Source organism: Ranitomeya imitator, chromosome 10, assembly GCF_032444005.1.
Source record: "Ranitomeya imitator isolate aRanImi1 chromosome 10, aRanImi1.pri, whole genome shotgun sequence".
Classification (NCBI taxonomy): domain Eukaryota; kingdom Metazoa; phylum Chordata; class Amphibia; order Anura; family Dendrobatidae; genus Ranitomeya; species Ranitomeya imitator.
The window spans coordinates 116,688,823-116,753,301 of NC_091291.1; the positions used below are offsets into that span (position 1 = coordinate 116,688,823).

General features: G+C 47.0%; 2 protein-coding genes across 2 annotated transcripts; one reads left to right on the top strand and one right to left on the bottom strand.

The window, feature by feature from the left end:
• Positions 1-5,184: 5,184 nt before the first annotated feature.
• UBE2J2 (ubiquitin conjugating enzyme E2 J2) lies at positions 5,185-23,996 on the bottom strand. Its single transcript, XM_069742360.1, has 7 exons — positions 23,882-23,996; positions 19,000-19,130; positions 16,130-16,170; positions 14,813-14,915; positions 14,550-14,688; positions 13,558-13,638; positions 5,185-7,002 (listed from the first exon to the last, which is right to left on the bottom strand). Exons 2-7 carry the CDS (start codon positions 19,128-19,130, stop codon positions 6,718-6,720), a joined length of 780 nt encoding a protein of 259 aa, XP_069598461.1. The 5' UTR covers positions 23,882-23,996; the 3' UTR covers positions 5,185-6,717.
• On the top strand, positions 21,155-22,237 carry LOC138652242 (uncharacterized). The gene has a single exon (XM_069743010.1). The coding sequence runs from the start codon at positions 21,155-21,157 to the stop codon at positions 22,235-22,237; it is 1,083 nt and encodes a 360-aa protein (XP_069599111.1).
• Positions 23,997-64,479: the final 40,483 nt, after the last annotated feature.

The following is a 64,479-nucleotide window of genomic DNA, read 5'->3' on the forward strand; positions in this document are numbered from 1 at the left end:
TGAACATCATCCGTTGTTTCTGTACCAGGGCGGAATAGTCGGGGTAAATAGCGATTCTTTGACCTCCAATTGTCAGATCCGTCATGTCCCTAGCCTTCCTCAGGATAATGTCTCTGTCTCTGTAGTTTAGGATTTTGGCAAGCATGGTACGGGGACTTGCTCCAGGGACAGGTGGTTTCGGTGGGACCCTGTGGGCTCTTTCTACCGCAAATACTTTTGTCAGTGCTGCATCACCAAAAGTCTCAAGGAGCCAGCTTTCAATATACTCCGTGGGATTCCTCCCCTCAGTTTTTTCAGGGACACCCACTATGCGAATGTTATTTCTTCTGGACCTATTCTCCAGATCCTCATTTTTCGCAGCTAGCTCCGATATTGTTTGAGCAAACTTCCTCTCCGCTTTCTGCAGCTGCACTATATGGTCTTCTGCCATGCTCACCCTTTCCTCCACAGCCCCCACACGTTTGTCAATCTTCTGCAGGGCTGCATTTATCTGGGCTGTATCCCCTTTAACCTCCTGTAGCTGCTGGGTCAGGGATTGTTTGCAGGATGATACCAGTGCAAAGACATCTCTAAGGGTGGGCTCTGCTCCTGACTCCTTATCTTCAGATCCCCCTACTACCACCGCCATGTCACCATCCCTGCTCCCCTGTTGTACCTCCTGCTCCTCTGCTGGGCTTTCCTCCTCTCCTTCTGTGTCTGTGTCCACTCCGGCGTCCTCCTCTGCTTTTCCTGTGTTCCCTGCGGCTTCCACTCTAGCAAACTGCTGGAGCTTTGCCGCCGCCGACATTCTCTTCTGGCATGCCGCGTTGTCCTTCTCCGCCTTCTCCCTGGCGTCGGCGCCATCTTGGCCGGTCCCTGCCTCGCCGGCTCCGGCGTCTCTTTGTCTCCTCCTGGTCATACTCATTGACCTCGGGGCCGCCGCTATACACCGCCGCACTCCCGGGACTCTCCTGCAGCCGGTAAGCGCTGTGAATCGCCGCTCAGCTGCGGCTTATAAGGATAATATTAACTTTGGCAGCGGGAGCGCTCTGTCACGCGTCCGCTCACATGAACGTTCAGGCCACGCCCCCATGCCCCTTTTCTTTAGTCGTCACACTGCTGTGTACTGTCTGCCTCTCCGCATCATATATGTTTTTATTTGTTTTTAATTCGAATTCTTCTTGTTATTTAGGATCCTTACATTGGTGTATTGAATGGTGTGTTTCTCACTGATATTCAGCAAGATTTTGAAGTATGAAGTCGGAAGTGGATGAAGCGTCGTCAGAAATATCAATATACTATACATAATGTACTCTGCTATATATATTATATCTGAGGTGGCCTCTGGTATTATTCTGTAGACGATTTAATGTGTCTGTTCAGATTTATGCGCCAATATATTATTGCCCACTATGCTTTGTCTATCCGCCCATACAGTGTGTACCACTAGGTGATTTGTTATTATATTGGCACTTTTTCTCTGTATGTGTAGATTGGCCTCTTACCATTGCGGGTTGCGTTTAACTCTTATACAGGTCCTTCTCAAAAAATTAGCATATAGTGTTAAATTTCATTATTTACCATAATGTAATGATTACAATTAAACTTTCATATATTATAGATTCATTATCCACCAACTGAAATTTGTCAGGTCTTTTATTGTTTTAATACTGATGATTTTGGCATACAACTCCTGATAACCCAAAAAACCTGTCTCAATAAATTAGCATATTTCACCCATCCAATCAAATAAAAGTGTTTTTTAATAACAAACAAAAAAACCAACAAATAATAATGTTCAGTTATGCACTCAATACTTGGTCGGGAATCCTTTGGCAGAAATGACTGCTTCAATGCGGCGTGGCATGGAGGCAATCAGCCTGTGACACTGCTGAGATGTTATGGAGGCCCAGGATGCTTCAATAGCGGCCTTAAGCTCATCCAGAGTGTTGGGTCTTGCGTCTCTCAACTTTCTCTTCACAATATCCCACAGATTCTCTATGGGGTTCAGGTCAGGAGAGTTGGCAGGCCAATTGAGCACAGTAATACCATGGTCAGTAAACCATTTACCAGTGGTTTTGGCACTGTGAGCAGGTGCCAGGTCGTGCTGAAAAATGAAATCTTCATCTCCATAAAGCATTTCAGCCGATGGAAGCATGAAGTGCTCCAAAATCTCCTGATAGCTAGCTGCATTGACCCTGCCCTTGATGAAACACAGTGGACCAACACCAGCAGCTGACATGGCACCCCACACCATCACTGACTGTGGGTACTTGACACTGGACTTCAGGCATTTTGGCATTTCCTTCTCCCCAGTCTTCCTCCAGACTCTGGCACCTTGATTTCCGAATGACATGCAAAATTTGCTTTCATCAGAAAAAAGTACTTGGGACCACTTAGCAACAGTCCAGTGCTGCTTCTCTGTAGCCCAGGTCAGGCGCCTCTGCCGCTGTTTATGGTTCAAAAGTGGCTTTACCTGGGGAATGCGGCACCTGTAGCCCATTTCCTGCACACGCCTGTGCACGGTGGCTATGGATGTTTCCACACCAGACTCAGTCCACTGCTTCCTCAGGTTCCCCAAGGTCTGGAATCGGTCCTTCTCCACAATCTTCCTCAGGGTCCGGTCTCCTCTTCTCGTTGTACAGCGTTTTCTGCCACATTGTTTCCTTCCAACAGACTTAGCATTGAGGTGCCTTGATACAGCACTCTGGGAACAGCCTATTTGTTGAGAAATTTCTTTCTGGGTCTTACCCTCTTGCTTGAGGGTGTCAGTGATGGCCTTCTTGACATCTGTCAGGTCGCTAGTCTTACCCAGGATGGGGGTTTTGAGTAATGAACCAGGCAGGGAGTTTATAAAAGCCTCAGGTATCTTTTGCATGTGTTTAGAGTTAATTAGTTGATTCAGAAGATTAGGGTAATAGGTCGTTTAGAGAACCTTTTCTTGATATGCTAATTTATTGAGACAGGTTTTTTGGGTTATCAGGAGTTGTATGCCAAAATCATCAGTATTAAAACAATAAAAGACCTGACAAATTTCAGTTGGTGGATAATGAATCTATAATATATGAAAGTTTAATTGTAATCATTACATTATGGTAAATAATGAAATTTAACACTATATGCTAATTTTTTGAGAAGGACCTGTAATTCTGGACAGTACATTTGGGAGGTTATTACTATGTACATCCTCATCGTTATGTTATTTTGCAACTCTGTGCCTTTATGTAGCGTTTACATCCACCTGCTCTTTTGCGTCACATCTCCTATGCGTCTTTGCCCTTCGTTCTGCCCTTATTAAAGATGGTCGTTTTTTCATTGAGACGCGTCTGCGCATGCGCCGCCCTGCTCCACCCTGTCCCAGTGACTGTGCGCGTACCTCCTGATCACGTGGGGCCCCACGTGTTTCCGGTCGTCGATTGCTCAGGTGTACTGGGCGGGCGGAAGTCACATAGTGCGGGGCAGCGCTGATTCAATGTGGATCCTCTATATATAGTTTCGCTATGCCCGTGTACGACTATGCGCCCCCTGAGGAAGGTATACTTACCGAAACGCGCGTCGGGGTGGTTCGGTGTCCCTGCGCTGGCCCAGATCTCCGTCATCAGGTGATGTGCACACTCATACCTTGCATATGTGTTTACAGCCACAGTACTGTTCGCTGCCTATGGGATGTAGATATAGATGTTGGCGGTACTAGTTACTAATTGTTAGGTGTTGCACTTTACGATCACCTATGAGCTGTATGGGGACTGGTAGCAGGGATTGCCATACCTTGGGCTGTTTTTATATGCTGCTTTTGGCATTCTGTGTCATCTTTTAGCCCTACTGTACACTGTCTGTCTGTTTTTTTACGCTTATTATGAATAAATTATCATTTGTATTGGATTCTATGACTGCATGTTGTAAGTGGAAACTTGATGACAAATTGAAGAGACCAATAATATGAATGGTAACCAAAGAGCCCAGAACAACTTCCAGAGGTTAGAGGTGAACTCCAAGGTCAAAGTCCACCAAGAACTTCCAGAGGTTAGAGGTGAACTCCAAGGTCAAGGTCCATCAGTTTCAGACCTCGCCATCCGTCGCCGTCTTAACCAAATTGAACTTCATGGAAGACGATGGAGGATGAAACAAGTGTTGAAAGCAAATAATAATAAAAAAAAATTAAGAAAAGCCAGGAATATGCCAAAATGCATATTGACAAGCCATAAAGCTTGTGGGATATTAGACAAAACTTGAGCTTTTTGGCAAGTCACATCAGCTCTATATTCACAGGTGCTAAAATGAAGCCTACAAAAGAACAATGTACCTACTGTGAAACATGGAGGAGGTTCGGTTATGTTTTTGAGCGCAGTGTGTCTTGAATTTGTACAAGGTATAATGACTTCTCAAAACTATCAAGGCATTCTGGAGTGAAATGTGCGGCCCAGTGTCACAAAGCTTGGTGTGTGTCGCAGGTCATTGGTCCTCCAACAGGATAATGAGCTAAAACATCAAGAATGCCTGAGAGCAAACATCGGACTCTTGTGAAGCGGCTTCTATATGAGCCCTGATCTAAATCCTATGGAATATCTGTGGAAGGAGCTAAAACCTGCACTCTGGAGAAGGCGCCTTGTCACCTGAGACACATGGAGCAGCCAAAATAACTGTGGATGGGGGCAGAAGTCTCATTGAGCGTTACAGAAATTTGCAGGGATTGCTTCAAAAGGCTGTGCAACAAAATATTAGAGTCAAACATAGAAACATAATTAGCAAGGCCGAAAAGACATTTGTTCATCCAATGCAGCCTGTATTCCGTCAGAACAAATCCCCAGATCTACGTTCTCCTAAAGATCCCAATTACTGTAAGATACAATATTATTGCACTCAAGGAAGACATCCAGGCCTCTCTTGAACCCCTCGACTGAGTTCAAATAACTGAAACCAAATAACTGGTGCCCAAGGTATCCCCACAACGGAGTGTGAAAAAAAAAAAAGTGGGTTATTTACATAGAATCCTGCTATTATGTGCAATAATGCACGGTTGATAAGGCCAATATTGGCAAACAGCGATCTTTACGGCTGACATCCCACCAGTCTTAAAGGCTCGCCAAAGAAAGAAGCGCAAAATGTATCACATCTTGGCTTGTCTGTGCGCCGGCATAAATATTAGAATAATCAATGCTCCTTTGCACGACCCGAATGCGAGACACACTGTACCACAAGGAGAGATTGGAGTGAATTAAGTTTATAAAACTCAGTACATTTGCCAGCACAGCGAATATACAAAAATGTAAAGACGTCATAACCAAATCGTGGCGATCGCTTGAACATTTTAAGTATATACTGTAATCCATTAAGATCCGATTAGAAATCAATTACTTTAAGGTTCCTGACTGCCTCGTCCGTCTGTAGTGCCGTTTTATAAAATAAGTCGGGTCGCCTATACATCTTGTACCATTTACGTCACTTGTGCCTCCCCACTGCTATAAAAATAAGCAAGTATTTTAGTAAATACCGTTTATCCCCCTTGAAAACAATTCTGGAGGAACTTTTCTTAGAACTGTGCGCAGTGATGTTCCTCCGTTACGGCTCCTGGAAACGTATGAAGAAAAGGACGGCAAACAGAGTGTCCGCTCCTTATCTTAGAACTGCGTGGTGTCCCTCTGCTTCTCCTCTTGGAAATGTAAGAAGAACAGGACAGCAATTTTGGTGTAAATAGGGAAGGTAGCTAAACAGTGACAATGTCAGAGATTAGAGGTAATAGTAATGCATTTCCTGGAGGAATATCTGAGGAATGCCACAATGCCAAGTTCTAAGAGAAGTCACCTTGGATTTTGTCAGAACTTGCTTGTCAACGGCAAAAATGGTTTCCACTTTCTATGGGCGGCAAACGTGATAAAAACTATCGTCAACCGACTTACCATCCTCAAACCGGACTGTGCCTCCTCCTATCCACGCTTACTATTCTAGGGGGAGAATATTGAGACGTTTCAGGTTTCCAAGGATCATTATATATCAGCTTCTACATACTAAGCCTATTGGAGCACTCGGGAAAGGGCAGAGTTGACGGAAGTAGCAGCCATAGTTCTGGGTATGGTCACCGTGATCTAATAAAAAAAGGTTGTTACCCATTTTTATTAGGATATAAATTAACTGATATAATCATTTCAGTGTTCATCATAAAATACACCTCACTGTCATTCCTAAAATATACAGCAACATAAAAAAGAGGAAAAATAAAAAAAAGAAGAAAAGTGTGACGATAAAGACGTGAACATTAGACGCTAGAACAGAACCATTGCTGTCCAGAAAAAGAGGACAATCCTTCAGAATCTGTATAATGGAAGAGGTGCAAGCAAGTGGACCCCATCGTCAAGAGGATAAGGTCTTCCTTCCTGGCCCATAAAAACCAAAGAAAAAAAAAAAAAAAAAAAAAATGATGTTACCTTCTAGGTCACCAATTTTCTATGCACTATTATTGGATGGTAGAAAATGAAAATGCCTGGTAGGGGCCTGCAGTGGACAGGTTCTCTACCGGGGTTTGCTGCCATGGAAAACACGCAACCACTCATCTCATGTTCTAAAAAATTATAATCTTAAACCCATGAGCCAACAATATATCACTTTGCACAACTGTAGCACGAAAAGTAGTAACCCGAGCGTAGTGCCGAGCAAGTCCAACTCCTCCCAGCAGTCCAGTTCGCTCTCTCCGACTAGCGCTAGTTTGGTCTCCGATTCTTATTGGCGCACTCGGCAAGCCCGTCATTCCTGAGCTATGCTTCTCAGTACATACTTCACTGTGTAGGCAAAGGCAGCAAAACCCACTATGACAAAGACATTGGCCAACGCGCCCCCCAAAAGTCCATGATTGCGGTTTGGCTGTTGTAGACCCGGGTGATTTGCTGCTGCCAGAGGGACATGACCATTCAAAAGTGCGGCACCGTTCTGACCAATGTGAGCTTCTGTATCCGGCACTACGTCGGGGAGAGGAAGTGTTTGTGGCCGGTTGTTTAACTCTTCTTGCTCTCGCTGCTTCTCCTTTATTTCCTATTAAAAAAAAAAAAATACAAAATAAGATTAAGAGAAAAAAATGGGGGGGTGGTGGTGGGGGGGGGGTATGACCCCACTCCTGATGAAGCACAGTTTTTCTTTTTTTTTTTTTTTGAATCGAACAAGGTGTAACATTTTTGTGTCTTTTTTCATGATACATGGGGCTAAATTTTTATATCACCGTTTTTTGTTTTGACATATTTTTGCCTTTTTGGTTTGGGACGAGGAGACAGCGCACGCCAGGACAGGGGACGAGGAGACAGCGCACGCCAGGACAGGGGACGAGGAGACAGCGCACGCCAGGACAGGGGACGAGGAGACAGCGCACGCCAGGACAGGGGACGAGGAGACAGCGCACGCCAGGACAGGGGACGAGGAGACAGCGCACGCCAGGACAGGGGATGAGGAGACAGCGCACGCCAGGACAGGGGACGAGGAGACAATGCATATCCGGCTTATACGAGTCAATAAGTTTTCCCAGTTTTTCATAGCAAAATGAGGTGCCTCGGCTTATACTCGAGTATATACGGTATTTTTGATATGTGCACATGACGTCTTATAAACTTTCATAATTTTTGAGGAGGAAGAAGCTTCAGGAAACCATAAGCTATTTTTTCCTGAATCATCTTCTTTGCCATTTATGCTGCATCTTTGCCACAAGCTCTTTTTTAAAGAAAATAAATAAAATATAATTTTTACCCTGAAGTGGTTAACCAAAGATAAAAAAAAAAAAAAACAGAACACGTGCACTGCAAATTGTTTTTTCACTGTTGTAAATTAAGTTAAAAAGAAAAATTAAGTTTACAGAGCGCATTTTAACCCCTTCAAGACCCAGCCTATTTTGACCTTAAAGACCTTGCCGTTTTTTGCAATTCTGACCAGTGTCCCTTTATGAGGTAATAACTCAGGAACGCTTCAACGGATCCTAGCGGTTCTGAGATTGTTTTTTCGTGACATATTGGGCTTCATTTTAGTGGTAAATTTAGGTCAATAAATTCTGCATTTATTTGTGATAAACACGGAAATTTGGCGAAAATTTTGAAAATTTCGCAATTTTCACATTTTGAATTTTTATTCTGTTAAACCAGAGAGATATGTGACACAAAATAGTTAATAAATAACATTTCCCACATGTTTACTTTACATCAGCACAATTTTGGAAACAAAATTTTTTTTTGTTAGGAAGTTATAAGGGTTAAAATTTGACCAGCGATTTGTCATTTTTACAACGAAATTTACAAAACCATTTTTTTTAGGGACCACCTCACATTTGAAGTCAGTTTGAGGGGTCTATATGGCTGAAAATACCCAAAAGTGACACCATTCTAAAAACTGCACCCCTCAAGGTACTCAAAACCACATTCAAGAAGTTTATTAACCCTTCAGGTGCTTCACAGCAGCAGAAGCAACATGGAAGGAAAAAATGAACATTTAACTTTTTAGTCACAAAGATTATCTTTTAGCAACAATTTTTTTATTTTCCCAATGGTAAAAGGAGAAACTGAACCACGAAAGTTGTTGTCCAATTTGTCCTGAGTACGCTGATACCTCATATGTGGGGGTAAACCACTGTTTGGGCGCACGGCAGGGCTTGGAAGGGAAGGAGCGCCATTTGACTTTTTGAATCAAAAATTGGCTCCACTCTTTAGCGGACACCATGTCACGTTTGGAGAGCCCCTGTGTGCCTAAAAATTGGAGCTCCCCCACAAGTGACCCCATTTTGGAAACTAGACGCCCCAAGGAACTTATCTAGATGCATAGTGAGCACTTTGAACCCCCAGGTGCTTCACAAATTGATCCGTAAAAATGAAAAAGTACTTTTTTTTCACAAAAAAATTCTTTTAGCCTCAATTTTTTCATTTTCACATGGGCAACAGGATAAAATGGATCCTAAAATGTGTTGGGCAATTTCTCCTGAGTACACCAATACCTCACATGTTGGGGTAAACCACTGTTTGGGCACATGGTAAGGCTCGGAAGGGAAGGAGCGCCATTTGACTTTTTGAATGAAAAATTATTTCCATCGTTAGCGGACACCATGTCGCGTTTGGATAGCTCCTGGGTGCCTAAACATTGGCGCTCCCCCACAAGTGACCCCATTTTGGAAACTAGACCCCCCAAGGAACTTATTTAGATGCCTAGTGAGCACTTTAAACCCTCAGGTGCTTCACAAATTGATCTGTAAAAATGAAAAAGTACTTTTTTTTCACAAAAAAAATTATTTTCGCCTCAATTTTTTCATTTTCACATGGGCAGTAGGATAAAATGGATCATAAAATTTGTTGGGCAATTTCTCCCGAGTACGCCGATACCTCATATGTGGGGGTAAACCACTGTTTGGGCACACGGCAGGGCTCGGAAGGGAAGGCGCGCCATTTGACTTTTTGAATGGAAAATTAGCTCCAATTGTTAGCGGACACCATGTCGCGTTTGGAGAGCCCCCTGTGTGCCTAAACATTGGAGCTCCCCCACAAGTGACCCCATTTTGGAAACTAGACCCCCCAAGGAACTTATCTAGATGCATATTGAGCACTTTAAACCCCCAGGTGCTTCACAGAAGTTTATAACGCAGAGCCATGAAAATAAAAAATAATTTTTCTTTCCTCAAAAATGATTTTTTAGCCTGGAATTTCCTATTTTGCCAAGGATAATGGGAGAAATTGGACCCCAAATATTGTTGTCCAGTTTGTCCTGAGTACGCTGATACCCCATATGTGGGGGTAAACCACTGTTTGGGCGCACGGCAGGGCTCGGAAGGGATGGCACGCCATTTGGCTTTTTAAATGGAAAATTAGCTCCAATCATTAGCGGACACCATGTCACGTTTGGAGAGCCCCTGTGTGCTTAAACATTGGAGATTCCCCAGAAATGACACCATTTTGGAAACTAGACCCCCAAAGGAACTAATCTAGATGTGTGGTGAGGACTTTGAACCCCCAAGTGCTTCACAGAAGTTTATAACGCAGAGCCATGAAAATAAAAAAAAAAATTATTTTCTCAAAAATGATCTTTTAGCCTGCAATTTTTTATTTTCCCAAGGGTAATAGGAGAAATTTGACCCCAAAAGTTGTTGTCCAGTTTCTCCTGAGTACGCTGATACCCCATATGTGGGGGTAAATCACTGTTTGGGCACATGCCGGGGCTCGGAAGTGAAGTAGTGACGTTTTGAAATGCAGACTTTGATGGAATGCTCTGTGGGCGTCACGTTGCGTTTGCAGAGCCCCTGATGTGGCTTAACAGTAGAAACCCCCCACAAGTGACCCCATTTTGGAAACTAGACCCCCAAAGGAACTTATCTAGATGTGTGGTGAGCACTTTGAACCCCCAAGTGCTTCATAGAAGTTTATAATGCAGAGCCGTGAAAATAATAAATACGTTTTCTTTCCTCAAAAATAATTATTTAGCCCAGAATTTTTTAATTTTCCCAAGGGTAACAGGAGAAATTTGACCCCAAAAGTTGTTGTCCAGTTTCTCCTGAGTACGGTGATACCCCATATGTGGGGGTAAACTACTGTTTGGGCACATGCCGGGGCTTGGAATTGAAGTAGTGACGTTTTGAAATGCAGACTTTGATGGAATGCTCTGCGGGCGTCACGTTGCGTTTGCAGAGCCCCTGATGTGCCTAAACAGTAGAAACCCCCCACAAGTGACCCCATTTTGGAAACTAGACCCTGAAAGGAACTTATCTAGATGTGTGGTGAGCACTTTGAACCCCCAAGTGCTTCATAGAAGTTTATAATGCAGAGCCGTGAAAATAATAAATACGTTTTCTTTCCTCAAAAATAATTATTTAGCCCAGAATTTTTTATTTTCCCAAGGGTTACAGGAGAAATTGGACCCCAAAAGTTGTTGTCCAGTTTCTCCTGAGTACGCTGATACCCCATATGTGGGGGTAAACCACTGTTTGGGCACACGTCGGGGCTCAGAAGGGAAGTAGTGACTTTTGAAATGCAGACTTTGATGGAATGGTCTGCGGGTGTCACGTTGCGTTTGCAGAGCCCCTGGTGTGCCTAAACAGTAGAGACCCCCCACAAGTGACCCCATTTTAGAAACTAGACCCCCCAAGGAACTTATCTAGATATGTGGTGAGCACTTTGAACCCCCAAGTGCTTCACAGACGTTTACAACGCAGAGCCGTGAAAATAAAAAATCATTTTTCTTTCCTCAAAAATTATGTTTTAGCAAGCATTTTTTTAGATTCACAAGGGTAACAGGAGAAATTGGACCCCAGTAATTGTTGCGCAGTTTGTCCTGAGTATGCTGGTACCCCATATGTGGGGGTAAACCACTGTTTGGGCACACGTCAGGGCTCGGAAGTGAGGGAGCACCATTTGACTTTTTGAATACGAGATTGGCTGGAATCAATGGTGGCGCCATGTTGCGTTTGGAGACCCCTGATGTGCCTAAACAGTGGTAACCCCTCAATTCTACCTCCAACACTAACCCCAACACACCCCTAACCCTAATCCCAACTGTAGCCATAACCCTAAACACAACCCTAACCCCAACACACCCCTAACCACAACCCTAACCCCAACACACCCCTAACCATAACCACAACCCTAATTCCAACCCTAACCCTAAGGCTATGTGCCCACGTTGCGGATTCGTGTGAGATATTTTCGCACCATTTTTGAAAAATCCGCGGGTAAAAGGCACTGCGTTTTACCTGCGGATTTTCCGCGGATTTCCAGTGTTTTTTGTGCGGATTTCACCTGCGGATTCCTATTGAGGAACAGGTGTAAAACGCTGCGGAATCCGCACAAAGAATTGACATGCTGCGGAAAATACAACGCAGCGTTCCCGCGTGGTATTTTCCGCACCATGGGCACAGCGGATTTGGTTTCCATATGTTTACATGGTACTGTAAACCTGATGGAACACTGCTGCGAATCCGCAGCCAAATCCGCACCGTGTGCACATAGCCTAATTCTAAAGGTATGTGCACACGCTGCGGAAAACGCTGCGGATCCGCAGCAGTTTCCCATGAGTGTACAGTTCAATGTAAACCTATGGGAAACAAAAATCGCTGTACACATGCTGCGGAAAAACTGCACGGAAACGCAGCGGTTTACATTCCGCAGCATGTCACTTCTTTGTGCGGATTCCGCAGCGGTTTTACAACTGCTCCAATAGAAAATCGCAATTGTAAAACCGCAGTGAAATGCGCAGAAAAAAACGCGGTAAATCCGCCATAAATCCGCAGCGGTTTAGCACTGCGGATTTATCAAATCCGCAGCGGAAAAATCCGCAGAGGACCAGAATACGTGTGCACATTCCTAACCCTAACCCTAGCCCTAACCCTAACCCTACCCCTAACCCTACCCCTAACCCTAACCCTAACCCTAACCCTACCCCTAGCCCTAACCTTAACCCTAACCCTAACCCTACCCCTAACCCTATTCTAACATTAGTGGAAAAAAAAAAAATTCTTTATTTTTTTATTGTCCCTACCTATGTGGGTGACAAAGGGGGGGGGGGTCATTTATTATTTTTTTTATTTTGATCACTGAGATAGATTATATCTCAGTGATCAAAATGCACTTTGGAACGAATCTGCCGGCCGGCAGATTCGGCGGGCGCACTGCGCATGCGCCCGCCATTTTGGAAGATGGCGGCGCCCGGGAGAAGACGGACGGGACCACGGCTGGATCGGTAAGTATGATAGGGTGGGGGGGGACCACGGGGGGGGGGGATCGGAGCACGGGGGGGGGGGGAAATCGGAGCGCGGGAGGGGTGGAACGGAGCGCGGGGGGCGTGGAACGGAGCACGGGGGGGCTGGAATGGAGCACGGGGGGGTGGAACGGAGCACGGGGGGGTGGATCGGAGTGCAGGGGGGGTGATTGGAGCACGGGGGGGTGATTGGAGCACGGGGGGAGCGGACACGAGCACGGGGGGGAGCGGAGCACTGGACGGAGGGGAGCCGGAGCAGTGTACCGGCCAGATCGGGGGGGTGGGGGGGCGATCGGAGGGGTGGGGTGGGGGCACACTAGTATTTCCAGCCATGGCCGATGATATTTCAGCATCGGCCATGGCTGGATTGTAATATTTCACCCGTTATAATGGGTGAAATATTACAAATCGCTCTGATTGGCAGTTTCACTTTCAACAGCCAATCAGAGCGATCGTAGCCACGAGGGGGTGAAGCCACCCCCCCTGGGCTAAACTACCACTCCCCCTGTCCCTGCAGATCGGGTGAAATGGGAGTTAACCCTTTCACCCGATCTGCAGGGACGCGATCTTTCCATGACGCCGCATAGGCGTCATGGGTCGGAATGGCACCGACTTTCATGACGCCTACGTGGCGTCAAAGGTCGGGAAGGGGTTAAAGGAGGAATCCACCAGAAAAAGACGCCGTGTGCACATCCCCTTTGGGTTATTCTCCAACTTGCAGATTTCCTTGCAGTCATTTCCGGGCTAGGACAACTGCAGAACTTTCTACAATAAAATCTGCATCGTGTGAATTCACCCTTAACATAAGAAAAAAATAAATAAATAAATTTATTCTGATACAAGAAAATTGTCCCTTTTTGCCTGGGGGAGAGCACTTACCTCTACTACTTCAGGGAAAAGCTCACAGAAAACTTTATCCTTTAAGTTAAATGCTAAACTTTGTGCTGCGAGTTGACGCTTCTGCAAAAGAAAAAAAAAAAAAGTTCATAAAAAAAGGAAACCGTCAGCAGGCTTTTGCTATTTTTCACTTTCATGACTGGGCCATTTTCTGGGGGGGAAGTTTATCCCATTTTCAAGTTAACTCTCCCCTTCTTGCAAGAGCCATAACTTTCATTTTTTCATTCCCATAGTCGTATGAGGGCTTTTTTGTTGTTTTTTTTTTGCAGGACAAGTTGTACTTTTGAATAACACCATTCATTTTATATGAGGCACTGGAAAGCAGAAAAAAAAAAATTCAGCGAAATTGCAAAAAAAAAAAAGTGCAATTCCACAATGGTTTCTTGGGTTTTTATTTACCATGGTCACCATATGATAAAAATGACCTGGTAATAGGATCCTCCAGGTCAGTACAATTATTATGCAGATACCAAACCTGTATAGATTTGGGGTTTTGGTTTTTTTTTGTTTTTGTTTTTTTTAAGTAGTGAAAAAAAAAAAAAACTGGAAATCTGTAAGAACAAGTTGCATATGTCGTCATTTCCTAAGACCTGTAACGTTTTCATTTCTCGTGATTTGGCACAGTATGAGGTTTTTTGGGGGTTTTTTTTTTTGCATCTTGACGTTTTTACGTATACCATTTTTGGGGTAGATATAATATTTTCATCGCTTTTTATTGCAATGTTGCTTTAACACTATTGCTCATCCACGCCACTGATTAGGAGCTTTTATCTAAACTGCAGCAATCAGCCTGGTAAGTGACGTCACTGGAATCAGGCTCTCAGCCTCTACATCATGATGCACTCAGATTACATAGGACAAACCTGCTGACCGATTCCCTTTTTTGCATGTTATCTCGGCATATCACCCACAATGCCCAATGGGATATGCCTGTGGTAGGCAGATACAAATAACGCAATAATGGAGCCACGTACTGTGAAGTCTGAGGTCTCGATGCTGCCCAGTGTGGGTCCTTTCTCCACCATGAAGCTGAGGAGTCCTGTGAGGATTGTGGATACCGACCATGCAGGATTCCAAGTGTCCGGGTGGAAGTCTGTGATTGAAAGGCAGAGTCTACCGGGGGATGTATAAGAATAGTGATTACTTATTCAGAACATTATTATTATTTTTTTATTAAATAAAGACAAAAAGAAAAAAAAGTGTAAATCACAGATATAGCCCGGCAAACTAAACTTACCGTGTGTTACATTTAAACCGGCCATTTGGAGTAATCATATAAATACTGGGAGGCTTGAAGGGGAATTCTCGGGGGAATATTAGCTTTCCATGATAGTAGCCACCTGCAAGAGATCAGACAAGTTTACAGCTACAATTACTAAGATATCACCCAAAGTGAAGTTCACAGAATCACGCTGATCTGTCCTAATATAGCAATCCACGGATGTTATAGGTAAAGATTTCAATGCAAACTGTCGATAAATTAAAGATAAATTTAGAGGAAAAAAAATCTAAAAAGTTTCAGACTGAAAACTTTGATATGACGGTGACACGGCTATTAAAGGGTTATTCCCAAGTCCTTTGATGAGTAAAACTACAAAGTTCTTGTAAAAACCAAGCAGATTTGCAATGTACCTCGTATTAAAAACCCTCTTCTCCCTCAGTGAGGGGTATGTGCATAAGACGTCTTAATCCTAATTCCTCCGGCGGTCTTTTCAAAGAAGCGGCTTAGCGACTTTCTTTTTTCCCCCTATACTTTCAACTGCAAAAGATCACGGGGCTACCAAATGAAGCCACCCAAAGAATGAACATGCTACTTCATTTACCCGCTTCATTATTTCTGGACCCTGAAGCGGGTAAAAAGTGCCAGAAGACTGAACGTGTGCACAGCAGTGTTGTTTTTACAATGCCGTGCATTACATTCAATTTTTAATGTGCGTTATCAGGCAGATTAGAGGCAATAATCCACATGAAAAAGGCATTATTTGCAAATGCCCATACATTTACCGGCCTCCACTGCAGGCTATTAGAAGTGGCCGGTCTCCTAGGCAAGAAGAGAAGAGTGCTTACAAGCTCTTTGCTGCAGAACTTGTAAGCGCTGCTCTGAAGTTGGCCAGATTGCTGGATCCGGCCAGCTTCAGGGTCTCTGTGCACCTCCAATGCTGCAGAGGCAAAGCTACTGCAACATTGGAGAGGACATGGTTGGGGGTCAGCAGCACAACCACGCTGCTGGCACAAAGTGTCAATCATCAGGAGCGCATTGCCCCCCATTGCCTTCCCTTTTAGGCCGGAGTCACACTACAGCGAGATACGGCCGAGTCTCGCAGGTTAAAAACAAGCTCTGGCACCGGCACTCCGGAGCGGAGCGTGCAGCTCCATGTATTGCTGTGCGGCCGCACGCTCCGCTCCGGAGTGCCGGTGCCAGAGCTTGTTTTTAACCTGTGAGATTCGGCCGTATCTCGCTGTGTGTGATCCCGGCCTTAGTGATAACCATTTTGTAATAGTAACAATAGTGGGGTGGGAAGAGACACCTCAAATGCCATTAGTAGTGACTTACCTTCATAAGGTGTCATCTCAGGTCCATGGACCACATAATGCCTGCAAGGAGAAAAGGAAAAGAGGCCTGAAGAAGATGCCGTGTGCACACAGCCTTAGGAGCTTTTTCCAAAGAAGTTTCCACTAGAAAATTCATATGCACATATCCTAAAAGTTATATTTCCAAGTTCTGTTTCATTCACTTTTACAATTGATAAACTATTAAAACTTTGTTTCTTTATAAAGCACTTACATTTTACTACTCTGCAGCATTCTATTCACATCTGCCCAAAATGTTGCTCTGTACCGTGTGATAAATATGTATAAAAATATCATTTATACACAGTACCATGCAAAGTTTTCAGGCAGGTGTGAAAATAGAAAGCTTTTATTTTTCCTTTTTCTTTAGCAGTCAAGTCATTGAAATGTCCAGTCATTGTGCATTTATGTTCAGCTCTTCATCGAGAGTTCCTTTAAAAACAAGAGACACCAATAGCACCCTACAGACCCCATTGTTATGTTTTGTTTTTTTTGTTTTTTTAAAAGGGGTCCAAAAGAGATCCATTGTGTCATCTGATGTGATCGTGGAATAACACTGTATGCTGAACTGTTCTTCCCATCCAATATGAGGGAATCTCAACGATGCAGATGTGTCATGAGCCTGGGTTTGAACCCTTGAGCCTGTTCTCTGTGGTCGGAGTCACAGCAGATACACCTTTTCTCCAGGAATTTTGTTTCTGTTATCCTTGCTTCAGTCTTTATAAGGTAACTGGTGTTATCATTTAATGATTTGTCTGCCCTATCACCTTTCGGGTGCGGCTTTATATACTCTCCTCCTGCTGGTATTTCCTGCTGGTGAAAGTCTCATTGGGATGTCCAGCCATACTGCTGTAGTTTAAACCCATCAGTGAAAGACCAGCTAGGGTTTATTCCTCCTGCTGTTTTTAACCTTTACCTTGCACCCATTTTCTGTTCTTTTTAGGAAATAGGCGGCTTATTTTCCAACACTATGTACCATATTTTTCGGACTATAAGATGCACCGGACCATAACATGCACCCCAAATTTTCAGAGGGAAAATAGGGGGAAAAAAAAGTGTCAAATGGGGGTCCGTCTTACAGTCCGAATTCAGCTTTCGGCACAGGTGGAAGATTGTTCACATGGGTTGTTCAGTGTTCCAGGATGGTGCGGAGGCCTCTGGGAAATCCCATCCCAGACTGGTGCTGCCCTGATGTGTGGCGGGGCTCTGCCGGCATTTTGTGACAGGTGCTCTGTGGAGCGTCTGTGCCCTGTGGGGCGGCGGTGGCCTGTGTTGCTGAGATCTGAATCTGAGCATGTGCCGCCCTGCGGCGGCCATTTTCCTGGAGGCCACCGCACACCGCCACAACAGAGAGCCGCATCAGCCTGGGAAGGGAGGCTGCAGTGTCGGACCGGGACCACCGCCACGGTATTTGTAAGTATATTCTGACTATAAGACACAAACCCATTTTCCTCCAAAAATTTTTTGGGGAAAGTGAGTCTTATAGTCCGAAAAATACGGTACTTATTCCTTTAATTTTGTTGTTTGCTTTACTCACTCTGGGATCTCTCTCTATTTCAGCACTTTCCCTTCTGTAGGTAGTTTGCACTCTGCTCTGCCCTCCAGATCTTTAGGAGGAACGTGAAGCGCTTGTCGGCCTTTCAGGCACCACAGGTCTGAGTTGCCATCCTCCAGCCTGTGGTTAGGGCCATCTCTACTCAAGCAGGAACCACTAGAGACTGCGGGGTCAGGATCCCTAGTCTGTACAGGAACCGGCAGGGTAAGTTGCAGTTTTTAGTGTAACTATTTTCCCTGAGTGAGTTTCTACGCCATCATAGCACACAGACTGTATGTACACACACACACCATAGATGTGCTTATTACTCACACATTTTTTATGAAGAGCAAAAAAAAAAAAAAAAATGTTGCCAGCCAGAGAAGTCAGGTCACTATAACCCCGGCAGACAGAGGACAATACTGAACAGCTGCTGGTATTGCTCAGACCCAATAAACAAGCTCTGTGCACACACGGCCTTTTGGTTTGTTTGCTCCACGTGTGAACTTCTATACACGTGACCTTAGAAAGCTGAGCACTATAAAACAAATACCAGCCTCTCACCCAGAAGAACAAGCGACACGTCGCTGCATTATGGAGCTGTACTTATCTACGTGGTGCACATAAAAAATATATATATTTACAAGTTGTTATTCAGGATTAAAATAACGTTGCGGCTAGCTTTGAAAAAATAGCGACACACCTGTACTCAGGCCGTGTGTGGTACTGCAGCAGACACGTCCACTTCAATGGGGTTTAGCTACGTGTCCTGTAGCTCTTGCAAAGAGTAGATCAGACCTGTCACCTAAATGCCAGACCTCCATGAGGATGAAGCCACCGATCTCCCAAAGCACGGGGCTCCATAGTGACTACTTTTCGCACCCCAGTCATTGAGGATTTCAGTATTCCCTAAGGGACAGGTGTAAGCAGTCACCCACTTACCTGTGCAGGGGGATATAGTACTTGTAAAGGGTACAGAGCAGCTAAGCTCTGGCGTATCACACCGGCCCCCGTACACAGACATTGGCGTTTGTTGTTTCACTTCTTGTTCTCGTCATGCCAATGACTTATGTCCTGGAAGGAGCGATGTCTTGTGACTTCATGGACCTACAGAAAGTCCTCTGGCAGAATAATCGACTGATGATAGCCAGGGACTAAAATAACTACAGGACCAAACCTGACAGATACATGTCTAATTGGACAGGAGGCTCAGAATACACGGGGCAAGTCCGCGGACATGTGCGGCGACACCTAGCGTGCTGGAAATCCCACCATAGATCATCACGGCTGTGGACGCCCCCCGTGGGACAGGTACTCACCATTCCAAAATATTTGACGGAAGAGGTTCAGCGCAAATGTAAGGCACTGGGTCTTTTTTGATCCTCAGATAGTCCTGCTTTAACCGTTGTGTTGCAGTGGTTGGTGCTCTCTTATTACTGTTGCTGCTCATCTACACGAAAAGAAGACAGGAGACGTGTGGAGGTCACAGATGTGATGTCCTTATAGCAGCCTACGTAATGTACACTTCTACAATGACACTGACGGGAGACACGCAGGCTTCATCAAACAGCATGACCAAGGGTTCTCAGCATGGATCTTCAGGAGCATGCCACTCCCCTGCCTCCCAGTATCCTGCATGCTGGGGAGCGGTGTGCTCCCGATGACTGACATGGCTGCGGTTCTGAACTGTGCGCCGTCCAATGCTGTGTACATCTACAAATGGCAGCTTTGCCTCTTCCACATCAGGGGCACGTAAACGGGTTGGATCCAGTGATCCGTCCAGCGCTTACAAGCTCTAATTGGAAAGAGGTGTAAGTACTACTCTCCTCATATAAGAGACCAGACATCTCTGATAATACTAACGAGGTGGCCGGTAACCTAGGCAACGAGCAACAAATTAAGAATCCATCAGTTCCTGAGAACAAAAAGGATGTTTGGTAACAAGAAAATTGCACAGTTGTTTTTTTTTTTACAAACACTTTCCAATTTTACCAATTTACGAAGTTGAAAAAAACCCAAACAAAACCTTTAAAAAGGGGTTGTCCAACAAAAGAAAAAATTGGGGGGTGGAGGGGATGCAGAGTACTGCTGTAAAACAATACAGTAAGCATTTCTTACCTGTTACAGCCACCGCCGCCCCTGACCAGGCTTTCTTTACCAGGCAGCAGCAGTGACATCCTGTGTACAACACGGGACCGCTGCAGCCAATGACTGGCATCAGTGGTGATGCCATGTAGACAGCAGGAGAGAAGTGATTGGTTACGATGTGTTGTAGAAAGGACGTCACCGCTGCTGCCCCTTAAACAAAGACTGGTGGGCATCAGCAGAGACAAGTAAGTGATGCTTATTAATGTTATATTATAGCATTACCTGCCTTTGTCATAAAGGGGTTCTCCAAGATTGGAGAACCCCTTTAAGTGAGAGACGTGACTTGTGCCACTTCACACCTTCCATAAAGAGGGGCTGATCAGGTGGATGATTTGTATGTTTTACAGTGTATCGGAGTCATAATGCAGATGCTGAAGTGCAGACATATCATGGCAGCCAAAATCATGTCCAGCCGGGGACCTAATGACCCAAATAAACAGCGCCATAGCTCTGGGCGGTGCTATGTGCTCAGCTCATAAAGATAAGCACTCTAAAGTCACCCAGTACAGCGCCATAACCGAATATCTGGAGGAACGCAGGGATTGGAAGTCAATCAACATAGTGATACACAAGGGTCCATCTACTGTGGGATGATAATGGGATGGCAGAGAACCTATACCAACTGCGATCAACAGCAAAGCCCAAAACAGAGTAAGGCTATGTGCACACGTTGCGGATTTGGCTGCGGATCCGCAGCAGTTTTCCATGCGTTTTACAGTACCATGTAAACCTATGGAAAACAAAATCCGCAGTGGAAAATTGCTCGCAGAAACGCAGCGGTTTATTTTCCACAGCATGCCAATTCTTTGTGCGGATTCCGCAGCGTTTTACACCTGTTCCATAATTAGAATCCGCAGGTGTAAAAACGCAGGCGAATTCAGCACAAAATCCGCAACGTGTCCACATACCCTTATAAGACCAAGTAAAAAAAAAAGGCTCTGTTCACCCTTGTGGCAGATATTTTCCATCAGTCGGAGCAGCCACACAATGTGTATTCACTCCTGTAGAAAGAAGAAAAAAAAAAACGGAAACCGGACGGATCTAGGGGGCGAAACAGGGGCTTAAGCAGAAGAGAGAAGAAGCCCGGACTCCAGTGTGAGCAAAAAGCTCTCAGCACACACTGCAAAAAAGACGACACTACTCATCAGGCTCAAGAAAGCTGAACGGCCGGAATGATGGATGTCACCTCTCAGACCTCCACTGGGTGACGCTGTAGTCTAAAGGGCCCCAGACACCTTAAAGTTCAGCCAAATTAACCAATGTCAGCCGACCATCTATTGTGCATGGGGTCTTCTCGGATGTCCCCCAACAGACAAAAGGACTAAGATGATTAAATTCAGAGGCCCAATATACTTGTTCAGAGCAGAGATTAGAGTCGGCGGAGGAGGAAAGAACAGGTGGCTGGGAGGGCAGTGGAGTCCGCAGAGGAGGAAAGGACGGGTGGCTGGGAGGGCAGTGGAGTCGGCGGAGGAGGAGGAGGAAAGGACGGGTGGCTGGGAGGGCAGTGGAGTCGGCGGAGGAGGAGGAGGAAAGGACGGGTGGCTGGGAGGGCAGTGGAGTCGGCGGAGGAGGAGGAGGAAAGGACGGGTGGCTGGGAGGGCAGTGGAGTCGGCGGAGGAGGAGGAGGAAAGAACAGGTGGCTGGGAGGGCAGTGGAGTCGGCGGAGGAGGAAAGGACGGGTGGCTGGGAGGGCAGTGGAGTCGACGGAGGAGGAGGAGGAAAGGACGGGTGGCTGGGAGGGCAGTGGAGTCGACGGAGGAGGAGGAGGAAAGGACGGGTGGCTGGGAGGGCAGTGGAGTCGGCGGAGGAGGAGGAAAGGACGGGTGGCTGGAAGGGCAGTGGAGTCGGCGGAGGAGGAGGAGGAAAGGACGGGTGGCTGGGAGGGCAGTGGAGTCGGCGGAGGAGGAGGAGGAAAGGACGGGTGGCTGGGAGGGCAGTGGAGTCGGCGGAGGAGGAGGAGGAAAGGACGGGTGGCTGGGAGGGCAGTGGAGTCGGCGGAGGAGGAGGAGGAAAGGACGGGTGGCTGGGAGGGCAGTGGAGTCGGCGGAGGAGGACGAGGAGGAAAGGACGGGTGGCTGGGAGGGCAATGGAGTCGGCGGAGGACGAGGAGGAAAGGACGGGTGGCTGGGAGGGCAGTGGAGTCGGCGGAGGAGGAGGAGGAAAGGACGGGTGGCTGGGAGGGCAGTGGAGTCGGCGGAGGAAAGGACGGGTGGCTGGGAGGGCAGTGGAGTCGGCGGAGGAGGAAAGGACGGGTGGCTGGGAGGGCAGTGGAGTCGGCGGAGGAGGAGGAAAGGACGGGTGGCTGGGAGGGCAGTGGAGTCGGCGGAGGAGGAGGAAAGGACGGGTGGCTGGGAGGGCAGTGGAGTCGGCGGAGGAGGAGGAAAGGACGGGTGGCTGGGAGGGCAGTAGAGTCGGCGGAGGACGGGTGGCTGGGAGGGCAGTAGAGTCGGCGGAGGAAAGGACGGGTGGCTGGGAGGGCAGTGGAGTCGGCGGAGGAGGAAAGGACGGGTGGCTGGGAGGGCAGTAGAGTCGGCGGAGGAGGAGGAAAGGACGGGTGGCTGGGAGGGCAGTGGAGTCGGCGGAGGAAAGGACGGGTGGCTGGGAGGGCAGTGGAGTCGGCGGAGGAGGAAAGGACGGGTGGCTGGGAGGGCAGTGGAGTCGGCGGAGGAGGAGGAAAGGACGGGTGGCTGGGAGGGCAGTGGAGTCGGCGGAGGAGGAGGAAAGGACGGGTGGCTGGGAGGGCAGTAGAGTCGGCGGAGGAGAGGACGGGTGGCTGGGAGGGCAGTAGAGTCGGCGGAGGAAAGGACGGGTGGCTGGGAGGGCAGTGGAGTCGGCGGAGGAGGAAAGGACGGGTGGCTGGGAGGGCAGTAGAGTCGGCGGAGGAGGAGGAAAGGACGGGTGGCTGGGAGGGCAGTGGAGTCTGCGGAGGAAAGGACGGGTGGCTGGGAGGGCAGTAGAGTCGGCGGAGGAGGAAAGGACGGGTGGCTGGGAGGGCAGTGGAGTCGGCGGAGGAGGAGGAGGAAAGGACGGGTGGCTGGGAGGGCAGTGGAGTCGGCGGAGGAGGAGGAGGAAAGGACGGGTGGCTGGGAGGGCAGTGAAGTCGGCGGAGGAAAGGACGGGTGGCTGGGAGGGCAGTAGAGTCGGCGGAGGAGGAGGAAAGGACGGGTGGCTGGGAGGGCAGTAGAGTCGGAGGAGGAAAGGACGGGTGGCTGGGAGGGGAGTGGAGTCCGCGGAGGAGGAGGAAAGGACGGGTGGCTGGGAGGGCAGTAGAGTCGGCGGAGGAGGAGGAAAGGACGGGTGGCTGGGAGGGCAGTGGAGTCGGCGGAGGAAAGGACGGGTGGCTGGGAGGGCAGTAGAGTCGGCGGAGGAGGAGGAAAGGACGGGTGGCTGGGAGGGCAGTAGAGTCGGAGGAGGAAAGGACGGGTGGCTGGGAGGGGAGTGGAGTCCGCGGAGGAGGAGGAAAGGACGGGTGGCTGGGAGGGCAGTAGAGTCGGCGGAGGAGGAGGAGGAAAGGACGGGTGGCTGGGAGGGGAGTGGAGTCCGCGGAGGAGGAGGAGGAAGGGATGGGTGGTGGGGAGGGAAGAGGAGATCCCAGTAAATGGAGGAATAACAGAGGAACAGCGTGATGTAAAACTAGAGGAATAGATGCAGCAAAATTGCTATTTCATGAGGAATTCTGGAAGCACAGAGTCGCCTACAAGCTGCTCCTCTATGGACAATACATGGCAGACCGTCAGATGCGGCGCCCTGCAGGTTACAACAGCTGTGCTGACAGTGCCAGCAGTGGTCAGAAAGTGTCTGGTCTCCATAGGAACAGACGAGCGCTGATCAGCGGGGTCCATGGCAGACACTGGGGGTCTGTCACCCCCCGAGCACCGGCACACTTGATGCCAATATCCCCCAGAATCCTCCCCAGGTGACAACAGCACTGGGTGCCGCCTCCTCCGCCATGGCCTGGCCACAAACATCCCCAGCAGCCCGCCCGCCGCTTCCTGCTCCCTCCTCCTCCCGCTCCCGGTGCTCCGCTGTGACATAACCCCGCCGCCTGCTCACCTCTCAGCCCGGGGTCAGCGCGCTTCTCTTTTCCTTTTTTTCCTCCTCCTCGATCGCCTCCTGTCTATTTCCTCCCCCGCTTCCAATATGGCCGCTCCGGGCACTACGACTTCCGCTTCCGGTACCCTGAGCGCAGAGCAGTCAGCTTGGAAGCGCTGGTTGTTATGGTAACGGTGTACGTGCAGCAGCAGAGCGGCGTGGTGACGTCACGTCTGTGGTTGTTAGTCTTCTGAGTGACGTCACAGCCTGTAGTATATGTCAGTATACAGCCCGTAATGCAGAGTACAGCTCTGAGCCGTCACCTTTATGGTGATGAAACCGATTTGCTCACATCTTATTCCTCTTTATCACATATTTGCTCTTTTTTTTTGCTCCTCGTTATTATGCACAGCATCAAAACAGAGCACCATATAGCGGCACATGAAACAGCTTCATATAGCGACACGAAACAGCGCCATATAACGGCACACGAAACAGCGCCATATAGCGGCACACGAAACAGCGCCATATAGCGGCACACGAAACAGCGCCATATAGCGGCACACGAAACAGCGCCATATAGCGGCAAACGAAACAGCGCCATATAGCGGCAAACGAAACCGCCATATAGCGGCACACGGAACAGCACCATATAGCAGCACACAAAACAGCGCCATATAGCGGCACATGAAACAGCGCCATATAGCAGCACACGAAACCGCCATATAGCGGCACATGAAACAGCGTCATATAGCAAAACACGGAACAGAGCAACATATAGAGGCACACAAAACAGCACCATATAGCGGCACACGAAACAGCGCCATATAGCGGCACATGAAACAGTGCCATATAGCGACACACGGAACAGAACAACATAGAGGCACACAAAACAGCGCCATATAGTGGCACACGAAACAGCACCATATAGCGACACGAAACAGCTTCATATAGCGACACGAAACAGCGCCATATAACGGCACACGAAACAGCGCCATATAGCGGCACACGAAACAGCGCCATATAGCGGCAAACGAAACAGCGCCATATAGCGACACACGGAACAGCACCATATAGCAGCACACAAAACAGCGCCATATAGCGGCACATGAAACAGCGCCATATAGCAGCACACGAAACCGCCATATAGCGGCACATGAAACAGCGTCATATAGCAAAACACGGAACAGAGCAACATATAGAGGCACACAAAACAGCACCATATAGCGGCACACGAAACAGCGCCATATAGCGGCACATGAAACAGTGCCATATAGCGACACACGGAACAGAACAACATAGAGGCACACAAAACAGCGCCATATAGTGGCACACGAAACAGCACCATATAGCGACACGAAACAGCTTCATATAGCGACACAAAACAGCGCCATATAGCGACACGAAACAGTGCCATATAGCGACACACGGAACAGAGAACCATATAGAGGCAAACTAAACAGTGCCATATAGCATCACGAAACAGTGCCATATAGCGACACGAAACAGTGCCATATAGCGGCACATGGAACAGAGAACCATATAGAGGCAAACGTAACCGCGTCATATAGCGACACGAAACAGAGCACCATATAGCAACACACGGAACAGAGCACCATATAGAGGCACACGAAACAGCATCATATAGCATCACGAAACAGCACCATATAGTGGCACATGGAACAGGGCCATAGAGCGATACGAAACAGAGCGCCATACAAGCGGCAAATGAAACAGCGCCATATAGTGACACACGAAACTGCACCATATAGCGACACAAAACAGAGCTCCATATATCGACACACTGAGCAGAGCACCATATAGAGGCACACGAAACAGCGCCATATAGCGGCACACAAAACAGCGTCATATAGCGACACACGAAACAGCGTAATATAGCATCATGAAACAGTGCCATATAGCGACACGAAACAGCTTCATATAGCGACACGAAACAGCACCATATAGCATCACGAAACAGCACCATATAGTGGCACATGGAACAGGGCCATAGAGCGATACGAAACAGAGCGCCATACAAGCGGCAAATGAAACAGCGCCATATAGTGACACACGAAACTGCACCATATAGCGACACAAAACAGAGCTCCATATATCGACACACTGAGCAGAGCACCATATAGAGGCACACGAAACAGCGCCATATAGCGGCACACAAAACAGCGTCATATAGCGACACACGAAACAGCGTAATATAGCATCATGAAACAGTGCCATATAGCGACACGAAACAGCTTCATATAGCGACACGAAACAGAGCGCAATATAGCGGCACATGAAACAGCCCCATATAGAGACACAAAACAGAGCTCCATATAGCGATACATGGAACAGAGCTCCATATAGCGACACGAAACAGAGCACCATATAGCAACACGAACCAGCGTGATATAGCGACACACGAAACAGCGTCATATAGCATCATGAAACTGCGCCATATAGCGAAACATAGCACCATATAGAGGCACACGAAATAGTGTCATCTAGCGACACGAAACAGAGCACCATATAGCGGCACAAGGAACAGAGCACCATATAGAGGCACACAAAACAGCATCATATAGCATCACGAAACAGCGTCATATAGCGACACACGAAACAGCGTCGTATAGCATCACGAAACAGCGCCATATAGCAGCACACGAAACAGCGCCATATAGCGGCTCACAAAACAGATTGTCATATAGCGGCACACGAAACAGAGCGTCAAATAGCATCACACGAAATAGAGCGTCATATAGCGACACATGAAACAGCAGTATATAGCGGCACACAAAACAGATCGTCATATAGCATCACGAAACAGCACCATATAGCGGCACACGAAACATCGCAATATAGCGGCACACAAAACAGAACGTCATATAGCGGCACACGAAACAGCACCATATTGCGTCACACGAAACAGAGCGCCATATAGCAACACACGAAACAGCATCATATAGCAACACACGAAACAGAGCGCCATAGTGACACATGAAACAGCGTCATATAGCGACACATGAAACAGCGGTATATAGTGACACACGAAACAGAGCGCGCGACACACGAAACAGCGTCATATAGCGACACATGAAAGAGGGTGGCATAAAGTGACACATAAAACAGCGGCATATTGCGGCACACCAAACAGAGCGCCATGTAGCAATGTACGAAACAGAGCATCACGTAGCAACACAAGAAACAGCACCATAAAGCAATACATATAGCATCACGAAACAGCGTCATATAGTGACACACGAAACAGCGCCATATAGCGACAAGAAACAGAGCGCCACATAGCAGCACACGAAACAGCGCCATATAGCGGCACATGAAACAGCACCATATAGCGACACGAAACAGCGCCATATAGCGACACACGGAACAGAGCACCATATAGAGGCACACGAAACAGCGTCATATAGCATCACGAAACAGCGTCATATAGCGACACATGAAACAGCGTCGTATAGCATCACGAAACAGCGCGATATAATGGCACATGAAACAGCGCCATATAGCGGCACACGAAACAGATCGTCATATAGCGGCACACGAAACAGAGCGTCATATAGCATCATGAAACAGCGTCATATAGTGACACACGAAACAGGCGTCATATAGCATCACGAAACAGCGCCATATAGCGGCACACAAAACAGCGCCATATAGCGGCACACGAAACAGAGGGTCATATAGCATCACGAAACAGTGCCATATAGCGGCACACGAAACAGCGTCATATAGCAGCACACGAAACAGAGCGCCATATGGCGTCACACGAAACAGGCGTCATATAGCATCACGAAACAGCGCCATATAGCGGCACACAAAACAGCGCCATATAGTGGCACACGAAACAGAGCGTCATATAGCATCACGAAACTGCCATATAGCGGCACACGAAACAGCGCCATATAGCAACACACGAAACAGCATCATATAGCGACACATGAAACAGCGGTATATAGCGGCACACGAAACAGAGCGTCATATAGCATCACGAAACAGCGTCATATAGCGACACACGAAACAGAGCGTCATATAGCATCACGAAACAGTGCCATATACTGGCACACAAAACAGCGTCATATAGCGGCACACGAAACAGAGCGTCATGTAGTATCACGAAACAGTGCCATATAGCGGCACACAAAACAGCGTCATATAGTGGCACATGAAACAGATTCATATAGCGGCATACGAAACAGCGCCATATAGCGTCACGCGAAACAGAGCACCATATATGTTGTGAATTCTGTGGCTGAATTCACTCCTGTGGTCACAAGTGGTACTGCAGCTTCTGGGCTTCCTCCCTCAGGTGTTCTGGTGAGCTCGTTGGCTGCCTTGTTATTTAACTCCACCTGATTCTGTCTTCCTTGCTCCTTGTCAATGTTCCAGTGTTGGATCTGAGCTTCTGGATCTTTCCTGTGGCCTGCTGCTCTGCTTAGATAAGTGCTTCTTTGCTTTTGTTGCTGTTTTTTCTGTCCAGCTTGTCTATTCGTTTTTGCTGGAAGCTCTGAGACGCAAAGGGTGTACCGCCGTGCCGTTAGTTCGGCACGGTGGGTCTTTTTGCCCCCTTTGCGTGTTTTTTTGCTTTAGGGTTTTTTGTAGACTGCAAAGTTCTCTTTGCTATCCTCGCTCTATCTAGAATATCGGGCCTCACTTTGCTGAATCTATTTCATCCCTACGTTTTGTCTTTTCATCTTGCTAACAGTCATTATATGTGGGGGGCTGCCTTTTCCTTTGGGGTATTTCTCTGAGGCAAGTCAGGCTTGTATTTCTATCTTCAGGCTAGTCAGTTCCTCAGGCTGTGCCGAGTTGCATAGGTAGTGTCAGGCGCAATCCACAGCTGCCTTTAGTTGTGTTTAGGATAGGTTCAGGTATTGCGGTCTACAGAGATTCCACGTCTCAGAGCTCGTTCTATTGTTTTTGGGTTATTGTCAGATCACTGTATGTGCTCTGATTACTGCACACTGTGTTACTGGATTGCCAGCATAACACATATAGCAACACACGAAACAGCATCATATAGCGACACATGAAACAGGGCGGCATATAGTGACACACGAAACAGAGCGCCATATAGCGACACACGAAACAGCGTCATATAGCGACACATGAAACAGCAGTATATAGCGACACATGAAACAGCGGCATATAGCGGCACACGAAACAGCGCCATGTAGCGATGTACGAAACAGAGCAACACAAGAAATAGCGCCATATAGCAATACATATAGCATCACGAAACAGCGCCATACAGCAGCACACGAAACAGAGATCATCATATAGCGGCACATGAAACAGCATCATATAGTGACTCACGAAACAGCGTCATATAGCATCACAAAACAGCGCCATATAGTGGCACACAAAACAGCGTCATGTAGCGACACACGAAACAGAGCAGCATATAGCAACACACAAAACAGCGACAAATAGCGGCACACGAAACAGAGTGCCATATAGTGGCACACGAAACAGTGTCATATAGCATCACGCAACCTCAAAGCCATACCAAATGTGGATAGTTTTTAAATGATAAAAATAAAAAAATTAGCTCTGGTCGCCATCTTCTGCCACTTTTACGTTTTCATCTCTACATACATGGAGCTCTGCGGGGTCTTGTTTTCTCATTTTCTGTGCCCTGAGCTGATATATTTTTTGATACTGTATTGTTGAATGTATGACTACACTGTGTTCCAAATTATTCTGCAAATTGGATTTAAGCGTCATAAAGATTTAATTGTTTTGTTTTTCAAATAAACTCGTGGATGGCATTGTGTCACAGGGCTCAATGGATCACTGAAATCAATCTTAAACACTTGTGATAATTAGTTTTCCAGGTGATTCTAATTAAAGGAAAACTACTCACATCATCTACTACTCCACATTATTAAGCAGGCCACAGGTTTCAAGTAACATGGGAAAGAAAAATGATTTCTCTGCTGCTGAAAAGCATTAAATAGTGCAATGCCTTGGTCAAGGGATGAAAATATTAGATATTTCCCGAAAACTTAAGAGTGATCATCGTACTGTGAAGAGATTTGGTGGCTGAATCTGAGCACAGAGTTCGTGCTGATAAAGGCATAATGAGGAAGGTTTCTGCCAGGCAAGTTCATCGGATTAAGAGAGCAGCTGCTAAAAAGCCATTACAACCAGCAAACAGTTATTTGAAGCTGCTGGTGCCTCTGGAGTCCCTCGAACCTCATGGTGTAGGATCCTTCAAAGGCTTGCTGTGGTGCATAAACCTACTATTCTGCCACCCCTAAAGAGTGTTCACAAGCAGAAACGGTTGCAGTGGGCCCAGACATACAGGAAGACTAATTTCCAAACCATCCTGTTTACTGATGAGTGTCGAGCAACCGTGGATGGTCCAGATGGATGGAGTAGTGGATGGTTGGTGGATGGCCACCATGTCCCAACAAGGCTGCAACGTCAGCAAGGAGGTGGAGGAGTCATGTTTTGGGCCAGAATCATGGGGAAACAGCTGGTAGGGCCCTTTAAGGTTCCTGAAGGTGTGAAAATGACCTCTGCAGAGTAAATAAAGTTTACAACTGACAACTTTCTTCCATTGTCTAAAAAGCAGAAACGTGCCTCCAGGAGCAAAATCATCTTCATGCTGACAATGCCCCATCTCATGCTCCAAAGAAGACCTCCGAGTCATTGGCTGCTATGGGCATAAAAGGAAATAAGCTCATGGTGCGGCCACCATCTTCCCCTGACCTCAACCCTATAGAGAACCTTTGGAGGATCATCAAGCAAAAGATCTATGAGGGTGGGAGGCCGTTCACATCAAAACAGCAGCTCTGGGAGGGAAGAAAAACAAGCAGAAACTCTCCAAAAACCCACAAGTTCCATGGATGCAAGAATTGTGAAGGTGATATCAAAGAAGGTTCCTATGTTAACATGTAACTTGGCCTTTTTATTAGACTGTCATTTGCACCGACAATTTAGGAAAATCCGAGAAAAATATTTGCATAATAATTTGGAACATGGTGTATTTGATCACATTTTGTTGCATTTTTTTTACCGAATTGCGGTGATGGAAAAACTGCAGATGTGGCATTTCGGGTTTTTTTCATGGCATTTACCGATCAGGTAAAGTAATGTTATATTTTGATAGATCAGCCTTTTATTGATACAGTGATACCAAATATATAAAGGATAATAAACACAGTGATGTCACAGTACACGGATAATGCACATAGTGATGTCACAGTACACGGATAATGCACATAGTGATGTCACAGTACAGGCATAATACACACAGTGATGTCACAGTACACGGATAATGCACATAGTGATGTCACAGTACAGGGATAATACACGCAGTGATGTCACAGTACACGGATAATGCACATAGTGATGTCACAGTACACGGATAATGCACATAGTGATGTCACAGTACAGGGATAATACACGCAGTGATGTCACAGTACACGGATAATGCACATAGTGATGTCACAGTACAGGGATAATACACATAGTGATGTCACAGTACAGGGATAATACACATAGTGATGTCACAGTACAGGCATAATACACACAGTGATGTCACAGTACAGGGATAATACACACAGTGATGTCACAGTACAGGGATAATACACACGGTGATGTCACAGTACAGTGATAATACACGCGGTGATGTCACAGTACAGGGATAATACACACAGTGATGTCACAGTACAGGGATAATAAACACAGTGATGTCACAGTGCAGGGATAATAAACACAGTGATGTCACAGTACAGGGATAATACACACAGTGATGTCACAGTACAGGGATAATACACACAGTGATTGTCACAGTATAGAGATAATATACACAGTGATGTCACAGTACAGGGATAATATACATAGTGATGTCACAGTACAGGCATAATACAAACAGTGATGTCACAGTACAGGGATAATACACACAGTAATGTCACAGTACAGGGATAATAAACACAGTGATGTCACAGTACAGGGATAATAAATGAAGTGATGTCACAGTACAGGGATAATAAACAGTGATGTCACAGTACAGAGATAATGAATGCAGTGATGTCACAATACAGAGATAATAAACGCAGTGATGTCACAGTACAGGGATAATGCACACAGTGATGTCACAGTACAGGGATAATACACACAGTGATGTCACAGTACAGGGATAATCCACACAGTGATGTCACAGTACAGGGATAATACACACAGTGATGTCACAGTACAGGGATAATCCACACAGTGATGTCACAGTACATGGATAATACACACAGTGATGTCACAGTAAAGGGATAATACACACAGTGATGTCACAGTACATGGATAATACACACAGTGATGTCACAGTACAGGGATAATACACACAGTGATGTCACAGTACAGGGATAATACACACAGTGATGTCACAGTACAGGGATAATAAACACACAAGTTGGGTGACGGATTGTTTTTTGAAGAATGAGCTTCAGTTTTTATTGCTGCCATTTTGGAGTGTATACAAACTTTTCATTGCTTTTCATTTCAACTTTTATGGGGGAAGCGAAGTGACTGTAGACAGCAATTCTGGCATTTTGTTCTTTTTTAACGTCGTTCAATGTATCATATAAATAATAAAATATTTTTGTTTGATTTTATTTTATTCAAGACACAAATGTTACAGACCCAGATACACCAGATATATATATTTATATATAAGGGGGAAGTGATTGAATATGAAATTATGGCATTTTTTTTAGGGGGCTGGTATATTTTAGGAAAAAATGACATTACTTTTTTTTTTTTTTAACATTCTTTAGTTTGCACCTACAATCACTCGATCACTTCTGTATTTCTGCAGCATTTCAGAGTGACACACACACTCTTTGACCAGCAGATGGCACTTCTAACATTTCAGTTTGTGTTTTTCCCATGCTTGCATATGATTTATTCATGCAGTGACTATAGGTTCCCAGTGTATTCTGGGTTAAGCCATACACTTCACATCCTTATGCATTTTAGATGACCCTCGTATCGTGATAGATTCACCTTGAAGTAATTTGATTGCTACCCTGGGGGCGCGCAATACTGCGTCAAAGGTAAAATCCCACCCAAACACCACCCATGGTGTGCTCTCCTGCTTATACTACCATTGTACATCAGTTTTGCAGCCAATTCCTAAACCACACAGGTGCACATAAAAGTTCAGGAGATGTCCAAACTTCCGTGTTAGAAGTTCAACTTGAAGATCTTGGGATCTAAGATTGTCTGCAGCGCCTCACCTGACTGCTACAGCCAGGGCCGGCGTCAGCACCCGGCGTACCCGGGCAAATGCCGGGGCCCTGGGGAGACAGGGGGGCCCATTCAGGGCCGGTGTTAGGGGCAGGCAGCTGCCTAGGGCCCCCGCTCCCCCAGGGCCCTCAGCTAGCGGCACATCGCGCAGCCGCTATGGGGCCTCTGTGAGGCAGAGGGGCCCGCCTGTTGCCAGCGCCAACTCCCCCGCCGCTGCATTGAACTATACCCACGTCTGCCGGTAAAGTTCAAAGCAAATGATAGAGGAGAGAGCGTCACCTGCCGCTCCCTCTCCCATCATTCCCCACTCTGCCTCTGACACTGCCGCTGCAGGTGCGCGATGACATCATCGCGCACTCGCTGTGCCAGTGCAGCGACAGCCGCCGAGACCGGAGCAGGGAGCAGCGCGGGCACGTTGAGAGGCGAGGAGTGTTTTTTTTTTTGTAACTATAACAGTGAGTACTGGACTATGGGGCCATTCTTGGGGGGAGGGGGCTGTGCTGTATACTACATGTCTGTGCTATATACTACATGGCTGTGTTATATACTACGTGGGCTGTGCTATATACTATATGGGTTGTTATATGTTATGTGGGCTGTGCTACAGTATATACTACATGGCTGTTCTATATACTACGTGGGCCGTGTTATATACTATGTGGCTGTGCTAAATACTATATGGACTGTTATATGCTGCGTGGGCTGTGCTATATACTACATGGCTGTTCTATATACTTCGTGGGCCGTGTTATATACTATGTGGCTGTGCTATATACTATTTGGGCTGTTATATGCTGCGTGGGCTGTGCTATATACTACATGGCTGTTCTATATACTACGTGGGCCGTGTTAAATACTACGTGGGCTGTTATATGCTACGTGGGCTGTGCTATATACTACATGGCTGTTCTATATACTATGTGAGCCGTGTTAAATACTATGTGGCTATGCTATATACTATTTGGGCTGTTATATGCTACGTGGGCTGTGCTATATACTACATGGCTAATCTATATACTACGTGGGCCGTGTTATATACTACGTGGACTGTTATATGCTGCGTGGGCTGTGCTATATACTACATGGCTGTTCTATATACCTTGTGGGCCGTGTTATATACTATGTGGCTGTGCTATATACTATTTGGGCTGTTATATGCTGCGTGGGCTGTGCTATATACTACATGGCTGTTCTATATACTACGTGGGCCGTGTTATATACTGCGTGGGCTGTTATATGCTACGTGGGCTGTGCTATATACTACATGGCTGTTCTATATACTATGTGGGCCGTGTTATATACTACATGGGCTGTGTTATATAATTTGTGGCTGTGCTATATACTATATGGGCTGTTTTATGCTACGTGGGCTGTGCTATATGCTACGTGAACCAAACCAAACTAGAAAATCACAGTCAGAAGTCCAAATATGTGCAAAAATACAAAAAAGCTTTATTAATAATAACAACAACAGGTAAGAACATAACAGGAAGAAACAATCCCCGTGCCACCCATAGCATGCACATGAAAAGGGCAGGGGTAGGTGCCTATGATGTAGAACAAATACATATGGAGCGCCCCCAGACACAGGGCCACGGGGTACTCGATCCAGGGTTGTCACGGTGGCTAGACCCGGTCCGTGACCCTGCTAAGGGGCGTCCAATGAAAGGGGATGGTGCGTGGTGCAAGGTGCGAGGAATAACGAGGACACAGGGTTGTAGTGTCTTTACCTTTACTGAAGGCTTCGGGGTCTGCAGTCCAGAGCACTGCTAACGGGGCTGGCTGAGACCGGCCGGTCCGAAGGCACATTCAGAGTTCCCTTTGCAGGTGGGAATCAGTGTCTACTGTTGTGAATTCTGTTGTCGGGCTCCCTCCTGTGGTCATGAATGGTACTTCGGCTGGTTCTGTCCATGGACTTCCTCTGGTGGGTGTTTCTGAGTTTCCTTTCACAGGTGACGAGGTTAATTCGTTAGCTGATGCTCTATTTAACTCCACTTAGATCTTTGCTCCATGCCACCTGTCAATGTTCCAGTATTGGTCTAGTTCACTCCTGGATCGTTCTTGTGACCTGTCTTCCCATCAGAAGCTAAGTTCCAGCTTTTATTTCTTTGGTTTGCTATTTTTCTGTCCAGCTTGCTATTTAATTTGTTGTCTTGCTTGCTGGAAGCTCTGGGATGCAGAGGGAGCGCCTCTTTTTGCGCCCTCTGCGTGGTCTTTGTAGGTTTTTGTGCTGACCGCAAAGTAACCTTTCCTATCCTCGGTCTGTTCAGTAAGTCGGGCCTCACTTTGCTTAATCTATTTAATCTCTGTGTTTGTATTTTCATCTTTACTCACAGTCATTATATGTGGGGGGCTGCCTTTTCCTTTGGGGAATTTCTCTGAGGCAAGGTAGGCTTTATTTTTCTGTCTTCAGGGCTAGCTAGTTTCTTAGGCTGTGCCGAGTTGCATAGGGAGCGTTAGGCGCAATCCACGGCTATTTCTAGTGTGGTTGATAGGTTTAGGGATTGCGGTCAGCAGAGTTCCCACGTCCCAGAGCTCGTCCTTTATTATCAGTGACTATCAGGTCATTCCGTGTGCTCTTAACCACCAGGTCCATTATTGTCCTGACCACCAGGTCATAACAGTCTACCTTCTAGCGCCTGTGTGTTGTAGTCCTTCCCTGCTGAGCACCACGGTATAGTCCTCACAACTGTTGTATCTATTCCTTCTCTCTCTCCGTCCCCCAGATTATATGGCTAGGACGCACCTTTATGACAGGTAGGCCTGGAGTTATTCTGGGACCCTAGAGACGCCCCTCTCCCACGATTGCCTCCTATGTCCGTTTAGGTGATTTAAGTCAGACAGCCAACCTGTAAATCAACTGTCCTGCCGCTGTTCGAAGTAATGCTTGGAGTCTGTCACATCCTCGGCGTTCTGGCCACCGGCTACGCGCCTCAGTAGGATGTTGCCGATCTTGGGGCAAGACTCCTACTGGGTATCTCCTTGTGCTGCGATTTCATTTCTCACTTCTCCACAATATCCTTCGCTTCGTGTCCTTCCTTAGGATGGCGCCACAAGGTAGTGCAGGCGCGGCTCCGTAACGTTCTGTCCTTTCCGCTAGATACCTGCCAGGAACCCACCCACTCCCGGGCTGCGTTCTCCCCTAACTTCCTATCCAACCCCCAGTTTTACCAGTGTGAGGAGTGGCCTAATACATAGTGCCTTTTGCTCCCCCTGGTGGCCGGAGTGTGAAGTGTAATGTGTGACTGTGATACCTGGTCAGGTGAACTCCTTTAGTGCAATCAGACATAACATCGCTCCCCTTAGTGGCAGAGCAACATTACTGCAATGACCAGGACTCTGGGGCGCTGCACTCCCCCCTGGTTAAATCCAGTACTCCCGGACTGGGAAAAGAAGAACAACAATACATGTTAATATAAAACACACAAAATTTTTACATACTATGAACAAGTAAATATAACAGTGCTTTCTGTTATGGAAGGTAAGGACGCTTGAACGTTGCAAAAGATTGGTCATGCACAGTCCATGACTCCCAGTTCAGTAGGTGCAACCATAGAACAGCAAGAACCCCGGGTAAACAAAGGGGCCCCTGTGAAAGTTTTGGAGTGATTCACTGTCCATCACGCCATTGTCCATTTTTAAACCTATAACACAGATATTTACACAAGCATTTTCAACCAAATAGCAACTATCGTTAATATCTCCACGTTTTATAGCAAAGTGGAGTCTGATTCTGGGTGCTACGAGTAGACCTTCGCAGCGCAGGGGTGGCTATAGGCCTGACAGGGCCCGCTACGCTTGCTATCACTGGTGTAGTGCACCGTCTTCTAGCTACACTTCTAGTGAGTCTGGGCAGCACTGGCATGATGGAGTTTTCAGTGCTGCCACTACTAGTGGTGGGCATGGCAGATTCACTGATGGCAGAGGGAGGGTCCGCTGGTTCAACCGTTGGCATCGCATCTTCTGGTGGGGTCGGCTGTGCTAGCGGGTCCAGATGCCCTGGCACCACTTTTAGTTCTGGCGGTCTCAGTTGACGAAACGTTAAGACAGGTAGCACAATGGCCTGATTTATTTGAGTCCAGGACTGGGGAAAATTGCCAAGAACAGTGTGTATCATCTTCTCCTCTTCCACGGGCGGAGAAGTCCTGGGATCTGTTTTCCTATATTTCAGCTTATCAGGGCATATTTTCAGGTGGTCTCTGGATATGGCCGTTCAGGTCTCCCCTCCGTCTTTACTGATGAGACAGACCTTCGTATTGTCGAAATCGGAGGACAGAATGGTATACGGTTCCGCTTCCCATTGATCATCAAGCTTGTGTAGTCTCCTCTTTCGTTTGAGTACCTGCTCACCAGGTGACAATGGAGCCGCGGGAGCATACTGGTTGTAGTCCCTCTCTTGCTTTTGTCTGGCTTGAGCGAGATTCCTTTCTACACATTCCTGTACTTTGTGGTACCTTTGCTGCCTCTCGGTATCCCAATCCGCATCTGGCGATATATCTTCGGGGGTTAGGACCCCCATGTCCAGATCGACGGGTAACTTGCTAGACCTTCCTCGCATCAGGTACGCTGGGGTGCAGTTGGTGGAATTCACCGATGTGGTTGTACATATCTATCAAGTCTGGTAACTTTGTAGGCCACAAGTTCCGCTCCTCTACAGGTAAGGTCTTCAGTAAGTCGATCACCACTTGGTTCATCTTCTCACACATCCCGTTGGTCTGTGGATGGTATGGCGTGGTTCTGATATTCTTACACCCATACAAATTGCAGAACTCCTGGAACACCTCCGCTTCAAATGCTGGCCCCTGATTGGTCAACACCTTCTCCGGGTACCCATGGGGTCTACAGAAGTACAGCTGGAAGGTTTTGGCAGCCGTCCTAGCCGTTAGATCTTTGACGGGTACGACTACCAGGAATCTGGAATAGTGGTCCACAATGGTGAGAGCGTAGATATAACCTGACCGGCTAGGTGTTAGCTTTACGTGATCCAGCGCGACCAACTCTAGCGGCCGTTTGGTGATGATGGGCTGCAAGGGAGCTCATTGGCTGTCACGATCCTTCCGGCGTAGGCTACAGGGGCCACACTCTCGACACCACTTCTCGATGGCTTTCTTCATGCCGATCCAGTAGAACCTCCCACGGAGTAGCCTCTCCAGCTTCCTCCATCCGAAGTGTCCTGCCCCATCGTGGTACGCTCCCAGGACCATTGGCACATCTTGCCTTGGGACCACCATCTGCCATACCAATTCGTGAGTGCGGGGGTCGATGCTCCTTCAGCACAGCTTGCCATCGTGAATAAACAGTTTGCCCCTCTCCTTCCACAACTGTAATGCCTCCGGTGGATCATCCAGGCTGGGATGCAAACCTCGGAGCTCTTTCACCCGACGGACCGCAGGGTCACCATCCTGGTTCTCTGTCCACCCGTGGTGGGGCAGGGGATTCAACGGGACGCCCTGTTTGTTTCTGCGCCTGTTCGCCACCTGATGGGAACACTGAGTTACCTTGGGGCGATGGAAGGCGGGCAGCTCTACTTCCTCAAATGCTTCTGGATCTTCCTCCGTTTTGGGCAGGTGAGGCATTCGGGACAATGCATCGGCATTCGCATTCTTGTGCCCCGCCCGGTACTTGATGGTGAAGTTGTAATTGGACAACCGGGCCATCCACCGCTGCTCCAAGGCACCGAGTTTCGCTGTGTCAAAGTGCGTTAGTGGATTATTATCCGTGAAAACGGTGAATTTTGCTGAGGCCAGATAGTGCTTGAACCTCTCCGTCACGGCCCAAACGACGGCGAGGAACTCCAGCTTAAAGGAACTGTAGTTGTCCGGGTTACTTTCAGTGGGGCGAAGTTTCCTGCTGGCATAAGCGATTACTCGTTCCTTGCCCTTCTGGACCTGGGACAGCACAGCTCCCAGCCCCACATTGCTGGCATCCGTATACAATACAAACGGTTGGTCGTATTCAGGGTAGGTTAGTACTTCTCCCGTCAGTGCCGATTTTAAGCAAGTGAACGATCCTTCCAGTCCGTCGTTCCAATCCAACGAGGTATTCTTACCCTTGGGTTTCTTGGGCTGGCCCACCAACAGGGCTTGCAATGGCGCGGCCTTCTTGGTGAAGTTCTTGATAAACCTCCGGTAGTAGCCCACCAACCCGAGGAACTGCCGGACTTCATGAAGGTTACCGGGCTGCGGCCAGTCCTTGATCACAGTGACCTTGTCGGGGTCTGGGGCTACTCCTTCGGCACTCACCACATGGCCCAGGTACTGTACTTTGGGTTTTAGCAGATGGCATTTGGACGGTTTCACCTTTAAGCCAAAGTTGGACAGCGCTTCAAATACCTCGGCCAGGTGCTTCAAATGGTCTTCATAGGTCTTAGAGAAGACAATGACATCGTCCAGATATAGCAGCACGGTCTCAAAGTTCTTGTGTCCCAAACAGCACTCCATCATCCTCTGGAACGTCCCTGGGGCGTTACACAATCCGAAGGGCATGTAGTTGAACTCGCAGAGACCCATCGGCGTCGTGAAGGCTGTCTTTTACTTGTCCGCCTCTGGCACGGGAACCTGCCAGTACCCACTGGTGAGATCTAAGGTAGAGAAGTAATTAGCCTAGGACTCCTCTATCCTAGGCAGGGGGTATGCGTCCTTATGTGTAATGCAGTTTAATTGCCTATAATCCACACACATCCTCATGGTGCCATCTTTCTTCCTAACGAGGACTAATGGAGCTGCCCAGGGGCTACAGCTGTCTCTCACTACCCCAGCCTCCTTCATCTCTCGCAACATGTCCTTGGCACACTGATAATGAGCTGGGGGTACAGGACGGTATCTTTCTTTTACGGGTGGGTGATCTCCTGTGGGGATGTGATGTTGAATCCCTTTTACCCGCCCGAAATCAAGGGGGTGTTTGCTGAATACCCGCTCATACTCGTGAACCACCCTGTAGGCCCCCTGTATCTGGTGAGATGGAGTAGAATCAGTGCCCACATGTAATTCTTGACACCAATCTTTCGATTGCTCTGCAGAGCCGTTGTCCTCCGCCGACTTGGACGGAGCCAAGGGCCCGGGTGCCACGCTATTATTAACAGTAAACAGCTTGGGAAGTGTGACATATTTGGTTAGGTGGACTTCCTCCTCCCCGCAGTTAAGAACACGTACCGATCCGGCACCCTCCCCTTGCGGACGTCAACCACACCTCTGGCTGTCAGGAGGGTAGGCCTATTATCCGAATACACGGGTTCTACCAGGGCCTGATAGTCTTTACCCCCGAGGCCTATGGCTGCCCGACACCATATTAACATTTCACTCCTGGGGGGTATTGCAATGGAGTTCGAATCACTCACTTTAACCCGGCCAATTTCACCACCAGTCAGCTCCACCTGCTGTCTCCGCATTAGGGCTCTGATTTCTTTCTGCAAGGCACGTTGTTCACTGTAACCAGCTGTCTCTGCTACCTGCTGCAACAAGACAATAACTTCTGCAAGACAATTTTCTATGACATTAGTACCGATGGTCATCATGGGGTTACATTCACGTCGGTCAATATCAACAATGACAATTCCCTGGGCCTCCAGTTCTACCCGCCCCACCTTAATAGTGACCTCTTTATACCCCACTTGCGGCAGCGGCTGACCATTACTAGCTATTATGGTAAAATCATCATCGGGGGCAAAGGTAATGTTGGTGTCCTCCCAATAACGTCTATAAAGAATGTAGGGCATAGTTGTCACCTGGGAACCGGTGTCCAGCAAAGCGTTCATGGGGATACCGTCGATCACGATGGGGAGAACTGGTCGCCCCCGATGTATTTGGCTCTCCAATTTTGCGGGCCTGGGCGTTCTACTCCTGGGGGTCGGCACTTGGCCCCAGGGGTTGCTCGTTTAACTGACAGTACCTTGCAAGATGGCCCACCTGGTGGCAGCGGCGGCAGATAGGTCGTCCATCCCGATGAAAGCGATCGTCGTCTCTGCCTCTGGTCGATGGAACTCTCCTTGGTCGCTGCCAGGGGACATCTTCCGGTCTGGAAGCCAGCTGGATCTTCTCCTTGGGGGCCTCCTGTAGGGACTAGACAGTCTGGGCTAGGGCAGCAACGCTCCTGGTCAGTTCCTGTACCTGGAGGCGCAGTCCTGCAGGGGAGTCGTCTTCCAGGATCTGGGCATCGGCCTCGGCGGAGACGGGTGCGTCCGGTGCCACCTCCTGGTGGTATGTGAGGGCTTGACGCCTGGGAAGTGTGGCGTGGCTGGGCTGTCGCTCTGGTAGTGCCTGGATGGCTTTATCTTTGAATTGCGCAAAAGACAAGTCTGGATTCTGCATGGCCAGGAAGTGTAGCTGGGCCCTTTGGTTACTGCACAGGAGCCCCTCGATGAACCACTCCTTCAGGAGTTTATCTTTATCTTGCATGCTGTTTGGGTCACTTTGCTTGATGGCCCGCAGCGCCTCCTGAAGATAAAGGGCATAGTCCCATAAGCTATCCTATGGCCTCTGCTTGCACCAATAGAACGTCAATTTAATTTCCGCAGCGGTGCGGGTGTCAAAGGTGGTTTTAAGCTTTGCAAATACCTGTTGCGCAGTTTTCTTATCTGCAATGGGTCAGGACTTCACTTCCCTCAATGCCGCTCCAAAGAGTTGGCCGGTTATCATATGAACTTTCTGAGGCTCCGTCAAGGGATAAAACTCGAGCAGGCTACAAATCCCCTCTTTAAAGTCAGTTAACGTATGGGCTTCTCCGGAGTATCGCGGGATCCAGGTGGCTCCTGGTAGGTACGGCATAGAGAAGGGCATTATGGCTGTTGTAGCAGCGGCAGCATCCCGCTGGTTGATGGGAGCGGCAAGCCCCGCGGCATCCGGCGGTGATACCAGACCCGTGGCTGCGTCTACCACGGAATCTGGAAGTGCTCCCGAGTCTGCAGCTGTGGCCGCCGCCTCCGCTCCTCCGGGATCCGACATGGCCGTTCTTCCCCCCTTTCTAACCTGTCAGGGTCGGGGTTCTCCTTCCGGGATCGGAGCCGGACCACGTCTTCGGCTCCGCGCTCTTTTCTAGCCAGCTCCACCCACGAAGCTATGGCTCCTCCCCTCGCGCTCCACACAGCGCGGCAATGGCGGATTTTTGGCGGCAAATAGCGATACACAGTCTTTGCAATAAGTCACAGTTCAATCACAGTTCCAAGGCACACATGACCTGATTCTTCAGGCTTAAGTACATCCTGTTCGTGACGCCAAGTTGGAGCACCCCCAGACACAGGGCCACAGGGTACTCCGGGGTTGTCACGGTGGCTAGACCCGGTCTGTGACCCTGCTAAGGGGCGTCCAATGAAAGGGGATGGTGCGTGGTGCAAGGTGCGAGGAATAACGAGGACACAGGGTTGTAATCTCTTTACCTTTACTGAAGGCTTCGGGGTCCGCAGTCCAGAGCACTGCTAACAAAGCTGTCTGAGACCGGCCGGTCTGAAGGCACATCCAGAGTTCCCTTTGCAGGTGGGAATCAGTGTCTACCTTCTAGCGCCTGTGTGTTGTAGTCCTTCCCTGCTGAGCACCACGGGATAGTCCTCACAACTGTCGTATCTATTCTTTCTCTCTCTCCGTCCCCCAGATTATATGGCTAGGACGCACCTTTATGACATGTAGGCCTGGAGTTATTCTGGGACCCTAGCGACGCCCCTCTCCCACGATTGCCTCCTATGTCCGTTTAGGTGATTTAAGTCAGACAGCCAACCTGTAATCAACTGTCCTGCTGCTGTTTGAAGTAATGCTTGGAGTCTGTCACTTCCTCGGCGTTCCGGCCACCGGCTACGCGCCTCAGTAGGATGTTGCCGATCTCGGGGCACGACTCCTACTGGATATCTCCTTGTGCTGCGATTTCGTTTCTCACTTTTCCACAATATCCTTCGCTTTGTGTCCTTCCTTAGGATGCCGCCGCAAGGAAATGCAGGCGCGGCTCCGTAACGTTCTGTCCTTTCCGCTAGATACCTGCCAGGAACCCACCCCTGACAGGTCCTCCCTGGAGCTCTCCCAGGCTGCGTTCTCCCCTAACTTCCTATCCAACCCCCAGTTTTACCAGTGTGAGGAGTGGCCTAATACATAGTGCCTTTTGCTCCCCCTGGTGGCCGGAGTGTGAAGTGTAATGTGTGACTGTGATACCTGGTCAGGTGAACTCCTTTAGTGCAATCAGACATAACATCGCTCCCCTTAGTGGCAGAGCGACATTACTGCAACGACCAGGACTCTGGGGCGCTGCACATACACTGACCGTACAAGAAATACAGTAGTGATGGAAGGTTAATTCACATAACTGCATGTAGAAAGTACTCAAAGTTTAATGTTAGCAGCGGAAGAAAGCCTACCAAAGGTATACATACCGGTCAGTATAAGAATATCACTCGTGCAGACAGGCACCTCTCCCCCGTCCACCCCACCCCACCCAGTTATGTGAATTAGCCTTCCATCACTACTGTATTTCTTGTACGGTCAGTGTTATGGCTGGCAATCAGGCAACACAGCGTGCAGTAATCAGCGCACATACAGAGATCTGGCAAAAACCCAAAACAATAGGACGAGCTCAGAGACGTGGAATCTCTGTAGACTGCAGTACCTGAACTGTCCTCACACAACTGGAAGCAGCAGTGGATTGCGCCTATCACTACCTATGCAACTCGGCACTGCCTGAGGAGCTGACTAGCCTGAAGATAGAAATACAAGCCTGACTTACCTCAGAGAAATACCCCAAAGGAATAGGCAGCCCCCACATATAATGACTGTTAGCAAGATGAAAAGACAAACGTAGGAATGAAATAGATTCAGCAAAGTGAGGCCCGATATTCTAGACAGAGCGAGGATAGCAAAGAGAACTATGCAGTCTACAAAAAACCCTAAAACGAAAACCACGCAAAGGGGCAAAAAAGACCCACCGTGCCGAACTAACAGCACGGCGGTGCACCCCTTTGCTTCTCAGAGCTTCCAGCAAAAGATAATAACAAGCTGGACAGAAAAAACAGAAAACAAACTAGAAGCACTTATCTAGCAGAGCAGCAGGCCCAAGGAAAGATGCAGTAGCTCAGATCCAACACTGGAACATTGACAAGGAGCAAGGAAGACAGACTCAGGTGGAGCTAAATAGCAAGGCAGCCAACGAGCTCACCAAAACACCTGAGGGAGGACGCCCAGAGACTGCAATACCACTTGTGACCACAGAATTCACAACAGTACCCCCCCCTTGAGGAGGGGTCACCGAACCCTCACCAGAACCCCCAGGCCGACCAGGATGAGCCACATGAAAGGCACGAACAAGATCTGGGGCATGGACATCAGAGGCAAAAACCCAGGAATTATCTTCCTGAGCATAACCCTTCCATTTGACCAGATACTGGAGTTTCCGTCTAGAGACACGAGAATCCAAAATCTTCTCCACAATATACTCCAATTCCCCCTCCACCAAAACAGGGGCAGGAGGCTCCACAGATGGAACCATAGGTGCCACGTATCTCCTCAACAACGACCTATGGAATACATTATGTATGGAAAAGGAGTCTGGGAGGGTCAGACGAAAAGACACCGGATTGAGAATCTCAGAAATCCTATACGGACCAATAAAACGAGGTTTAAATTTAGGAGAGGAAACCTTCATAGGTATATGACGAGAAGATAACCAAACCAGATCCCCAACACGAAGTCGGGGTCCCACACGGCGTCTGCGATTAGCGAAAAGCTGAGCCTTCTCCTGGGACAAGGTCAAATTGTCCACTACCTGAGTCCAGATCTGCTGCAACCTGTCCACCACATAATCCACACCAGGACAGTCCGAAGACTCAACCTGTCCTGAAGAGAAACGAGGATGGAACCCAGAATTGCAGAAAAATGGAGAGACCAAGGTAGCCGAGCTGGCCCGATTATTAAGGGCGAACTCAGCCAACGGCAAAAATGACACCCAATCATCCTGGTCAGCGGAAACAAAACATCTCAGATATGTTTCCAAGGTCTGATTGGTTCGTTCGGTCTGGCCATTAGTCTGAGGATGGAAGGCCGAGGAAAAAGATAGGTCAATGCCCATCCTACCACAAAAGGCTCGCCAGAACCTTGAGACAAACTGGGAACCTCTGTCAGAAACAATATTCTCAGGAATGCCATGTAAACGAACCACATGCTGGAAGAACAAAGGCACCAAATCAGAGGAGGAAGGCAATTTAACCAAGGGCACCAGATGGACCATTTTAGAAAAGCGATCACAGACCACCCAAATGACAGACATCTTTTGAGAAACGGGAAGGTCAGAAATGAAATCCATCGAAATATGTGTCCAAGGCCTCTTCGGGACCGGCAAGGGCAAAAGCAACCCACTGGCACGTGAACAGCAGGGCTTAGCCCTAGCACAAATTCCACAGGACTGCACAAAAGCACGCACATCCCGCGACAGAGACGGCCACCAAAAGGATCTAGCAACCAACTCCCTGGTACCAAAGATTCCTGGATGACCGGCCAGCACTGAACAATGAAGTTCAGAGATAACTTTACTAGTCCACCTATCAGGGACGAACAGTTTCTCGGCCGGACAACGATCAGGTTTATTAGCCTGAAATTTCTGCAACACTCTCCGCAAATCAGGGGAGATGGCAGACACAATGACTCCTTCCTTGAGGATACTCGCCGGCTCAGATAACCCCGGAGAGTCGGGCACAAAACTCCTAGACAGAGCATCCGCCTTCACATTTTTAGAGCCCGGAAGGTATGAAATCACAAAATCAAAACGAGCAAAAAATAACGACCAACGGGCCTGTCTAGGATTCAAGCGCTTGGCAGACTCAAGATAAGTAAGGTTCTTATGATCAGTCAAAACCACCACGCGATGCTTAGCACCCTCAAGCCAATGACGCCACTCCTCGAATGCCCACTTCATGGCCAGCAACTCTCGGTTGCCCACATCATAATTACGCTCAGCAGCAGAAAATTTCCTGGAAAAGAAAGCACATGGTTTGAACACTGAGCAACCAGAACCTCTCTGTGACAAAACCGCCCCTGCACCAATCTCAGAAGCATCAACCTCGACCTGGAACGGAAGAGAAACATCAGGTTGACACAACACAGGGGCACAGCAAAAACGACGCTTCAACTCCTGAAAAGCTTCCACGGCAGCAGAAGACCAATTAACCAAATCAGCACCCTTCTTGGTCAAATCGGTCAATGGTCTGGCAATGCTAGAAAAATTACAGATGAAGCGACGATAAAAATTAGCAAAGCCCAGGAATTTCTGCAAACTTTTTAGAGATGTCGGCTGAGTCCAATCCTGGATGGCCTGAACCTTAACCGAATCCATCTCGATAGTAGAAGGGGAAAAGATGAACCCCAAAAATGAAACTTTCTGCACACCGAAGAGACACTTTGATCCCTTCACAAACAAGGAATTAGCACGCAGTACCTGGAAAACCATTCTGACTTGCTTTACATGAGACTCCCAATCATCTGAGAAGATCAAAATGTCATCCAAGTAAACAATCAAGAATTTATCCAGATACTCACGAAAAATGTCATGCATAAAAGACTGAAAAACAGATGGAGCATTGGCAAGTCCGAACGGCATCACCAGATACTCAAAATGACCCTCGGGCGTATTAAATGCCGTTTTCCATTCATCTCCCTGCCTGATTCTCACCAGATTATACGCACCACGAAGATCAATCTTAGTAAACCAACTAGCCCCCTTAATCCGAGCAAACAAGTCAGAAATCAATGGCAAGGGATACTGAAACTTAACAGTGATCTTATTAAGAAGGCGGTAATCAATACACGGTCTTAGCGAACCATCCTTCTTGGCTACAAAAAAGAACCCTGCTCCCAATGGTGACGACGATGGGCGAATATGTCCCTTCTCCAGGGACTCCTTCACATAACTGCGCATAGCGGTGTGTTCAGGTACGGACAAATTAAATAAACGACCCTTAGGGAATTTACTACCAGGAATCAAATCGATAGCACAATCACAATTCCTATGCGGAGGAAGGGCATCAGACTTGGACTCTTCAAATACATCCTGAAAGTCCGACAAGAACTCTGGGATGTCAGAAGGAATGGATGACGAAATAGACAAAAATGGAACATCACCATGTACTCCCTGACAACCCCAGCTGGTTACCGACATAGAGTTCCAATCCAATACTGGATTATGGGTTTGTAGCCATGGCAACCCCAACACGACCACATCATGCAAATTATGCAGTACCAAAAAGCGAATAACTTCCTGATGTGCAGGAGCCATGCACATGGTCAGCTGGGCCCAGTACTGAGGCTTATTCTTGGCCAGAGGTGTAGCATCAATTCCTCTCAACGGAATAGGACACCGCAAAGGCTCCAAGAAAAATCCACAACGTTTAGCATAATCCAAATCCATCAGATTCAGGGCAGCGCCTGAATCCACAAACGCCATGACAGAATATGATGACAAAGAGCACATTAAGGTAATGGACAAAAGGAATTTGGACTGTACAGTACCAATAACGGCAGAGCTATCGAACCGCCTAGTGCGTTTAGGACAATTAGAAATAGCATGAGTAGAATCACCACAATAGAAACACAGTCTGTTCAGACGTCTGTGTTCGTGCCGTTCTACTTTAGTCATAGTCCTGTTGCACTGCATAGGCTCAGGCTTACTCTCAGACAATACCGCCAGATGGTGCACAGATTTACGCTCGCGCAAGCGACGACCGATCTGAATGGCCAAGGACATAGACTCATTCAAACCAGCAGGCATAGGAAATCCCACCATTACATCCTTAAGAGCTTCAGAGAGACCCTTTCTGAACAAAGCCGCTAGTGCAGATTCATTCCACAGAGTGAGTACTGACCATTTTCTAAATTTCTGACAATATAGTTCTACATCATCCTGACCCTGGCATAAAGCCAGCAGATTTTTCTCAGCTTGATCCACTGAATTAGGCTCATCGTAAAGCAATCCCAGCGCCTGGAAAAATGCATCAATATTACTCAATGCAGAATCTCCTGGTGCAAGAGAAAACGCCCAGTCCTGTGGGTCGCCGCGCAAAAAAGAAATAATAATCAAAACCTGTTGAATAGGATTACCAGAAGAATGAGGTTTCAAGGCCAAAAATAGCTTACAATTATTTCTGAAGCTCAGGAACTTAGTTCTGTCACCAAAAAACAAATCAGGAATCGGAATTCTTGGTTCTAGCATCGATTTCTGATCAATAGTATCTTGAATCTTTTGTACATTTACAACGAGATTATCCATTGAGGAGCACAGAGCCTGAATATCCATGTCCACAGCTGTGTCCTGAAGCACTCTAATGTCTAGGGGAAAAAAAAGACTGAAGACAGAGCTAAGAAAAAAAAATGATGTCAGGATTTCTTTTTTCCCTCTATTGGAAATCATTGAATTGGCTCCTTGTACTGTTATGGCTGGCAATCAGGCAACACAGCGTGCAGTAATCAGCGCACATACAGAGATCTGGCAAAAACCCAAAACAATAGGACGAGCTCAGAGACGTGGAATCTCTGTAGACTGCAGTACCTGAACTGTCCTCACACAACTGGAAGCAGCAGTGGATTGCGCCTATCACTACCTATGCAACTCGGCACTGCCTGAGGAGCTGACTAGCCTGAAGATAGAAATACAAGCCTGACTTACCTCAGAGAAATACCCCAAAGGAATAGGCAGCCCCCACATATAATGACTGTTAGCAAGATGAAAAGACAAACGTAGGAATGAAATAGATTCAGCAAAGTGAGGCCCGATATTCTAGACAGAGCGAGGATAGCAAAGAGAACTATGCAGTCTACAAAAACCCTAAAACGAAAACCACGCAAAGGGGCAAAAAAGACCCACCGTGCCGAACTAACAGCACGGCGGTGCACCCCTTTGCTTCTCAGAGCTTCCAGCAAAAGATAATAACAAGCTGGACAGAAAAAACAGAAAACAAACTAGAAGCACTTATCTAGCAGAGCAGCAGGCCCAAGGAAAGATGCAGTAGCTCAGATCCAACACTGGAACATTGACAAGGAGCAAGGAAGACAGACTCAGGTGGAGCTAAATAGCAAGGCAGCCAACGAGCTCACCAAAACACCTGAGGGAGGACGCCCAGAGACTGCAATACCACTTGTGACCACAGAATTCACAACAGGTCAGTGTATGTATTTGTTCTACATCATAGGCACCTACCCCTGCCCTTTTCATGTGCATGCTATGGGTGGCACGGGGATTGTTTCTTCCTGTCATGTTCTTACCTGTTGTTATTATTAATAAAGCTTTTTTGTATTTTTGCATATACAATGCCTACAAGTAGTATTCAACCCCCTGCTGATTTAGCAGGATTAATAAGATGCAAATAAGTAAGAGCCTTCAAACTTCAAACAAGAGCAGGATTTATTAACAGATGCATAAATCATACAGACCAAAAAGTTTTGTTGCTCAGTTAAATTTTTATAAATTTTAAACATAAAAGTGTGGGTCAATTATTATTCAACCCCTAGGTTTAATATTTTGTGGAATAATCTTTGTTTGCAATTACAGCTAATAATCGTCTTTTATAAGACCTGATCAGGCCGGCACAGGTCTCTGGTGTTATCTTGGCCCACTCCTCCATGCAGATCTTCTCCAAGTTATCTAGGTTCTTTGGGTGTCTCATGTGGACTTTAATCTTGAGCTCCTTCCACAAGTTTTCAATTGGGTTAAGGTCAGGAGACTGACTAGGCCACTACAACACCTTGATTTTTTTGCCTATTGAACCAGGCCTTGGTTTTCTTGGCTGTGTGCTTTGGGTCGTTGTCTTGTTGGAAGATGAAATGATGACCCATCTTAAGATCCTTGATGGAGGAGCGGAGGTTCTTGGCCAAAATCTCCTGGTAGGCCGTGCTATCCATCTTCCCATGGATGCGGACCAGATGGCCAGGCCCCTTGGCTGAGAAACAGCCCCACAGCATGATGCTGCCACCACCATGCTTGACTGTAGGGATGGTATTCTTGGGGTCGTATGCAGTGCCATCCAGTCTCCAAACGTCACGTGTGTGGTTGGCACCAAAGATCTCGATCTTGGTCTCATCAGACCAGAGAACCTTGAACCAGTCAGTCTCAGAGTCCTCCAAGTGATCATGAGCAAACTGTAGACGAGCCTTGACATGACGCTTTGAAAGTAAAGGTACCTTACGGGCTCGTCTGGAACGGAGACCATTGCGGTGGAGTACGTTACTTATGGTATTGACTGAAACCAATGTCCCCACTGCCATGAGATCTTCCCGGAGCTCCTTCCTTGTTGTCCTTGGGTTAGCCTTGACTCTTCGGACAAGCCTGGCCTCGGCACGGGAGGAAACTTTCAAAGGCTGTCCAGGCCATGGAAGGCTAACAGTAGTTCCATAAGCCTTCCACTTCCGGATGATGCTCCCAACAGTGGAGACAGGTAGGCCCAACTCCTTGGAAAGGGTTCTGTACCCCTTGCCAGCCTTGTGACCCTCCACGATCTTGTCTCTGATGGCCTTGGAATGCTCCTTTGTCTTTCCCATGTTGACCATGTATGAGTGCTGTTCACAAGTTTGGGGAGGGTCTTAAATAGTCAGAAAAGGCTGGAAAAAGAGATAATTAATCCAAACATGTGAAGCTCATTGTTCTTTGTGCCTGAACTACTTCTTAATACTTTAGGGGAACCAAACAGAATTCTGGTGGGTTGAGGGGTTGAATAATAAATGACCCTCTGAAAAGACTTTTCACAATTTAAAAAAAAATAAACAAAGAAATAACATTCTTTTTTGCTGCAGTGCATTTCACACTTCCAGGCTGATCTACAGTCCAAATGTCACAATGCCAAGTTAATTCCAAATGTGTAAACCTGCTAAATCTGCAGGGGGTTGAATACTACTTGTAGGCACTGTATTTGGACTTCTGACTGTGATTTTCTAGTTTGGTTTGGTTTATGCTTGCTGCAGTCTGTCCATTATGGTCCTACCTCGGTTCCATTTATTTATTGATAGCTGAACCCTAATTAGGAGAAGAAGAATAATGCTGGTGACTGTCTCTTTTTCCACAAAATTTCTATGCTTTATATGCTACGTGGCTGTGTTATATGCTACGTGGGCTGTTATATTCTACATAGCTGTGTTATATGCTACGTGGCTGTGTTATATACTACATGGCTGTGTTATATGGGATCATAAATTGTGGTATGTGTTAAAGGGGGCGCCCACTGAGACTCTTTCGCCCGGGACCCTCAAAAACCTGGAGCCGGCCCTGGCTACAGCCAATCAAGCATCTCAGTAGTCACATGACTACTGAAAGAGACATCATCATTTCTGGTCCAGACAGAGAGCATCCGAGCTGCTGATGCTGGAGCAATGGACTTTCAACTTGGTCAATATTGCCTCATTTACTATTTTTCACCAAAAATGGCTTGCAGAGCATTTTTTTTTATTTCAGTTAGACAACCCCTTTAAACCATTCATGACCTTGCGATTTTCTGTTTTCACGCTTTCGTTTTTCATACCCCTTCTTACAAGAGCCATAACTTTTTTTTATTCTAATTTTTATTTACATTTTTCAAATTTTACAGGAAACGAAAAAATAATTAGGCATTTTAGATTTTTCACTATCATTTATAGGTTAACAACTAATCTTATGCTATAGTAATAGTTAAACATTTACAAGTAGATAACGACTAAAATCTTACAAACAGACAAACACACTCAGACTCAGACAAAAGGAAAGGAAGGGAAATGATGTGGAATGTTACGACCTAGTTATATCCATCTCATCGAGTTCATATATTTAACATGGCTCAAAAGGAATCCCAAGGAGACCAAACAAGGTTAAATTTCTCTACAGTATTGTCATTAAGGGCTGCCCGGTGTTCAAAGTTCCTGATATCTTTGATGCAAGATTATAAACCTAGTTGGGAAGTTGGAGAGGTTTTCTTCTAATGGTAAGCAATCAAATAGCATGCTGCTGTTAATATATGTAGAAACAGTCTAATGGATCACTTGGATATGGATTCAGGGAAATATTTAATAGAAAGAGCTGAGGATTCAATGGGAGATCCACTCCAAAAACTTGCTTAATGAGGAGTTGGACTATTACCCAGAACGGTTTAATCAGAGGACAGTCCCCAAAAATGTGAAAAATAGAACCTCTAGACAGGACGCAACGCCAGCAAAGGGAAGGAATAGATGGGTCCATTTTATGTAAAAATGTAGCTGTATGGAGCCAGAGATGAAGGATTTTGTTTATTTTGGAGGGAGAATTTTGTTTTCAGCTCATCATAGGTGTGAGGAATCTATAGTAAAAAAAGAAAGTGGACCCACTGGACAATGACGACGACCCACCCACGGACAAGCTGACCAGATAGACCGCCCCCTATACAGGGAGAGTTAGGGGCAGGCCTGTGGGGGACTAACGCCATAGCAGCTGGGAGACAAAGATAGGGAAGAAAGTAATCCAAGGAGACACCAGACTAGCGGGAGTGCAAGAGACACAGGACGGGGCGGATAAGGCAGGAACACAGAACTAGCGAGAGCGGAGAGGACACGGAACTGGCTGGTATGCAGAGACACAGGACTGGCTGATATGCAGAGACACAGGACTGGCGGGTGTTTCCCGAGGCACAGGACTGGATCTAAGGAGAGCAAGGTAACAATAAGGTAAATGTGCAGCCTAGAACACTTGGAATCACAAATTATCATCAGGCACAGGGGAGAGGAAGGAGGCAGTAAATAAAGCAACGCTGCGCAGTACTTCTGGGTAAGAGTCCTCCAAGGAGATAGAGAGGACAGGAAGAAAGTGCCAGAGGAAAGTTTAGAAATGCGTGCGCAGTACTGAACCAGGCGTGCACGCGCACTATACGAGCAGCAGAAGCCAGGAGCGAACGCTGAGAAGAGGACCCTGCAGCTGAGGAGACGCGCCGGGACGCCGAGGACACGTGAGTTGACAGGGCTCGGGGAGCGGCAGCGGCATGACAGTACCCCCATTTTAATGCCCCTCCTTTTTTTAGCTAGAAAGGAACCTAGCTAAAATACGAGGAGCCTGAATGTTCGCCAGAGGCTCCCAGGACCTCTTCTCAGGACCAAAGCTCTTCCAGTCGACCAAAAACAAAGTTCTACGTCTAAGTTTTTTCATGGCCAGAATGTCCTTTACCTCAAAGACATCATCCGCAGAAGTAGGCAAAGGCGAACTGAAGGTCGAGGTATGAAAGTGATTAAAAACCACTGGCTTTAGAAGAGACACATGAAAGGAATTAAGAATACAAAGTTAGGCAGGTAACTTTAGCTTGTAAGAAACATTATTAATGCGAGCCAAAATCTCAAAAGAACCGATAAAGCGAGGACCCAGTTTATCGTAGAAATTTTAAGACGGATACATTTAGAAGAAAGCCAGACCTTATCCACAGGATGGTATACAGGAGAATCGAGACGCCTCTTATCCGCATGTCTTTTCATCCTCTGCTGAGCTAGTTCGAGAGTGGACTTGGTCTCCTGCCAGACCCTGGAGAACTCCCTAGACAGAAGATCAGCCGCTGGCACGGCAGAGACAGGGGGAACCGCTAGAGCAAGGCCAGGATGCTGACCATAGACCGTAAAAAAATAGAGACTTGGTAGAAGCTTCGCTGGTATGGTTATTATAGGCAAATTCAGCCCACGGTAGCATTGGTGAAATGACGGAGATAAGTCACCAAAATCTGATTAGTACGCTCCACTTGGCTGTTGGTCTGCAGATGGTAAGCGGAAGAGAAGTCCAGGGAGATGTTCATCGACTTAGAGATCTCCAGAATCGAGCGCTGAACTGGACTCCTCGATCAGAAACAATATGTTGAGGTGGACCATGAATATGAAAAATATGATAAACAAAAATCTTCGCCAATTCAGGAGCCGATGGTAAACCAGGTAGGGCAATGAAATTAGCCATTTTAGAAAAAATGGTCCATGACCACAAGGACGACGGTGCAACCAGAAGAACGAGGTAGTTCAGTAATAAAATCAACCAAAAAAGAAGACCTCCTTTTCATCTGCACACCCCCGAGCCGTGAAGATGTTATTTTAACGCTGTCTCAATAAAGGACTCAGATCACTCCAGGACTGATGAGTGCTGCCGCATTTTTCTGTGTTCCAGTGCTTGTTTTCAGTACTAAAATCCATTGCAATATGTTGCCACGGAGTAGAAGGCACCGAAAGAGGATGTAGAAGACCAGAAGGTAACTGCCTTGGAGCCTTATTCTTAGCACAGGAAGGACAAAAGGCTACGAAACTTCGGACATCCTTTGAAAGAATCGGCCACCAGTAGCAGCGAGAAATCAGACTGAGGGTCTTTTTGAGGCCGACACGTCCCGCCAGCATGGAAGCATGACCCCAAAGTAAAATGCATTTCTTGTTCCTTTCAGAAGCAAAAGTCTTACCTGGAAGGTAAAGAGGTCAGAGAGACCGGAGCAACCGTGATGATCTTAGCAGGATCGATGATGTGCGTGGCCTCCTCCTCAACATCCTCTGACAAGAAGGACCTGGAAAGAGCGTCGGCCTTGAAGTTTTTATTACCAGGCTGGAAGTGAAGCTCAAAGTCGAAACGAGCGAAGAAAAAGGCCCAACTGGCCTGCCAGGGATTTAGTCTGTGCACAGAACAGATGTATGCCAAATTCTTATGGTCTGTATAGATTACAAAGGGATGTAACGCTACCTCCAACAGATACCTCCACTCCTCCAGTGCCAATCTGATGGCCAAAAGTTCTCGGTCACCAATAGAATAGTTCTTTTCAGAAGAGGAGAAGATCTTGGTGTTGTGAATTCTGTTGTCGGGCTCCCTCCTGTGGTCATGAATGGTACTTCGGCTGGTTCTGTCCATGGACTTCCTCTGGTGGGTGTTTCTGAGTTTCCTTCCACAGGTGACGAGGTTAGTTCGTTGGCTGGCTGCTCTATTTAGCTCCACTTGGATCTTTGCTCCATGCCACCTGTCAATGTTCCAGTATTGGTCTAGTTCACTCCTGGATCGTTCTTGTGACCTGTCTTCCCAGCAGAAGTTAAGTTCCTGTTTGTTTTTCTTTGGTTTGCTATTTTTCTGTCCAGCTTGCTATTTTTATTGTTGTCTTGCTTGCTGGAAGCTCTGGGACGCAGAGTGTTATGAGAGGCAATTCAGTATCACAATGGACATGGAGGTCAGAGCACATACAGTGATCTGACAATAACCCAAAATAATAGAACGAGCTCTGAGATGTGGGAACTCTGCAGACCGCAATCCCTGATCCTCTCCAAACACAACTAGAGGCAGCCGTGGATTGCGCCTAACGCTACCTATGCAACAGCCTGAGAAACTAACTAGCCTGAAGATAGAAAAAATAAGCCTACCTTGCCTCAGAGAAATACCCCAAAGGAAAAGGCAGCCCCCCACATATAATGACTGTGAGTAAGATGAAAAGACAAACGTAGGGATGAAATAGATTCAGCAAAGTGAGGCCCGATATTCTAGACAGAACGAGGATAGGAAAGATAACTTTGCGGTCTACACAAAACCCTAAAGAAAACCACGCAAAGGGGCAAAAAGACCCTCCGTACCGAACTAACGGCACGGAGGTACACCCTTTGCGTCCCAGAGCTTCCAGCAAAACAAATAGACAAGCTGGACAGAAAAAATAGCAACAAATAGCAAAGAAGCACTTAGCTAAAAAGGAAACTCAGAAGCAGCAGTACCAGTTTCCTCCACAAACGGAAGCTCCCAGAGAGAATCAGCCAAAGTACCACTTGTGACCACAGGAGGGAGCTCTGCCACAGAATTCACAACAGCAGAGGGAGCGCCTCCGCACCGTGAGTCGGTGCGGAGGGTCTTTTTGCGCCCTCTGCGTGGTCTTTTTGTAGGTTTTTGTGCTGACCGCAAAGCAACCTTTCCTATCCTCAGTCTGTTCAGTAAGTCGGGCGTCACTTTGCTAAATCTATTTCATCTCTGTGTTTGTATTTTCATCTTACTCACAGTCATTATATGTGGGGGGCTGCCTTTTCCTTTGGGGAATTTCTCTGAGGCAAGGTAGGCTTTATTTTTCTATCTTCAGGGCTAGCTAGTTCCTTAGGCTGTGCCGAGTTGCATAGGGAGCGTTAGGAGCAATCCACGGCTATTTCTAGTGTGTGTGATAGGATTAGGGATTGCGGTCAGCAGAGTTCCCACGTCCCAGAGCTCGTCCTTATTATCAGTAACTATCAGGTCATTCCGTGTGCTCTTAACCACCAGGTCCATTATTGTCCTGACCACCAGGTCATAACACTTGGAGAAGAAGCCACAGGAAGCAAGACGACCAGAAGAGGACCTCTCAGAAAGCACAGCTCCGGCTCCAATAGCAAAGGCATCAATTTCAAGGACAAAGGGTTTATTAGCTTCAGGGCGTTGGAGTGCAGGAGTGGAAGCAAATGCTTGTTTGAGAGACTGGAAAACTTCGGCCTCTGCCAACCAATGGTGAGGGTTAGCTCACTTTCGTATCAATGAGGAGATGGGAGCAGACAAGGAAGAAAAGTGAGGAATAAACTGCCGGTAGTAATTTGCGAAACCAAGAAATCGCTGAATTGCCTTCACCCCAAGCGTACGCGGCCAGTTGAGCATGGCAGAAACCTTCTCCGAATCCATATGTAAACCAGCATCAGAGATGACGAAACCCAGGAATGGCAGGGGCGAATGTTCAAAAGCGCACTTCTCAAGTTTTGCGTACAGACGATTCTCTCTAAGACGCAGAAGTACTTGCCGAACATATCTCCTATGAGAAGGCAGATCTGGTGAAAACACAAGAATATCGTCCAAGTACCCCACTACACAGGTGTAAAGTAGATCCCAAAAAACATAATTCACCAATTATTGGAAGACTGCAGGTGCATTGCATAAACCGAAGGGCATAACCAAATACTCGTAATGACCGTCTCTGGCGTTAAAGGCAGTCTTCCACTCATCACCAGAGCGGATACGGATCAAATTATAGGCCCCTCTAAGATCCAGTTTGGTGAAGATTCGTGCTCCTTGCAGACGATCGAAGAGTTCAGGAATAAGAGGAAGTGAGAACTTGTTTTTAATTGTGATATTATTGAGGCCACGGTAATCAATGCAGGGACGAAGGGAACCATCCTTCTTCTTGACAACGAAAAAACCAGCTCCTCGGAGATTACATACAGGTATATACTATATACAGGGGAGATGACATACAGGTATATACTATATACAGGGGAGATAACATACAGGTATATACTATATACAGGGGAGATGACATACAGGTATATACTATATGCAGGAGATGATATACAGGTATATACTATATACAGGGGAAATGACATACAGGTATATACTGAGGGGAAAATGACAGGTGTTAGGGGGAAAATGAGAGGAGTGAGGGGGAAAAACGAGAGGAGTTAGGGGGAAAATGAGAGGCGTCATGGGAAAGTAAGAGAAGTGAGGTGCTATAGCTAACCACAGTTAGTTCCTATGCCCGGGCAACGCCAGGCTCTTCTGCTAGTATATTATAAGATGGTCATAAAGTTTGAATAAAAGAAAACCTCAACAAAACCTGCACATCAGCATCTACAGTATTCTCCTTAGTGGTTAGGAGGGTTTTGGGATGCCACTCTTCACGAAAACACTCCTAGATGACTATTTTTTTTTTCCAGTAAAGGGTTAACTCCTTTAGAGATTTATTATTTGAAGAGCATTATGCTGTTTAAATAGAAAATGCAGTCTGTTCAGCCAGGCTATAAGTGAAGCTGGATGGGGGCTATGTTGGATGAGGGGTCTCCCTTTTAAGTAACTGAGGTATTAGGGGAGGGAGAGCTGCCAGGAGTGATATTTACACAGGTAGCGCAGACCTCAGCCATAACAAGAACAATTTTCCATCCTCATAGTCATGCAAGGTATTTTTTTCTTGTGGAATGAGTTGTACTTTTGAATCATACCATTAATTTTATCATTTGATGCACTGGAAAGCAGGAAAAAAATTATAAGTGTGTTGAAATTAAAAAAAAATAAGTGCAATTCCACAATCGTTTTTTTTTAGTTTATTCGCTAAATGCTAAAACTGACCTGGTAATATGATTCCCCAGGTCAGCAAGAGTTTGTAGATACCAAACATGTATAGGTTTATTTATTTAAGTGGTTAAAAAAAAAAAATCAGAAATGTGTAAGAAAAATAAGTTTCACCTTCTGATCTTTTTTCTATGTTCTGTTGAAAATGAAATATGACTATAAGAAAATTCCAAATCATTGCATTCTTGTTTTCTATATATTAAACACAGCGTCCCAACTTTTCTTAGAATTGGGATTAAAAAAAAAAACGTAAAAAATTGTTAAAAAAAATAAAAAATTTTGAGGAACAGGAGACTGATAATGTGTTTGTGATCAAAAATGACAATCATCATTGAAACTAACTTCTCATCACACTAGTAATATAAATTTGAAATTGTTATGCACAGACAATACGGATGGTAGAAATAATGATTTATGTATTTAAGCTGGACATTATTTACATTTTACAAATTATTCCTTCAATAAAAGTATTAATTATCTTCCTTATTCATTCCAGCTTACAGACTTTACGTCACAAACATTTGCATCTAATTTATGAGAGTATAATGACTTGAACTCAAGTAAAGTGAAATAGTGCTGATATATAATAATAATAATAATAATAATGATATTTATATAGCGCCAACATATTCCGCAGCGCTTTACAAATTATAGAGGGGACTTGTACAGACAATAGACATTACCGCATATATATCATATATACATGGATTCCTACTAAATTCATTATTTTGATTATACACTAATCATCCATTTCAGTAAATGCAAACCTCAGGCCTGGCCTCGTCAGTGTCATGGCTCGGTTTGGGGATTTGGTCCCGTGACCTCTTGCTCCGTGGTCGGTTTTCCAGTCTGCCGAGATATTGCCCTTTTGGTCCCTGTCCTTATGCTGATGGTTCATATTGCCTTTATTTTTACTTTCTGGGATAACTCCTCTTTAGGTGTTTCCCATTGTCCTGTTTTGGTTCCCCTATTATTGATTGGGGTTTATTTGTGGTTTGATATAAACGATATATAGGCCATTTTTACAGCCATTTATGTAGATTTACTGGCACCTTAGCACAGTAGGTTTTCCCTAGGGCATAAATATACATTTTAGCCATAAGACACAGGTTATATAACAATATAAAAATGTTCTTTCTCTAGTCACCTTCCACGACAGCCACTTCGGAGGTTGTCTTCCCCGCCCTAATAGGGGACAGGAACACAAGAGGTTAAATACCCCTCCCCTTCCTGCACCGCCAGTGTTTTCCTGTCCCCTATGGGGCATGAAGAGTTTCTGAAGGGGCTGCCGTGGCCGGCGACGGAGCTCCACTTACCCAGAAGCCGGGCGGCATGAAGGTCGGGTTTCCCTCCTTGATAATGCCGCTCCCGTCTCCTCTCTTCGGAGCGACTCGGGACCCTCCCGCCCCTCCGGCGCTCCCTTTGGGGGCAATGCGGGGCGGTGATGTGCTTGCCGGGGGCCTCCTGCAGCCCCCCGGTTCCCTCCTCCACAGCTGCAGCGCTGGAGGTGGCGCGCGTCCCGGGCTGGGGCCGGAGAGCCTGATGACTTCCGGGTTAAAGCGCGCCACTTCCGGTTCAACCAGGAAGCGTGCCATGGAGCGCACGCCGGCCGGCAATGGCGTCCAGCAGCAGAAGCACGCCATACAAACAGCGTCGGGGGCGTTCTTGGACCTACCCCAATCGGGCCACACGTGGGGGGAGGAGCACTGCACGCTGGACCACCGATCCTTATAAAAAGATCCGGGTAGCAAGGTAAGCTGTCTGACTGTTAGCAACCTGACGGACATGGACAGTGACAGACCCCCTTGCTCTGCATCTGCAGATGCCAGCGTTCCCCCTCCTACCAAAGTAAGTAGCAGGTGTTGGGCCCAGCTATCCCCTATATACATATGTGCTTTTATGTATATATGTATATATAGATATTCCTCTAAGTGGCTTAGCAAACCCTCTCTCTCTCTCTCTTAGGGAGAAAAGGTTTCCGACCCTAAAAAGTCAAGCCGCAAATGCAAAGTGTGTACGGCCAAACTCCCATCAACATACGGGAAAAAGCTCTGCCAATCCTGTACGGATGAGGTCCTGCGCGCCGAACAACCCTCGCTGTTGGATAGCATTAGATCCCTCATTAAAGATGAGGTCCATTCTTCTATGGCTACCTTCTCGCAGATGTCGGTGCCTCAGCCACCCCCTCCAAAAAAGAGGAAAAAAGCCCCAGTAGAATCCGACCCGGACTCGGGAGAAATCCAGTCCTCAGGTTCAGAGGATAACTGGGAAAACGAAGGCTCCACTTCTACCCCCACCTGTAGATCAGAAAACAAAAAATATTATTTTAGTTCTGAGGACATGAGTGAACTAATCGGTTTAGTAAGAAGCACCATGGGGGTAGAGGATCAAGAAGTTACACTCACAGTACATGATGAGATGTTTGAGGGTCTGAAACCCAAAGACCAAAAAGGGTTCCCGGTGCATATGAACTTACGAGATCTAATTCTGCATGAATGGGACCTCCCTGAAAAAGGTCTGACTATACCATCGGAACTGAAAAACCGGTACCCATTAGATGGGGATAACTCCTTATGGGAGACCCCGAAAGTAGATGTTCAGGTGTCTAGGGTAACTAAAAAAACTGCCCTCCCCTTTGAGGACTCTTCGCAACTCAAGGATCCGATGGATCGTAAAATAGAGAGTTTATTAAAAAAGTCCTGGGACACCTCCACAAATCTGCTAAAATCTAATATAGCCTCTACTTGCGTGGCCAGATCTCTATTTATCTGGTTACGCAAACTTGAGGATCACTTGACTCAAGGCACCCCAAGAGAGGAGATTTTAGACTCCCTACCCTTACTACAGAAAGCTACAGGGTTCCTAGCCGATGCATCTGCTGAATCGGTTCGAGTAGCCGCGAAAGCTGCTGTTCTCTCTAACTCGTCCAGGAGAGCACTCTGGATAAAATCCTGGGGAGGCGATTTTGTCTCCAAGTCCAAATTATGTAGCATACCCTTTCAGGGTCATAATGTATTTGGACCCGTCCTGGACGATATTTTGGATAAGGCGGCAGATAAAAAGAAATCTCTCCCTGAGCAAAAGACCCCAAAAAAACGCTTTTTTCGTCCCTCCCGTGATCAAACCTCACAGAGAGGAAAAGGCAAAACGGGAAGATGGAGTTATCCTAAGGGAGGCAGGGGAAAAAATATCCTGGCCCCTCAGGCCCAGCAAACCCCAGATACACAATGACTGTACTCCGGTCGGGGGTCGACTCTCACGATTTTTCACCGAGTGGCAAAACATCTCCACAAATCAGTGGGTCCTTCGTACCATTCAAGAAGGATTAAAAATAGAATTCGTGAGACCACCCCCACATTGCGTAAAGATAACCTCCCTTCAAAACCCAGATCTCCAAAACTCCTTGTTACAAGATCTACAAAAATTAATACAATCAAATGTGATTTCTCAGGTGCCGAAGTTAGAGGAAGGACGTGGTCATTATTCACGCCTTTTTCTAATAACCAAGCCGTCGGGGAAGAACAGAATTATCATAAATCTGAAACCCTTAAACGATTCTGTCCGATACAGGAGATTCAAAATGGAGACAGTCAAATCCGTGATTCCCCTCATCGGTCAGGGTTGGATGATGGCGACTGTGGACCTGAGGGATGCGTACTACCATGTGCCAATCCATCCAGAGCACAGGAAATTCCTCAGGTTCGCAGTCTCCAAGGGTCACCAAATCAAACATTTTCAGTTCAATGTTCTCCCCTTCGGCATCTCTTCGGCCCCTCGGGTCTTCACAAAGATTATGGCAGAAGCGATAATCTTCATCCGTCAGCAGGGAATATGCATAGTCCCGTATCTAGACGACCTGCTTATCATGGCTCCATCTGCCTCCCGTCTGGAAACAGACGTATCAAAGTCCCTAGAGATATTACAAACCCTGGGTTGGATCCCAAATCTGGAGAAATCGGAGGTCCATCCCTCCACAAGAAGAAAATTCCTGGGGGTGCTACTGGACTCGGATGTAAGAACATCTTTTCTACCCAAAGATCATCAAATCAACCTTGTCCGCAAGGTAACCAAATTCAGAGGCCAGCGTGCACCGACCCTCAGAGAATCGATGTCTGTACTAGGGTCCCTGACCGCATGTATACAATCGGTTTCCTGGGCCCAGGCTCACACACGAACTCTCCAGACTTATGTTCTCCTACATTCCAGGAGACGACAGACTCCATTGAATCAGAAGATTCTTCTCCCTGGCCATGTGAAATCGGCGCTAAAATGGTGGCTAGATTATCAAAATCTCCAGAGAGGGGTCAGCTGGGACCACCTTCCCCTAAAAACACTCCGCTCAGATGCCAGCAAAAGAGGCTGGGGTGCGGTGGTAGAGGGTTTCCACTTTCAGGGACAATGGACATCGGACATCAGCAGCAGCTCCTCGAATCTAAGAGAATTGAAAGCTGTGGAGGAGGCCCTAAAGGCATCATCAGCACTGATCAAAAATCATCACGTTCGTATTTACTCGGACAATATGACCACAGTGGCCTATCTACGACATCAGGGGGGGACAAAGTATGCCTCTCTAAAAGAAGTGGCCACAAGAATATTCTTCTGGGCAGAGAGGAACCTTCTATCGGTCACAGCAGTACATCTGAGGGGATTGGACAACACTCAGGCGGATTTCCTCAGCAGGAAAGACGTTCATCCGGGAGAGTGGTCCCTAAACCAAGCAGTATTTCAGTCCCTAGCCGAAAAATGGGGTACTCCAGAGGTGGATTTATTCGCCAACAGGCAAAATGCGAAGGTGGAAACATTTTTCTCCCTTCATTACAAAGACAAGGCACAGGGAATAGATGCCTTTTCACACCAGTGGAAATTCAACCTTGCATATGCCTTTCCTCCCATTCCCATGCTGGCGAAAACCCTGCAAAAAATCAGGACAGACGAAGTGACCACAATCTTGGTTGCCCCATTGTGGCCCGGGAGGAGTTGGTACGGCGCCCTATTAGATATGGCCCTGGAAGGTCCCTGCCTTCTACCTCAAAAGACCGATCTCCTACACCAGGGTCCTCTACTACATCCGGACCTAAACAGACTGAACTTGGCTGCATGGCTACTGAAGCCACAATCTTAAAAGCTAAAGGACTCTCAGATGACGTAATCCAGACCCTTCAAAAAAGCAGAAAGGCAGTAACCAATGCCATCTACACTAAGGTCTGGAAAAAATTTACGTCCTGGTGCTTCCCAGAAGTTCCAGACCCCTTCAATCCTGATATAGCAAGGATCTTACAATTTTTACAGAAGGGCTTGGATATAGGCCTTACCCCTAGCACACTCAAAGTACAAGTATCGGCCCTTAGTAGCTTTTTTGACTCAAATTTAGCCAATCACCGCTGGATCAAGCGATTTATGACAGCCGCATCCAGAATTCGTCCTACACTCCGTACTAGGGTACCCTCCTGGGACCTCAATACTGTACTTAACGCACTAACCCAGGATCCATTCGAACCCCTGGATGCTATATCCATAAAAAACTTAACTTTGAAAACAATCTTTCTAGTCGCAATCACTACGGCTAGACGTATTGGTGAATTACAGGCCCTGTCAATACAGGAACCCTATTTAACGGTCACTGCGGATAGCATTGTACTAAAACTAGACCGATCCTTTTTACCCAAGGTGGTCTCAAATTTCCACAGAGATCAGGACATTCTACTTCCTTCTTTTTGCCCAAACCCCTCCAACCCTAAAGAACAGGCCTTCCACACCTTGGATGTTCGCAGGGTGGTTCTATTTTACTTACAACAAACTGAAGCCTGGCGAATTGATCAAAATTTATTCATTCAGTTCTCCGGACGAAATAAGGGAAAGAAGGCGTCAAAAAACACCATCGCAAACTGGATCAAACAGTCTATTTGCTTGGCTTATTCATCGCAGGGACTAGATCCACCTGCCTCTCTGAAGGCACACTCTACCCGAGCAATGGCAACATCGTGGGCAGAGAGGGGGAATGCCTCAGCAGAGCAGATATGCAGAGCCGCCACCTGGTCGTCCATCCATACGTTCACCAGACATTACCGGCTAAATTTCAATAGGGATTTAACGTTTGGCAGACGTGTTCTGCAGGCTGTAGTCCCTCCCTAGAGAAATTAGCTGTTGGTACTACTCCGAAGTGGCTGTCGTGGAAGGTGACTAGAGAAAATAGAATTATTCTTACCGTTAATTCGGTTTCTAGGAACCTTCCACGACAGCACTAATTTCCCTCCCTACCTGATATTCTTATTGGATGATTCCTGCACTTTTGTGGTAACTATACATGCTACTGTGTCCAGGAAAACACTGGCGGTGCAGGAAGGGGAGGGGTA

Coding starts and splice junctions, on each gene's coding strand:
- UBE2J2 (XM_069742360.1), bottom strand. CDS start 19,130: ATGAGCAGCAACAGTAATAAGAGAGCACCAACCACTGCAACACAACGG. Junction 13,639..14,549: donor TCGAGACCTCAGACTTCACA/GTACGTGGCTCC, acceptor TTTCTTTTGCAG/AAGCGTCAACTCGCAGCACA. Junction 7,003..13,557: donor TTTTCCCTGAAGTAGTAGAG/GTAAGTGCTCTC, acceptor TTTTTTTAATAG/GAAATAAAGGAGAAGCAGCG.
- LOC138652242 (XM_069743010.1), top strand. CDS start 21,155: ATGATTAAATTCAGAGGCCCAATATACTTGTTCAGAGCAGAGATTAGA.